Consider the following 72,089-nt stretch of genomic DNA (forward strand, 5'->3'; position numbering starts at 1 on the left):
CAGACGCGAACGGGCGACGGTAACAGGATTACATGGGTTGCTTGTACCCAATGTCGTGCGTTGCGTGTTCGCCTTAACTTAAGCGGTCTAGTCCACCAACTGGCCAACTATGTTTGTTAATCATGTTTGCTCATGCCTGTTTGGAACCTGGAATACCTCTCGTCCACTGACGCCCACTGACAACAGCTGAAAACTGATCCACAGTCTCGTGAGCTGGGCATAGTGGAATGGGACACTGTGTCCGAGTTATCGACCTACGCTGGGGTGATGAGCCTCCCCTTAGTGACCCCGAGCGATCCTGCTTTCCAATACTCCCCACGTGCTTGCAATTGGGGGTGGGGACCTTGATGGGATCGAAGATCGCGGGGTCTTGACCTCGAGCGTTAAAGGGTCTGGCCCTCGCAAATGGATGAGGGCATTAATATCGTCGGGCTGTACTAATATCCCCAACCTGTTCAATAAATGGAATTAACTAAATACTCGGCTAACATTATTCATGCATCACATTAGCTAGGATTTGATGACTTGGTAGTTGAAGTCGCAATGAGAGAGTGTTGGTTATGCGCGACCATGAGATGAAGTCGCTCGAGGGAGTGTTGTGGGTGAGGTCATGCATCATACAATAATTCAAGCATACGCATTTAACAAGATTAGTTAGAGATGTGTGAATTTATGCTTTTCATTAAATTCATCATGGAATTGTTATTTGATGTAACCTATGGCTAATGGCATCCAGTGATTTAGCTACTCACTCCCACTATGGGATGGTATTTTAAAACACCAACTAGACCCTTTACTAGATGCAGGTGAGGCGAAGCTCGACGAGCCGAGCGGTGTGAGCACGGATGAGGAAGAAGAGCTTCCTACTTCCAACTTATGGGCAGATCATCGTAGACTATATGGGTTGATTATGGGTTGTTGAGCTGTGAATCTAGCACGCTATTTCTTTTGAACATTCATTTTATAAATTTTTTTGGGCAACGTCTTGTGCGACTTGTTTGATGTTCCTATAGACTTGTGTTTCTTAACCATATTTCTTTCAGTAGATTAGTTGTAGTTGTAGTTTATGTTCTAGCCGATTCCTATATTACTCATTTAAACTAATTTATGTGCAAATTACCATAATTAGGATATAAACAATACCCGAAAATTTGGAGGCCGAGTTCTTACATAGCCCCTGAAAACTTGAGGTGTTACAATCACAGACTGCAACAGACTACAGTTATAATCCGTAACCATAGGGAAAAACACCTACTCTTTGATATGTATCGAAAATTGCGGGATTTTTGAGGCAAACTTGATGAACAGTTATGGACCTTTTTTGATCATATGGAAAGACCTTTGATACATATTGAAGTACATATCGAAAGACCTTCGATACATATCAAAGGACATATCGAAAAAGTAGGGGCCACGTTTATAATCCGTAGCCATAGGAAACCCCGTAGCCATAGGTTCGTGACTTCTTCTTTTCTTTTTCTTTTTTTTTTTTTCTGTTGTAATCCTCACCGCTTTTTGTGGGTCATATTATGAGGTATATGTTATATCCAAACCGTCCATCTATTTGGCGAACTCGTATTACGGCTTGAGATGAAAAATAAGATAGATCTAGCTATCAAGTGGACCACACTGTAAAAGGCAGTGGAGGATTGAACGTCTACCATTGAAACCCTTTTAGGGGTCACAGAAGTTTTGGATCATTATGAAATTTGTTTTTCCTCTTCATCCAGGTCTTTGTGACTTTATGAATAGATTGGATGGAAAATAAATGTTACGGTGGGCCCTACAAAATTTTTAACGAAATTTTCACGGCTCTTTGTGGTGTGGTCCAGTTGATCTTTGGATATGATTTTTTTAAAAAAATATATATAATGCTATGAAATGATGTCGAAATATGGATGAACGTTGTGGATATAATGAATACATAACTGTGGGGCCTACGTAACTTTGATCTCTTTTGAACCGTTCGTGCAACTCGGAGTTCGAGGAGCGTAAGCGCTCGTCTTCGAGCACCAGCCGATCCTCTTGCCGAAGGAAAAAGCAGGGGCGTTTTTGACCTTTGGGAAGCCGGCCATATGTACGGGGCTTATTCTGGAGGGATAAAAAGAAGTGGGTCTAAAAACGTAAATGGGCCATAAATGGGTTGTACAATGGTAAATTTCTCGTGAAAATGGGGATTTAACCAAAAAAAAAAAAAAAAGAAGCAAATTCTCATGTGAAACGCATGTTAGGGATTGAATACCCACTGTTAAAAAATTTCCAGGGGCAGAAAGTTCTGGATCAAGAGCTGCTATTTCATATAGGTTTGTGTGACCATATCAACAGGTTGGATGGCAAATAAACATTACAGCAAGGCGTGAAAGTTTTTAATGATGGTCGTTCAATTACAACTGGTTTCCTACTGTGCGGTCCACCTAAGAATTGGATCTACCTCATTTTAGGGATCCTGATCTAAGATGATCTGGAAAAACTGATGGACGGAGTGGATATACGACACAACGGTCAGGGTCTCACCCATTAACCCTGCCTCACTTGATCCGCGCTCTGAAATGTACCACCATGTAACCTTATCTTTGGGCCATAAAACCAAGTGCTTCCTCTCTTCCCTTCCAAGTGCGTGGTGTGGAGTGTAGATAAGGTGGGGCCCACCCTTCAATTGAATTTGGTAAGCCATGGCTGATGGAATGCATGTGGTGATGCTTCCATGGCTGGCTTTTGGTCACATGATCCCATTCCTTCAACTCTCCATAGCCTTAGCCAAAGCTGGCATCCGAATCTCCTTCCTCACCACTCAAAAAAACATCCAAAGGCTACCCAAGATCCCACAACATCTAACTGCTCTGATCAATCTGGTGGAGCTTCCCTTGCCGAAGGTGGACGGCCTACCTGAAGGCGCTGAGGCCACTGTCGATATTCTCCACGGGAGTGACGAGTACTTGAAGAAGGCCTACGATCTCTCCTACCCCGCCTTCAAGAAGTTCATTACCGAAGAATCGCCGGACTGGATAGTCCATGATCTCTTCCCCAGTTGGGTGGGCAATGTTGCAAGTGAATTCAACATCCCTCGTGTCTTCTTCTCTATTTGTTCAGCTACCGTAATTGCATTCTTTGGGCCGGTCTCAGACAGCCTAAAGAAAATCTGGCCATCACCAAAAAGCCTGGCATCCCCACCTGAGTGGTTTGAATTCGAGTCGTCCGTTGCCGTTCCGCCCCATGAGACCGATGGCTCCTACCATGGGCTTTTCAACCCAGATGCATCAGGCTTCTCGATTTTAGATCGTTTAGTGCTAGCACTCCAAGAGTGTTCGGCAATGGCAATTCGGAGTTGCAATGAGTTCCAAGGGGAGTACTTGGGCTTACTCAAGAAATTGCGCAAGAGACCGGTCATTCCAGTCGGATTACTTCCACCAACGCCATTAGAGAAGAGAGAAACGACCGACCCCAAGTGGGTAAACACACTTAAATGGCTCGATGAACAGCCCAACAGATCAGTAGTGTTTGTTTGCTTTGGAAGTGAATGTAAACTGAGCAGAGATCAAGTGTATGAGATTGCCCTTGGGCTTCAACTCTCCAATTTGCCATTTCTATGGGCCATCAGGACTCCCATATGGGCAACCAACGACATGGATACCCTTCCGCCGGGATTCAAGAGCCAGATTGGCAGTCGTGGGGTCGTCTATATGGGTTGGGCCCCTCAGTTGGAGATATTGTCCCACCCTTCTGTCGGTGGATCTTTGTTTCACTCTGGGTGGGCGTCCATCATCGAGACCGTCCATTATGGGCATGCTCTCATCGTATTGCCGCTTGCGAACGTCCAATCATTGGATGCGAGGATGTTGGTGGACAAGGGTCTGGCTATAAAAGTTGACGTGAACGACGATGGGTCCTTCCACAGGGATGCAGTCGCTCGGTCGCTGAGGCTGGCCATGGTCGAAGAGGAAGGAGAAAGGTTTAGGCTTAAATCGATAGAAATGAAGGCCATTTTCAGTGATCAGACACTCCATGAAAACTGCATGAATGAATTTATCAACTTCCTCAAAAGCTCCTAGACATAAAGGGCAACTGATCTGAAATAAAATGTACAGATGTGGTTGTTAGCATTCCAAACTTGTATATGATATGATTTGTATTTTCAGGGAACTTTCCCATTGAATGTGAACTTAGTTCTGTATGATTATGGTTGCTTTAATCCAGCCGTTGATCTTACAGCCCCATCATTGGTGAATAATGGGGGCTGATGTTGGCCTTTTTTTTTTCCATCACGGTGGGTGGACATCATCCCCAAAATGAAGCAGATGCAGATCCAAGTTGTAGGTGATCATTCTGGTGGCCGACAGTGTTGGCGGATCTCTTGTGCCCCACATGTGGATAATACAGGGGAGGGAAATTTGCTACTCCCAGTATCCAAACACTTCACCTTCCACTTTCGATTCCCACTTTCTTTAAAAGCTCATAGCTTTCTCTAAAAGCTTGAGATGTTCGAGGATACATAGAATATACATAAAAGGAACTTTAATACTCAAATTTCATACGTCATATGTACCTTGTACATTTTCAAGCATTCACATGTGTCACATGTGCTTATCTAGCACATGCATATATGTAACATCCAGTTCAACTAGAACAGTATCTTGAAGCGTCCACGTAGGATTTGCCGCATGACCGTTTGCTTAAACCACTCATGTGTGGGGTACCACCAACAAATTAACCCTGGTTAGCCCATTGAGGTGAACCAGTCTAGTTATGATAGGACTATGTGCAGGCCGTCAAGCCAGATAACCTATTTGTGCTTGGCAACAGCTTGTGCGGGTCGTGCAGCGGCCAAGGAAGGTCAGAAAAATCTAAAAATTGGGAAAACCGCAGATCTCACTGGGCTTGTGATCCATCGCGGACCACGGACTTAGTAAACACCTACGAATTAATTATCCATGCCGTTCCCAACGGCACTTGCCAAACGCAACTCACCCCTGCCCTGACCCAAGGCTAGAATTGAAATCTGACACTTTTAAATGAAACTGAGATATTGGACTTTGCAGCCGTCGGATCTCTTCTACATTTATGGTTAAGGCATAAAGTATTTTTCTATGCCTGTTCACAAAATCTGGAACCCGATCGTGAAACGGTGACCGTTGATTGCAAATCGGACCCGTACGGTAAAACCCTGTGTCCTTTTGCCTTCAAATTTTGTACGGCCTTTCATCGGGCCATGGAGCACCTAGCCTATAAATTTCATAACCAGGGAGTTATCAGAATCACCATAACAGCTAGAATGGACCCCACATGCCATTTAAAGATCGGAACCGTACGATAAAACCCCGCATTCGTTTGTCTTCAAAATTTTTAAAATCTCTCATTAGGCCATTAGACACCTACACACCAAGTTTGGTAGTTAGAGGGGTGACAGAGCTACCCCAAAGCTAAAAGGGGGTCCTAGATGGTCATTGTAGGAATAATGTTAGAACTTAAAGCCATTTAGCCTAAACATAAAAAGTAAAACCCTCTTTGACTCTCTCTCTCTCTCACTCACTTCTACAAAAGCAACAAAGGAGAGGAGAGAGTGAAGAAAGAAGAGAGTAAAGGTGGGCCGTAGTTAAAGGTGGGGCCCAAGAAAGGTTGAGTCTTACAACTCCTTCCCTTATCCTCAAGAAATCCCACATCCACCACTCCAAGCTTGATTTCCAACTGATTGGAGAGGTAAACATCCATCTTTTGATAATCCTTTGTATTGAGAGAGGATTTATATGAAATCCTAACATGCAAATGCATTGCTTTAAGTTTCCAGTCAATCGATCTCGAGTTCGTCACTTATAGGTCATTTCCCAAGATCTCAACGATCCATAGGTGCGGACTATTATTCTTAGGTGGCCCAACACCAATTTTAGTGTGAAATTAATGATTATGTATGCTCGGGTGATGTATTTGAATAATCTAGGAGAAAACCTAGCCATGACCTTATATGAAAGATCCTCCCAAATGACATAAAATGATTATGAATCGTTGTTATTTCCCACATGATTGGGCATGAACTTGGTGATTGCATGATTCATCTCATACTTGATTCTTGAATAATGTTTCCTTGTAGCAAGTATGATCCATTAATCCTTATGGTATTTTTGTGCTATGAGATATATATATATACACACACATACAATCCTTAGTCTTTTCGTTAACCCCACACACCACACATACATATTTATTTCATGCTATTGTTAGTAGTTGCAATTGTAGAAAAATATGAATTTATAGGTTTGATGAATGAATGCATGACATCACTTGTGTTAGATGATGAATTCTGATTGGTTGAAGTGTTATTGAATACCCTCAAATCCCTAGGTTGGTCAGGAAACTGAGGTGAGAGAAGGTGGTCCCGTTGGTAAGACTTTCCTGAGGCTAGGCCGACGGATTTGGGCGGATGCGAATGGGGGAAGGTAGTTGGACTACATGGGTCGCTTGTACCCGATGTCGTCCGTCACATACTCTCCTAGACTTGCACGGTCTAGTTTGCATACTAACCAACCATGTTTGTTAACCATGTCTACTCACACCTGTATGGAACTTGGAATATCCTTCAACCAATGGAGCCCATTGATAACCATTTGAACCCGATATACTGACTCGAGAGCCAGGCATGGTGGAATGGGACACTATGTCCGAGTTATTAGCCTATACACTGGGGTGACGAGCCTCCCCGTAGTGATCGCGAGTGATCCCACTTCTCATCACTCCCCATGTGCTTAAAATCGGGGATAAGGAACCCGATGGGATCAAGGATCACGGGGTCCTGGCCTCACACGTTGAGGGGCCTTGGCCTCGTATCCAGTTAAGGGCATTGATACGTGGTGTGTACTAGTTTTCCAAATCTGCTGGATGAATGGAATTAATTAAGAACCTAGCTAATACTATCACGATCACATCGCACTAGTTAGGTTGGTGACTCAACAGTTGAGGTCGCAATGAGGGAGTGTTAGTCATACGTGATCGTTAGACGGAGTCGCTCGAGGGAGTGTTGTTGCGAGGTCATGTATCATATCATAATACATGCATATGCATTAACAAGACTAGCTAGAGATCTGTGAATGTATGCCTTTCATTAAACTCATAATATAATTGATATTTGTTGTAACTTAAGACTAATAACACCCACTGAGTTGATCACTCACTCCCACTCTGGGACAGTATTTTAAAACACCAACAAGACTCTTCAGTAGTTCCAGGTGACGCTGAGTACGAGGAGCCTTGCGATGCAGGCCTGGATGAGGAGGACGAGCTGTCCTATTTCCAATCGATGGATGGTTCGCCGTAGATTTTGTGGGCAGACTTGAGTCGTTGAGTAGGGGACTTAACGCATCATTCTTTTGAACATATCATTTTTTATATTTTGTTGGGCAACGCCTTGTGCGACCCATTGTTATATCTTTTGGACTTGTAAACAATTTTTCATTTCCATTTCAACAGATTAGTTGTGATTGTAATTCATGTTTCAAGTAATTCCATACTGCTCATTAAACCTGATTAAATACAAAACAGTAAAATTGGATATAAGTGATACTCGAGAACTTGGGAGTCGAGTGTATACACGACCCTCAATTTTTAGGGTATTACAAGTTGATATCAGAACAATGGTTTGGAATTAATAGGGCCGTGGACCATGAACTCACTAACGCGTCCGCTGATTTGAGAGGAAACACAATGGAGACTTAGAAATGCTAGGAACCATTCCATGACCTGAACCGGTAATCTTAGATGGAAGGTAAGACTTCTAAGGAGTTAGAATTAAGATGCGAGAGAGACTAGTGACGCTAGGGAAATGGTCCGAGAGTCTTACATTACCTCAGCTCATCGATAGGAATGAGCCGGAAACTAAACGATTAGACGGTCGAAACCATCATCCTAGACCGAATGAGTTAATACCGGGGCTAACTTGATAGTTCCAACCTATTCGGGGATAAAGATTTAGGGGTGAACGGAAATTGTAGATAAAATAGATTTTTGACCACTAACTAGGAGGAATCTCACAAAATAATTAGGCTCATTACGTAGATCAGCTTCTCCCACCCCAAAATCATATATGGCACATCCCGGGGGGCCTTATCCGTGCCCGGGAAACTGAGGTTCAAGTGGCCCCACCCAGAAAATAGTGGGTCGGCAGGACCCTGCCAGCACGACCCCGCCCGTCCACACGATCCCGCCCAGCCTTCCAGCCACACGCGGGACCCTGCCCAGCTGGTGTGGCCCCCGCCCGAAGGTCCAGAGCATCCGTGGGACCCCGCCCAGTGGGTGTGGCCCCCGCCCAATTGTCCAGCAGGTCGGTGGGACCCCGCCCAGCTGGCGTGGCCCCCGTCCGGACCGCAAATGGGTGGTCCTCCCTTCTATTTGATGTAATCTCGTGTGGGGCCCACTCTTATTGCATTTTAAGACCCTGACACCACATTTCTCACCCTACACCACACTCTATTACTTCCAAACCCCTATGGAAAGCCCTCTCCCTCTCCAAGTTCTCAAATCCATTTTCAAGAAACCCATCCAAAGGCATCCAAATTCCACCCATTTCTCTTCATCTTCTCCAAAACCCATTTCTAATATATATTTCCTAAAACCCATCTTTTCTTCTTCATATCCAACCCACCATTCCCCAAGTTCATTCCCCAAACCCATCCTTCAAATCCCTTCCCTCCAACAAGCTCTCGTCTCTTCTTCCTCATAACCAACCCAAACCCATTCACCAACATCCACTTCCAACCCATTCTTAACCACTCTTTCTCAAATACATTCTCCAACCATTTTCAAAAATATATTCCTCAAACCCATTCCTAGACCCATTCTCAAGCCATTCTCAAAACCATTCCTAAGATTTTTCCTTCAACGATCCTCCTAGATTTCCCACACACCATCTATCCTAGCCGAGGGATATGGCATTCTTGGCAACCGTTGCTTCCTTCTTCTCCATTCCGGTGGTTCTTTCCCTCATGGGGAAGAAGAGATCGACTCCCGAGGAGGCGAGGCCGAGCTGAGAAAGGCATAGTAAGAAGAAGGCCGATCCAAGGGGGAAGTCGAGCTCGAAAGTCTGATCCAAGAGAAGAAATGATTCTCAAAGGGGGCTCGCAACTCAAGCTTCCCAACTGCCCGTTGAAGATGTAGGAAATTTCTTAAAGCACAAAGTCGCCTTCGAAGCCTCCGTGGAGGAGCATCTGTTCGAAAATTTCGCTCTACTTAATTGACTCATGAAAAAGGAATAGGGTCCCATATTCTACGGTGGTTCCCAGGCCGATGAGGGACAAGCTAGGGCTTTCTACACGCGAATCAGAAACCCTCAATTTATGCCCTTAGGCTTTGATGTTATAGTGGGTAGCCAGAGATTCCACTTCGGGGTGGAGGATATTTCTGACGTGCTTGGGGTGCCACTAGGGGAGGTACAGATTGATGAGGAGAATTTGGATACGAGTTGAGCCCGTGACAAACGGACTCACTTTTTATGTGGACAAGTTGCCCAATGGAGGCTAGATGTCGGCCTAAACGCGTCAACCTTGACCCCAGAATACCAATTAGTCCACCGCATCGGTACCTATAATGTGTAACCAAGGCTGAAGAATCGCACCGAGTGCTTCCACTATATGGTGGAGTTTTTATATCAAGTAGGACATGGAGTTGATGTGTGCCCTAGTGTAGTACTCTATCAAATCGTGAGGGCAGTAAGGGCAACTCGGAAGAATGCATGCCTCCCATTTGGTCGCCTAGTCTGTCAGTTGACTTGGCAATACTGTGTGGGCGGATCAGATGGAAATCATATACCGACGCAACTATTGGGTAATGACATGTTAAATAATATGGGGATAAGCCCCAAGCAGTGACGAGTCCATGTTGAGGAATTTAGTGATGCCAACGAAGAGGGAGAGGAAGGCGATGAAAGTGACGATGATGAGGACGAGGATGAGAATGAGGATGAAGCTGAAGGGGCAAAAGAAATTGATGAAGCTGAAGAAGTCAGCAGTGAAACGTTTGTTGCTCCAAACATACATGAGCACTAGATGCGCTCGACACTAGAATGACTAAGATGGAGGAAAACCAAGCAATGCACCACACAGAGCAAGAGAAATGGAACAAGAAGATATATCGGGCCATAAAGATCCTGATTTGCTACAGCAAAGGGGAGGAAGCACCCTTGTCTTCATCTGACCTAGGAGAATAGTAGCTTAACCTTACTGATAATTAGAAGTTTATTTTGAGTCAGTCAGGACTACTTCCATGTATTGAAGGTTAGATAGAACTTTTGCTTTGATTAAGCTGTATTTCTTTTATGTTTGAAGTATCTAGTAACACATGTAACCCATGCTGTAGGATGTACTAGCCATGCCAATGGCATTTTGAATCTAATATGAATGAATGGATTGTCTTGAGATCTTCTTCTTGTATGCGAATGCCTTGTATGTATAGTTGCTTAAACTTATGAATTGAACCTATAGGTTTTATATAATTGGGTACGAGCTTGAATGGACGATGTCCTATTGTTTAACCCTCTGAGGAACGTCTTTTCAGGAAATGCGCTCTTGGGGTGATAGTCATTTTGTTCCCCTACCTAACGACGGCCTAGTCGAGATGGACCAAATTCCCGATGATTAATAAGGCCACCAAGGGGCGACTGGTTCCCACAACACAGGTAGTACTACCCAAGAAGCGGCACCATAAGTGCCGCCAACTCAGGCCACAACATTTGCACCTCCTACAACACTAGCTATGGACCAAATGGGCCAGATGTTGCTTCTTATGCAACAACAAAAACAAATGCTAGCCACTATGATGGGAACCATGGCCCACAACATGGGTGTGTAACACCCGGAGCAACCCGCATGGCCACGCCTGCAACCACCATGAGCAACTTATTTGAGAGGTTTCGGAGGTTTAGGCCACCTACTTTCGCTGGCACCTACCGTCCAGAAGAAGCTGAGTACTGGCTCAACCGAGTCACTAAGTTGCTTCAGCCTCTCCATTGTTCCAAAGCGGAGAGTGTCGAATTCCTCTCTTACCTCTTCAAGAAGGAGGCGGATTTGTGGTGGGAAGGTGTTCTTAGGACCCTCTCGAGGAACCATGTATGGACATGGGAAGCATTTGAGGCCCACTTCAATCAGAAATACCTCTCTTAGCATACCGCCATGAGAGGGAGAATGAATTCCTACGCCTCCAACAGGTAGGGATGTCCGTGGCGCAATATGAAAACCGTTTCACCGAATTGTTGTGTTACGCTTCCCAAATAGTTGTCGACAAGGCGACTAAAATGCGGTGATTTATTAAGGGTTTGAGGAGCAACATTCGGTCGAAGATGTGTTGTGCAAATATCAGAACTTATGCCGAATTGATAGAGATGTCAATACGGGCGGAATAAGATGAGGAGCGAGTCTCACGGACCCGTTCACAGCTGGGCACGTGAAGCAAGACTGAAGGTCAGTCTCATCCTTTGCCGGGAAAAGGCCACGCCCAAATTCTCCTCCTAGGCCTGCAATTACTTCGACCCCTTCCACACGACCTAACCGTGTATGCGAGTACTGCAAGACGGTAGGCCACTCAGAGCCCTTCTGTTTTTCAAGGATGAAGGACTATGGCTTTATGCCCCCTCAATGTATCAACCGTCCCCCATAGCAAGCCATGCAGATTCCTCCGCTAAGGGTGATAGGACCGGGCCAGCAATTCCATCGCCCTCCTGTACCTCAAGTTAGGCCGCTGCAATGGCCTATACAATGACCGAACTTTCCGCAGTAAGCTCGAGTTCATGCTTTAGCGGCAGAGGGCCAGGATGTAGTTATCTCCACTCCTACGGCCTTCAAGGTACTCCCATGTTTCTTTTGGTGGACACTGGATCCACTACTTCTCTCATATCGCATGCAACCGTCAAGCATCTAGGGCTACGCCTCACCCCTATCGTAGGAGTGAAAATCATTGCCATCGCCGGGACTTTCTCTGAAGCGACCAAGATGTGTTGTGACTGCCCCATAGACTTGGGGGCAAGGTGGTACTCGTGGACCTGATAGTGACTAAGATTTTCCATTACGACGTCATCCTGGGCATGGACTGGTTGGCTATGATGAAGGCAGAAATCGATTGTGACACTATATCTATGAAAATATATGAGGACGACAACACTTCCTTCACATTCCCAGTCCAGGTCAGCTACGAACGTAGAATTTATGTTATGCTTCATTAGAAGAGGGTTATGATGGACCCTCATGCACCCTGTGGCCCAAGATTTTTGGGATTAGTTTAAAGCTATACCTGAACTTCCTCCTCGACGTGAGATAGACTTCACGATCGATCCAACTCTGGGTGCCACACCCATTTCCTTGCCGACTCACCGCATACCCCCATGTGAGATGGAAGAGCTTAGGATGCAAATCGACAATTTGTTAGAGTCAGGCTTTATCCGACCCAGCATCTCGCCGTGGGGAGCCCCAGTCCTATTTGTGAAAAAGAAGGACGTCACATTGCGATTGTGCGTAGACTACAAAAGATTGAACCAAGTCATGGTCTGAAATAAATACCCTTTGCCCAGAATTGATGACTTGTTCGATCAACTAAGAGGTGCTAAATATTTTTCAAAGATCGATCTACAATTAAGGTACCATCAGCTGCGAGTTAGGGACAAGGATATATAGAAAACGGCCTTTAGAACCTGCTTTGGCCATTATGAGTTCCTAGTTATGTTGTTCAGACTCACAAATGCTCCAGCGGTATTCATGGATCTTATGAACAAAGTCTTCAGGCCATTCTTATACAGATTCGTCATTGTATTCATCGACGACATATTGGTGTATTCCATGAGTCGTGAAGAGCATGAAGAACACTTGCATGCAGTCCTTGAAACCCTTAAGAAAAATTGGTTGTTTGCACAATTTAGGAAATGGGACTTCTGGAAGGAGGATGTCAAATTTTTGGGTCATGTGGTATCCAAAGAAGGTATTTCCGTGGACCTCGCCAAGGTGGTAGCCGTATAAGATTGGAAGCAACCAAAGTCAATCATGGAAGTGAGAAGTTTCCTCAGTCTCGTAGGCTATTATCAAAGGTTCGTTAAGGATTTTTCTAAAATAGCCCGACTGTTATCCAAGCTTACACGGGAGGACCTCAAGTTTGCCTGGAATGAGAAGGCGGAAGCGGCCTTCCAAGAATTAAAAGGTAAACTAACGTCAGCACCTGTACTCGTGTTACTTGATCAAGGAGTCAAATACATCGTCTATATTGATGCCTCTCGTGTAGGTTTTGGTTGCGTACTTATGCAGAAGGATAGGTCAATTGCTTACGCCTCTCGGCAACTAAGGAAACATGAGGAGAACTATCCCACACATGACCTCAAACTAGCGGCAATGGTATTTTCCTTGAAGATATGGAGACTATATCTACGGTGAAGAGTTGGAGCTGTTCTGTGCCCATAAGAGCCTCAAATACATCTTCACTCGAAAGGATCTGAACATGAGGCAGGGTCGCTGGATGGAGACGTTGAAGGACTTCAAGTTTGAAGTCTCATATCACTCGGGCAAGGCCAATCTTGTGGCGGATGCCTTAAGCCGCAAGAGAACACTCGAATTTGCGGCCCCGTTGTGTTGAGGGTCAAATATTGCATATCAGACTCAGTTGTTGCATAGATTTACACGCATGATACTGTTTATCGAACTAATTTAATCGTGTTTGTAATGCAGGGTGTGTTTAAGAGCCTGGACTGAAAAAAGGGTGGTAAATGCATAGATTTGACACTCCAGAAGCACCAAAGCATGTGACGGACTCCAGGGGATAAAGATCAAAGAAATTACACTCCAAGGGTCTGAGAAAATTGAGAAACTGAAGCTCAAGTGGCCTGAAAAGTGTCCAGAATGCAAGATCATAGGGTGCCCACCACCCGATCAGTTCGAAACTCCATACGTGGCCTGAGGACCATAAATGAACCGTACATGTGAAATTTCATCCATTGGATCCCTCTGGAAGTGGTCCAATGCATAGATCAGCCCCTTTAATCGTTAAGTGAGACTCGCCTGATATCTGGATATGCTTCAAAGTTGGTCTAGACGGTCTAAATGAGATGGCAAAACGGATGGATGGATTAGATTTTGCTGATACATCAAGGTGGGGCCCGTATGTGATGTGTGTGTGCACAGCACACGTAGACCCGCGTCTCCTTCCCAAACACGGCAGATGCCGTTTCGCGCTGCGTGACGGACGGACGACGTCCGTTTTGCGGATGGTAGTGGGCCCCACAGCATAATTTTTCGGATGATCCAAGCCAGCCATCTTGTAGAGGGCCATGATTTCTTCAAACCCATGCTAAACTTTTGGACCCATGCAAGCACACGTGCACGATACAGAGGCTATAAGTGGACTGCCCTACAACGTTCAAATTGATGTTTGGATGATTTCTTCTCTGATTCCGCGTCAATGGACGTTCAAAACTACCCATTCTTGACCGAAATTAGTCCTGAATCCAATAGACGGGGTGGATTTCTTCAAAAACACCTTTGTGGGGCCCACCGAACACGTCAGCGCCTCTGTGTACGCCTTACGCGCGTCCGGGAAATCTGGAGATTCGGGGGAGTTGTGGGCCACGATCATCAATCTTCTCGATGATCTGAACCGTCTAAATGATAGAGAGGGAAGATGCATCCACTTCCACGCTGGCAGAATTGATCAGAAAATGAACAGCGGGCCGCACGAAGACTCTTATTACTGACTGCGTAAGCTGACCCGCGCTTCTTTTGCCGATTCCTTGCTGTGAAAGGATTCTCCTGCATGCACCGACTTCAGCCGGGACTCCCTTCCACCGGCCTTGCTGCTATTAAAGGAAGAAAAGGAAAAAAAAAAAGAAAAAAGGGGGGAGGAAAAAAACGTGTGGAGCACGTGGGCAGAGGCAGCCGTGAATGCTCAGTTTTGGGGCTCTCTGCTGGACGTGGCTGAAGACAGGGAGTTTTTTGGATGGTTTTGGGGGCAGGGGACCAAGCTAGAGATTGAAGAAAGAGTGAAGTTTTTTTTTTTTGGTTTTTTTTTCTTTCGTTTCCTTTTATCTTATTTCTTTCCTTCTTGTTTTCTTCTTTCTCTTTTTATTTTCTATTTGCTTTGGGTATAGGCCAATCATGTGTGGCTAAACCTCTTAGCTAGGGCTAAGAGGTGAAGCCTGTAGTGAGATGAGAGATACTATGTCATGCTTTTAGTTGCTGAACTGAATTTGATTTTAGTTGATTATTAAAGGAAGATTTTCTTAGTCTTTAATGGTCTGTTGTGACTGAAATTACAATGGGTCTGCAATGACTTTGAATATCCCTTTTTCTTTCCCTTTTTTATGTTTATGAAGCCAGGAAGCCCTGTTGTTCATCATTGTTCCATGGGCATGGTAGGATGACGGTACCCTTCCTGATCTTCATACATTGTTGATTAGTTGGTAATTAGTTTAATTCCGTTGTTTGCTTTGTCTCCTGGGCATGGTTAGATGATGGAATCCATTCTAATTCATATACTTTTCATCTCTTAAAAAATCAGATCAAGTAAGTTCAGTTTGAATTCTATAATCCTTGCCGCAGGCATAAGATCTCCCTGATCTCTACAAGTGGATCCTCTGAATCCCTAGTTTCCTTCCTCTGAATTTCCTAAAGTTTTAGATAATTATTCCACCATTATTCCTTAAATTTCTATTTGGTTAGATCATATCTTAGTCTAGTTCTATTTCTACCTAGTTTCAGGAAACGTATAAGTTTCAGTCCCTGTGGATTCGACCTCGGTCTTACCGAGTTTATTACTACATCACAACCCTATACTTGGGGAGTGAACAAGTTTTTGGCGCCGTTGCCGGGGTTTTTTTGAAATTAATTGGTTTTAGGATTAGTTTAAGATTAGGATTTTACTAACCTTAGTTTTTATTTATTTATTTATTTATTTCTATTTGGGTTCAAAACTAACTTGTTTCCTATTTTATAGGATCTGGACATAAGTTTCTCAATTGGTAATTCCTTCCTAATCTCTCTACTTTTTCATATTTTTAGAATTAGGGTTTAAATTTTAGAAATTTTCTAATTCTAGCACTTTTAGAATCTAATTTATTTTCCTAATTTATTTTTAGAATATTTTTTAGGAACTAACCTTCTTATTTTGTAGGCCTTTAAGATAGAAATTTCTAATTTGGTAAGCTCTTTCCCTACTTCCTATCTTTCAGTTCTCTTTTAATAATCTACTTTCTAGTTTAGATCTTTCCTAATTTATTTTAGAAATCTCCACTTTCTTTTAAAAATTCCTTCTTTTAGAAATTAATTTACTGCTATTTTTCTTTTTAGAATCTAACTTATTTTTGTTTTATTTTGCAGGTTTTTAACTTAGGACTTCGATTTGGTAACTTCTTTCCAACTCTCTCTTTCTTTCTAGATTTTCTTTTCCTTTCTTAGGATTAGGTTTTTAATTGAGGGCTACGAGTGTTTTCATGCCCAAGTGGGCCCGTGACGACACTCGACGTCTCTTGACTGAAGGAGGATTGGTTGAGGGGTTGACTATCCATCGCAGGACTAGACACCGCTCGAAATCCCCTGAGTTAACTGAAGTTATGGCTGAAGACCAACCTCCTCTACTTCCACCCAGGGTGGAGGATACCCAGGATGAAAATGAGGTGCAACAGGCACCCCCACCTCGTACTTTACGAGATTTTCTACAACCGGCGGGAGTGAGTACGCCCTCATGCATGATTTTTCCTGAAAATACAGGACAAATGGACATCAAGCCAGGAGTTATCCAACTCCTTCCCAAATTCCATGGACTTGAATCAGAGAGTCCATATTTACATTTGAAAGAGTTCGATGAGATTATAGCTACATTATATTTTCCTAATGTATCTGAGGATACAATTAGGCTGAAACTCTTTCCTTTTTCCTTAAAAGAGAAAGCTAAGACGTGGTTACATTCACTGCGTCCTAGATCCATTGGCACATGGAACGACATGCAGAGGGAATTCATAAAAAAATTCTTCCCACATCATAAAACGATTACCCTCAGAAAAGCAATCATGAACTTTGCCCAAAAGGAAGATGAAACATTCTTCCAATGTTGGGAAAGGTTCAAAGATTTGGTCAATTCATGCCCACAACACGGATTTGAAACGTGGCGCATTACAAATTTTTTCTATGATGGACTGACATCTTCCATGCGCCAAATGGTCGAGACAATGTGTAATGGAGAGTTCATTAATAAAGATATCGACGAGGTATGGGACTACCTCGATAGTTTGGCTGAAAAAACACAATCTTGGGACTATTACCCAAAGTCGAACACCACGTCTAGGCCGACTCAATTAAAGAGAAAGGTGGATTATATCTCTTGAAAGAAGAGGATGATCTCAAGTGTAAAGTGACTACGCTCATAAGGAAAGTTGAGGCCATGGAAGGAAAGAAGGAAAAGGTCAATGAAATTGTTTGCGGCATCTGTGATTGCAACATTCACACAACTGAAAACTGTCCTACAATACCGCCTTTCGAGGAGTGTTGAATGAACAAGCCAATGCCGTAAATAACTATCAAAGACCTTTTACTGGACCTAACTCCAACACATACAATCCTGGCTGGAAAAATCATCCAAACTTTAGTTGGAGGAATGGACAAACGGCGACTCCTCCAGGTTTCTTCAATCAAAATCCAAATCAAGTGAAACCTCAAGAGGAACCGGTTCAAAATCCCATACAAGAGCCGGCTCAGGCAATGCGTGGATACGGATTTTATGCAAAAGATAGATTCTCGTATGACGGTTATAGAAAAGGGGATGCTTCCTGCACAACCTCTCCCCAATCCTAAACCGCAATACGAGAATAATGATTCCAGCTCTTCAAATCAGATGGGACATGCTAAATCCATCACCACTCTTAGGAGTGGGAAGATCATTGATAAAACTCTTCCGGTTAGGCCCGAAAAGCCTCAAGAACCAAAAGAGGACAACAATGATGGATCCAGTGATGCCCCACAAAAAGTGGAACCGGAACTTCTAGAGAAGCCAGTTGCTCCATTCCCCCAACGGTTGGTTTCACCAAAACCTCTCTCTAACTCTCAGGATATCCTAGAGGTGTTGAAACAGGTGAAAGTCAACATTCCTCTACTTGATGTCGTTAAACAGATACCTTCATATGCCAAATTCCTAAAAGACTTATGCACGACCAAGCGACGGAAAATTATTCAAAAAAAAATCTTCTTGACTGAGAAAGTGAGTGCCATCCTGAAGCAAGACGTGCCGCAGAAATTCAAGGATCCCGGTAGCCCAACCATATCATGTGTAATCGGGAACCATCGAATTGATCACGCACTTCTTGACTTAGGAGCAAGCGTCAATCTGATTCCCTACTCGGTATACAAACAGTTAGGTTTGGGTGAATTAAAACCCACCCTAACCACACTACAACTTGCTGATCGCTCTGTTCGTGTACCAAGAGGGATAATTGAGGATGTGTTGGTCCAAGTTGATAGATTTTACTACTCTGTAGACTTTATCATCCTGGACACCTAACCCATCAATAACATGAGCACTCAGATTCCCGTCATTCTTGGTCGCCCATTCCTTGCCACGTCAAATGCAATTATCAATTGCAGGAATGGTATCATGACTATGTCTTTTGGAAATTTGACATTGGAGTCAAACATTTTTTCAATAACGGCAGCAATTCAGAGGATGATGACGAGTTCCACGACATTAGCATGATTGACTCTTTCGTGGAAGATACGACACCTCTGACCTTATCCTCCGACCATCTAGAGACGTGCCTGGCCCACTCCCATGATTTTGATGATGACATGATTAGGGAGACGTGCGCTTTACTTACCGGTACTTGAAGTTAACCGATGGAGGCCACAATTTGAAGAATTACCACAAACTGATGTAGTGCCTCTGCCGTCTAACCTCAAGCCGCCGAAGCTTGACCTAAAACCTTTGCCCTCTGATTTGAAATATGCATATTTAGGTCAAGATGAGACATACCCGGTGGTGATCTCTGCCCACCTGGAGAAAGAACAGGAGAGTATGCTTATATCTACTCTCATTGAGCATAAAGGAGCCCTGGGATGGACGATAGCGGACCTCAAAGGAATCGATCCCTCAATTTGTACTCACCACATATATCTTGAGGATAATACAAAGACCGCTCGGCAACCACAACATAGACTAAATCCAAACATGAAGGAAGTGGTTAAGGCCGAGGTTCTTAAACTATTGGATGTGGGTATTATATACCCTATATCTGATAGTCAATGGGTGAGTCCAACTCAAGTGGTCCCTAAGAAGTCCGGAATCACCATCGTAGCCAATGCTAATAATGAACTCGTGCCAACTAGAGTCACTACTGGTTGGAGAATGTGCATTGACTACAGGAAGTTGAATACCGTCACGAGGAAAGACCACTTTCCTTTACCATTCATTGATCAGATCCTGGAAAGGTTAGCTGGTCATTCCTATTACAGTTTTCTTGACGGGTATTCGGGCTACAACCAAATAGAGATAGCCCCTGAAGACCAGGAAAAGACCACATTTACATGTCCCTACGGCACCTTTGCCTATCGAAGGATGTCATTCGGACTATGTAATGCCCCTGCCACTTTTCAGCGATGTATGCTTAGTATTTTTTCTGACATGGTGGGGCAATATCTAGAGGTCTTCATGGATGATTTCTCTGTTTACGGTCCATCTTTCAGCGAGTGCTTGGAAAGTCTTAAATGTGTGCTGAAAAGATGTGAAGAAAAGAACCTGGTACTTAATTGGGAGAAGTGCCATTTCATGGTTCAGAAGGGAATTGTCCTTGGACATATCATCTCGTCCAAAGGAATCGAGGTAGATAAGGCAAAAATCGATCTTATCTCTAACCTACCTCCACCCAAGAACATCAGAGACGTGCGATCCTTCTTAGGACACGCAGGATTTTACAGGCGATTCATAAAGGACTTTAGTCTCCTCTCTCGTCCCATTATGTAATCTTCTTCAAAAGGATGTTCCGACGAGTGGATCGAGCAATGCCAGGAAGCTTTCACCAAGCTTAAAGGCACATTAACCACGCACCTATCATGTAGCCACCCATGGAACCTTCCTTTTGAGCTTATGTGCGACGCTTCGATTATGCTCTTGGGGCGGTCTTAGGCCAGAGAAAAGACAAGAAGCCCTACGTCATTCACTACGCAAGTAGGACTCTAAATCTTGCCCAAGTGAACTACTCGACTACGGAAAAGGAACTCTTAGCCGTAGTGTTCGCCTTGGACAAATTTAGGTCCTACTTGATCGGATCCAAGATTATTATCTACACAGATCATGCAGCACTTAAGTATCTTCTTTCTAAGAATGATTCTAAGCCCCGCTTGATACGATGGATCCTTCTACTCCAAGAATTTGATTTGGAAATTAAAGATAAAAAGGAGTAGAGAACGTAGTGGGATCACCTTTCTCGCCTTAATACCTCCGAGTCCCTTGAGACGACTCATATCAATGACATGTTCCCTGATGAACAATGTTGAGTCTCCCATTCACCTTGGTTTCGATATTGCTAATTATCTTTCCATGGGTTTCATACCGACACATTGGACTGTGCAAGATAAGAAGAAATTTTTCACCAAGGTGCACAACTTCTTCTAGGATGATCCATATTTGTTTAAATATTGCCCAGACCAAATCTTAAGGAGATGTGTACAGACGATGAGCATCTGAATGTTATCTCTTTCTGTTACTCATAGGCCTGTGGTGGTCACTTTTCTGCTAAAAAGTCCATGACCAAGATTCTATAGTGTGGCTTTTACAGGCCCACTATGTTCAAGGATACTCATAAGTTTTGCAAAGCTTGTGAGCGTTGTAAAAAATTGGGAGCATTGTCCCTTCGAAATATGTTGCCTTTGAACCTCATTCTGATCATTGAAGCATTTGATTGCTGGGGCATCGATTTCATGGGACCATTCCCCCAATCGTTTGGAAATCTGTATATTTTGCTCGCCGTAGATTATGTCACTAAATGGGTTGAAGCGATTCCGTGTCGAAAGAATGACCATCGCACGGTAATTAAATTCCTGAAAGAGAACATCCTTTCTCGATTTGGAACGCCTCGAGCCATCATTAGTGATGGGGCTCACACTTTTGTAATAGACCATTCGAGAGCTTAATGAAGGGAAATACGGTATCTCTCATAAGGTGAGCACCCCATACCATCCACAGACAAGTGGACAAGCTGAGATTTCTAATAGGGAGATTAAACACATTTTGGAGAAAACGGTTAACCCTGATCGTAAGGATTGGTCAATCCGATTGATCGATGCCTTATGGGCATACCGTACTACCTTTAAAACTCCTATTGGAATGTCTCCCTTTAGACTTGTCTATGGGAAAGCTTGTCACTTGCTGTGGAGCTGGAACATAAAGCATCTTGGGCGATCAAAAATCTTAATTTCAATCTGACAAGCTGGCTCGCTACGCAAACTTCAATTGAATGAACTTGAAGAAATCCGGAATGAGGCGCATACGAGAATTTGAGAATTTACAAGGACAAGGATGAAAGCGTTTCATGACAACATATTCTACGAAAATCATTCACGCCACGAAAGTCCTTTTGTATAATTCTCGATTACATCTCTTTGGGTAAGCTTCGATCTCGTTGGACCGGCCCTTACATTGTTGTTCTTGCTTATCCTCATGGGGCCGTGAGATAAGAGATCCCGACAATGGCAAGGAGTTTAAAGTAAATGGACATCGTTTAAAGCCATTTGTCGAGAAATTTGATTCAGAGGACATGTCCATGCCTCGACTGCTCCTGTTTACCAGGATTGATCTCCTAGTCTGATGGAGGTATAGGTAGGTTTATCGCATTGATTAATTCATGGTCCATTCTTGTCTAGTTGAAGACGTTAAACTTAGCGCTCCTAGGACGCAACCCAAATTTTCATTCCATTTCACTTTTCTCATTCATTAGTTCAATGTTTGTGGGTAGCATTGCCGCAAACCCTCACGAGACTACAACTCGTCCACTAGGGGTAACCTAGGGGTTTAAAGGCTTGTTGCATACGCTAAATGCAATCGAAAGCACCTACGAAAGTGGTATAGGTAGGATTTTATTTTGTGTTATTTTTGTTGCCTTTTCTCTCGTGCTGACCGACACCCATGCTGTGATCTCTTAAAAAGTGTCTCTCTATGCATCATCCAGGTACTATCTTCCCATTACTTCTCATTTACTCATTTTGTCCCATGTGCATTGCATGCTTATTTCTTTTACATTGAGGACAATGTAGATTTTAGGTTGGGGGTGGGAGATTAGGCTTCCTAATCAGTATGTTCCTAGTCTTGAGCAGAGATTGTGAAAATTTTTAAAAATTTTTCTAGAATTTCATATGAATTCGAAGCGATTTTGACGGCCATCTTGGATTTAGAACTACAAGATGCGTGATGTTGGTACTTTATGACTCTTGGATTCAGTCATCTATCAAATTTCAGAGCTAAGTTTGAATTGTTAATCCATTACTAGAATTTGTAGACATTGATTGAGTCATAAATTCGCAGGACACATCTCGCTTGCATATTAAGGTTTCAGTTCGATATTAAAGGATTAACTTAGTAATCACTAAACATGAAAGGAACCAACTTGGAAAATTGAAAGGATTGGGCGAATGGTTTACACCATAGGATTATTCCTTATAGGTGTAGATTTAATTCCCCATGAATGATAAGTGAAACAGTTGGATTTACAGTCTTTACCTTAGGTTTGCTCCCTATAGGTAAGGATTTGATTCCCCTTCTTGACATTACTTTCAATGGAAAAGTCAAAAATTAAAAGAATAAAAAGATAATGTGTGAGGCAAGTTCTGGTTATCGTGAATTCTCTTATTGGTTACCAATGATATCCTTAAATAGAGAAATGAATTTTAATGTTTCAAGATTAGACTATGCATCCATGGAATTTAATGTTTAGAATTGTTCTAATTAATGGACTAATATTTTGAACTTAGTTACGGAGTTACCGTGTGATTAAGTCTAGGAGAGAAAGTAATGCCAACATTGATGAATCTTAGAATTCGAGTATCTGAATTGTTCTTCATAAATCTCTTGAGTTCATAAAAAGTGTCCTGTGTTTCTCAACTTATTTTTCGCATACCTTGCTCGGGACTAGCAAGATGCTGGTTGGGGGTTGTGTTGAGGGTAAAATATTGCATATTAGACCCAGTTGTTGCATAGATTTACACGCATGATACTGTTTATCGAACTAATTTAATCGTGTTTGTAATGCAGGGTGTGTTTAAGCATGGAGTGAAAAAGGGTGGTAAATGCATGGATTTGACACTCAAGCACCAAAGCATGTGACGGACTCCAGAGGATAAAGATCAAAGAAATTACACTTGGGGTCCGAGAAAATTGAGAAATTGAAGCTCAAGTGCCTGAAAAGTGTCCCGAATGCAAGATCATAGGGTGCCCACCACCCGATCAGTTCAAAACTCCATACGTGGCCTGAGGACCATAAATGACCCGTACACGTGAAATTTCATCCATTGGATCCCTCTGGAAGTGGTCCAATGCATAGATCAGCCCCTTTAATCGTTAAGTGGGACCCGCTGATATCTGGATATGCTTCAAAGTTGGTCTAGCACGGTCTAAATGAGATGGCAAAACGGATGGATGGATTAGATTTCTTGATACATCAAGGTGGGGCCCGTATGTGATGTGTGTGTGCACAGCACGCTGAACCGCGTCTCCTTCCCAAACACCAGATGCGTTCGTAACGGACGGACGACGTCCGTTTTGCGGATGGTAGTGGGCCCAGCGTAATTTTTCGGATGATCCAAGCCATCCATCTTGTAGAGGGCCATGATTTCTTCAAACCCATGCTAAACTTTTGGACCCATGCAAGCACACGTGCACGATACAGAGGCCATAAGTGGACTGCCCTGCAACGTTCAAATTGATGTTTGGGTGATTTCTTCTCTGATTCCGCGTCAATGGACGTTCAAAACTATCCATTCTTGACCGAAATTTCGTCCTGAATCTAATGGACGGGGTAGATTTCTTCGAAAACACCTCTGTGGGGCCCACCGAACACGTCAGCGCCTCTGCGTACGCCTTACGCGCGTCCGGAAAATCCCGAGATTCGGGGGAGTTGTGGGCCACGATCATCAATCTTCTCGATGATCTGAACCGTCTAAATGATAGAGAGGGAAGATGCATCCACTTCCACGCTGGCAGAATTGATCAGAAAATGAACAGCGGGCCGCACGAAGACTCTGATTACTGGCTGCGAAAGCTGACCCGCGCTTCTTTTGCCGATTCCTTGCTGTGAAAGGATTCTCCTGCACGCACCGACTTCAGCCGGGACTCCCTTCCACCGGCCTTGCTGCTATTAAAGGAAGAAAAGGAAAAAAAAAAGGGAGGAGGAAAAAAAAACGTGTGGAGCACGTGGGCAGAGGCAGCCGTGAATGCTCAGTTTTGGGGCGATCTGCTGGACGTGGCTGAAGACAGGGAGCTTTTTGGATGGTTTTGGGGGCAGGGGACCAAGCTAGAGATTGAAGAAAGAGTGAAGTTTTTTTTTTTTCTTTCGTTTCCTTTTATCTTATTTCTTTCCTTCTTGTTTTCTTCTTTCTCTTTTTATTTTCTATTTGCTTTGGGTATAGGCCAATCATGTGTGGCTAAACCTCTTAGCTAGGGCTAAGAGGTGAAGCCTGTAGCGAGATGAGAGATACTATGTCATGCTTTTAGTTGCTGAACTGAATCTGATTTTAGTTGATTATTAAAGGAAGATTTTCTTAGTCTTTAATGGTCTGTTGTGACTGAAATTACAATGGGTCTGCAATGACTTTGAATATCCCTTTTTCTTTCCCTTTTTATGTTTATGAAGCCAGGAAGCCCTGTTGTTCATCATTGTTCCATGGGCATGGTAGGATGACGGTACCCTTCCTGATCTTCATACATTGTTGATTAGTTGGTAATTAGTTTAATTCCGTTGTTTGCTTTGTCTCCTGGGCATGGTTAGATGATGGAATCCATTCTAATTCATATACTTTTCATCTCTTAAAAAATCAGATCAAGTAAGTTCAGTTTGAATTCTATAATCCTTGCCGCAGGCATAAGATCTCCCTGATCTCTACAAGTGGATCCTCTGAATCCCTAGTTTCCTTCCTCTGAATTCCTTAAAGTTTTAGATAATTATTCCACCATTATTCCTTAAATTTCTATTTGGTTAGATCATATCTTAGTCTAGTTCTATTCTACCTAGTTTCAGGAAACGTACAAGTTTCAGTCCCTGTGGATTCGACCTCGGTCTTACCGAGTTTATTACTACATCACAACCCTATACTTGGGGAGTGAACACGTTGATGGTGAGAGAATGAAATATGGTAGAATTTATATGGGACTTCAACATAAAGTTAACCATGGAGGAACCATACAAGGTCATGGCCCACATTCATGTCTAACCACTAATTATTAGTAAAATCATCGATGCACAGGAAGGCAATAAAGTGTTGAAAAAGATGAGGGAAAGAGCGGGGAATGATACGGAATCCGATTGGAGAGTCGGTGTTGATGGGGGATTGCGGTACCGAGGCCGCCTTTGTGTCTCAAATCCCCAGGGACTACGAGAATAAGTTATAAATGTCGCTCATAACTCCAAATTGGCAATGCATCCTGGTAATACCAAGATGTACCGGGATCTGAGGCGAAACTATTGGTGGGACAACATGAAAAAGGAAATAGCGGAGTATGTGTCCCGATGCCTTACTTGTCAATAGGTTAAGGCCGAGCACCGCCGAACACTGGGTCTGTTGCAACCAATGCCCTTAGGAGATTAAAAGTGGGACTTCATATCTATGGATTTTATTTTCTGCTTGCTCAAGACTAGAAGGGGGCATGACTCAATATGGGTGATTGTGGACTGGTTAACCAAATTAGCCCATTTCGTGCTGATAAAGACTTCTAGCTCCACCGATGATTTAACAAAGTTGTATATCAAGGAGATAGTGCGACTTCATGGCGTCCTGTTGGAAATTGTATCAGACCGAGACACTCGATTCACGTCAATTTTCTGGACGCACATCTAAGAAGCTGTGGGAGTAAAGCTGAAATTTAGTACTGCCTTCTACCCACAGACCGATGGGCAAACTAAACGGGTGAATCAAATGTTAGAAGACATATTACGGGCTCGTGTGTTAGACTTTCAGGAGAGTTGAGACAACTGCCTCCCCTACACCGAGTTCGCCTATAATAATAGCTTCTAAGCCAGCATCGGCATGACATCTTATGAAGCTTTGTATGGGCATCTATGCCGAGCCCCACATTGCTGGGAAGAAATTGGCGAGAAAAGCTTGTTAGGGCTGGATTTGGTACAAATTACGACCAAGAAGATTGGAATTATCCGGCGCCGCCTCTTGACGGCCCAAAGCAGACAGAAAAGCTACGCCGATATGAGGCGGAGAGACTTAGAATTTAATGCTGGGGACCATGTATTTCTCAAGATTTCTCCCATGAAGGGAGTTGTATGCTTCGACAAGAAGGGAAAGCTTATACCACGGTTCATTAGACCCTTCCAGATTCTAGACTGCATAGGTACAGGTGCTTACCACTTGGCCCTACTCACGCCACTCGCCGGAGTGCACAATGTCTTTCATGTCTCATGTTAAAGAACTACGTACCCGACCCTTCGCACATCATCAAGTGGGAACATGTGGAGCTCAAGAAAAATGCCACATACATTCTTTGACCCACTTGAATACTAGATAGGAAGGAGCAAGTCTTATGCAACAAATTCATCCCATTGGTCAAAGTATTATGAACCCACCACGATGAAGAAGAAACCACTTGGGAAATGGAAGTAGAAGTTCGCAAGCATTACCAAAGCCTGCTTCAGTAATATGAACAGGTACAAATTTCGAGGATGAAATTTATTTATAAGGGGGGTAGATTGTAACGTCCTGTTCAACTAGAATAGTGTCTTGAGGCGTCTACGTACGATTTGCCACAGGACCGTTTGCTTAAACGTCTCGTGTTTGGGGTACCACTAACAAATTAACCTTAGTTAGCCCATTAGGGTGGACCAGTTTGGTTATGATTGGACTGTGTGTGGGCCTTCAAGGCAGATAACCTGTTTGTGCTTGGCAACAGCTTGTGAGGGCCGTGCAATGGCCAAGGAAGGTTAGAAAAATCTAAAAATTGAAGAAACCATTTACTGGGCTTGTGGTCCGTCGCAGACTACGAACTTAGTAGACGCTTAGGAATTAATTATCCACACCGTTTCCAATGACACTTGCCAAACACAACTCACAACAACCTTAACCCAAGACCAGAATTGAAATCTGGCATTTTTAAATGAAATTGAGATATTAGGCTTTGCAGCTGTCAGATCTCTTCTATTTACGGTGAAGGCCTAAAGTATTTTTTATGCTCGTCTACAAAATCTGGAACCCGATCGTGAAACGGTGACCGTTGATCACAAATTGGACCCATACGGTAAAACCCCAAGTCCGTTTGCCTTAAAATTTTACACGGCCCTTCATCAGGCCACGGAGCACTTATTCTATAAAATTTCATAGCCAGGCGGCCATCAGAACCTCCCCAACGGCCAGAATAGACCCCACAGGCCATTTAAAGATCAGAACCGTACGATTAAACCCCGGGTCCGTTTGTCTTCAAAATTTTCACAGCCCCTCATCGAGCCATTAGACACCTACACACTAAGTTTGGTGGCCAGAGGGGTGATAGAACTGCTCCAAAGCCAAAAGGAGGTCCTAGAGGGTTATTGTAGGAATAATGTTAGAACTTAAGGCCATTTGGCCCAAACCTAGGAAATAAAATCCTCTTTAACTCTCTCTCTCACTCACTTTCACAAAAGCAACAAAAGAGAGGAGAGAGTGAAGAAAGAAGAGAAAGAGAAGGGAGAGGAAAGAAGAGAGTGAAGGTGGGCCGTACTTAAAGGTGGAGCCCAAGGAAGGTTGAGTCTTGCAACTCCTTCCCTCATCCTCAAGAAATCCCACATCCACCACTCCAAGCTTGCTTTCCAATCGGTTGGATAGGTAAACACCCATCTTTTTGTAATCCTTTGTGTTGAGAGAGGATTTGCATGAAATCCTAACATGCAAATGCATTGCCTCAGGTTTCCGGCCAATCGATCCTGAGTTCGTCATTTCTAGGTCGTTTCCCAAGATCTCAACGATCCATAGGTGCAGACTATTTCTTAGATGGCCTAGTACCAATTTTAGTGTGAAATTTATAATTATGTATGTTTGGGTGATGTATATGAATAAATCTAAGAAAAAACCTAGCCAAGACCTTATATGAAAGACCCTCCCAAATGACATGAAATGATTCTGAATTGTTCTTATTCCTCAGATGAATGGGTATGAACTTAGTGATTACATGATTCATCTTATACTTGATTCTTGAATAATGTTTCCTTGTAGCATGTATGATACATTAATCCTTGTGGTATTTTTAAGCTATGAGATATATATATATATATATATATATATATATATATATATATATAAAATCCTTAGTCTCTTCGTTAACCCCACACATCATGTATACACATTTATTTCATGTTATTGTTAGTAGTTGCAATTGTAGAAAAATCTGAATTTATAAGTTTGATGTATGAATGCATGACATCACTTGTGTTAGATGATGAATTCTGATTGATTGAAGTGTTATTGAATACCCTCAAATCCCTAGGTTGGTCAGGAAACTGAGGTAGAAGGTGGTCCCATTGGTAAGACTTTCCTGAGGCTAGGCTGGCGGATTTCGGCGGATGCGAATGAGCGACAGTAGTTGGACTATATGGGTCGCTTGTACCCGATGTCGTCCGTCACGTACTCACGTGGACTCGCATGGTTTAGTCCTCGTACTGACCAACCATATTTTTTAACCCTGTTTGCTCACACTTGTGTGAAACCTGGAATACCCTTCAACCATTGGAGCCCATTGATAACCATTTGAACCCGATCCACTGACTCGAGAGCCGGCGGGCATGGTGGAATGGGACACTTTGTCTGAGCTGTCGGCCTATGCTGTGGTGACAAGCCTTCCTGTAGTGACCGCGAGTGATCTCACTTCTCAGCACTCCCCATGTGCTTGAAATCGGGGATGGGGAACCCGATAGGATCAAGGATCACAGGGTCATGGCCTCACACGTTGAGGGGCCTTGGCTTCGCAGCCAGTTGAGGGCATTGATACATGGGGTGTAATAGTTTTTTCAATCTGTTAGATGAATAAAACTAATTAAGAGCTCGACTAACCCTATCACGATCGCATCGCATTAGTTAGGTTGGCGACTCGGCAATTGAGGTCGCAATGAGGGAGTTTGGTCATATGCGATCGTTAGACGGAATCGCTCGAGGGAGTGTTGTTGCGTGATCATGCATCATAACATAATACATGCATATGCATTAACAAGACTAGTTATAGATCTGTGAATGCATGTCTTTTATTAAATTCATAATATAATTGATGTATGTTATAATTTAATACTAATAGCACATACTGAGTTGATCACTCACTCTCACTCTAGGACGGTGTTTTAAAACACCAACCAGACTCTTTAGTAGTTGCAGGTGACGCTGAGTATAAGAAGCCTTGTGACGTGGGCCTGGATGAGGAGGACGAGCTGTCCTATTTCCAGTTGATGGGCGGTTCGCCGTAGATTTTGAAACAGCCGAGCTATATGTCCTAGAGGGAGGGGGGTGAATAGGACTATGCCAAATTAAAACTTAATAGTAGAATTTAAATAAATTAAATACAGATAGCAATAGACAATCCCACAATGCTGAATTTAAATACAACCTCAAATGTACGAGTATTGAGAGGTTGATACAGATGTTGTTCTAAGGACAACCTTACACCATAAAAACCAAGGGTTTATGGCAGTACAACCTTACTAGAACAATTTGTGTATCAAAAACTCAAACTTGATATAGAGGAATAAATAAATAAATAAACAGCAAGAAAGGAAATCTAATTTATTACAACATTCCCACACATCCACATAAAGATTACAACATTCTCCACAAATGTAATAAGGGAAATTGCAATCATCCATAAAAGGAAATAAACATTCAAATCACAACACCAGAAATTATAGTGGTTCGTTTGTGTGTACACCAACTGTTTAGACAAACAGCCACACAACTACTCCACTCGTAATATCCTCACACAGTGGATATTAGCGTTCATTATGAAAATAAGTTTTTTTAGATTCACCTAAAACCCTCACACTTGTGTCTTTCAAGTAAGCTTACACAATTCAAAAACCCCACACTCTGAGTTTTTTGGATCACCTCAGACAAACCACAATAGAGATTTTTCAAGCTCAATCTCAATGAAAACTAAAACAAAGGAATTTACAAAAACTGTAAAATACCTGGATATTCTCCTTTAGATGTAGCCCGGAAGAACCAAGTCGGAGTAGAAGTTCAACATTGAAGTTTAATGTTCAAACTCATTTATGAAATGGTTCTAAGTTCTAAATTGATTTTAGATTTAAAGTACCTTGGGCTAGCTTGATTTGATTTTGATTCCAAGAAATGGGAATACTACAATCCCTCTTTCAAATAAAATTGGAATGCGAAAATTCAAAATCAAATGTAAAGAAAGCTATTAAAAGAGAATATTAAATGAGCACAATATAGCTTAAAATAATGACTAACTTATCTCTCAAAGTGACGTATTGATTAAGCTTGAATTCAATGAAAAACTCTGAAATTCGTGGTCTATTTATAAGTGAAGAAATCGCGTTCATGATTGGTCCTGTGGACACTACGACTGGTCGTAAACCAACTGATTTTTAAAATTTTGAGCGTGATCGGATAAAGCCGTTCCACGACTGGTCATAGGACCTTTACGACCGGTCGAGGGACCTCCACGACTGGCCGTGTGGAACCTGGAATAGTTGCTGAACTTTGAATCGTTGCTGCAGGACTGGTCATGAATGAGTCGAGCACTATTCACATGACCAGTTGAAAAGTCTCCATAACTGGTCGTGGCTTAACAAAAAATTTTAAAAATTTTAAACAAACTTAGGACTGGTCGAGGAATTTTTTGGACTAGTTAAGCCAGTGCTAGGACTAGTTAAACAGAGTTCAGGACTAGTCGAGAAACAGTTTATTCACTTATAAAATGATCTAATTGAATTATGTATTCAAAATGACCTACCCTAAGGCCAATCTAAGGTCATTCATACCTTAAAAGTAATGTATGAACATTGAGCTTCTTTTTCTTTAAGTTGATAGTTGTTCTTTGAAGTTGGCGAAGCTTGAGATCTTGTCATAAGATAAAGCTTGAAATTGACTAATATTGAAGCTTGAACTTGAGTATTAAAGTCTAGGAGCGTTGTTTTGACTTGTACGAAACTTTGAACTTTTTTGAACTCTTGAATCTTGAAAGCTTAAATTCACTATTGACGTTGTACATAAACATAAACTAGTACACTTGCCTTTGAAGTTCTTGAACAGAAGACCCTTGTTCTTAAGAGATGCACAGACTTCATTATGAAGATGAGCTACACAAGACAGATTCCAAGAGAGGTTTTGGCACTAGAAAATTTAACAATTTAGGAGCTAGAATCCTTAGCACTTATAGATTTCGCGGGCGGACTTGGGTCACTGAGTAGGGGACTTAGTGCATCATTCTTTGGACATATCATTTTTTGTATTTTGTTGGGCAACTCCTTATGCGACCCATTGTTATATCTTTTGGACTTGTATACATTTTGTCATTTCCATTTCAGCAGACTGGTTGTGATTGTGATTCTTGTTTCAAGTAATTCCATACTGCTCATTAAACCTGATTAAACGCAAAACAGTAAAATTGGATATAAGTGATACCCGGGAACTTGGGAGTCGAGTGAATGCACGACCCCCAATTTTCAGGGTGTTACAATATAACTACTGAAAATCATTTGCCAAAAAAATCTTACTATGACATGTGTTGTCGCCCATCTTTAAGCATTCGTATGTGCCATATTGCTAATTTAGCATGTTCTTGCTCAAATTTGATCGATCTTGCTTTACCTCCTACGAGCTTCTGGATATATACCTATAAATAAATGGAGAACAAGGAGACATTGGGGGCACTAGTTATGGCCAGAAATGCTCTGATGCCTAAGTTAGGGGTATGGACTCACAGTAGGTATAGTAGAATCGGGAAAGTTATGTGTATCTTTCTCTTGAGCAGGGTGATGTATTTATAGGTTAGCGAGGTAGTTTATGTATCCGAGTAGATATATGAGATATGCTGGAGAGGCCTATATTGGAATTGGAATTTGTTCATGAATATTTTTCTGATTATGCCTACATTGGCGTGATCTTCGGCTGAGACTTCACTAGGGAATCCTGTCCATTTACAGTGCAGGACTCTCTCTAGATGTTTCCGTTTCAAGCCCAAGGTCGACATCCGAGGTCAAGATTAGCATTCGTTCTTGAGGTTGGATTGGAGGTTGAGGTCGAGGTTGTCATCCGAAGTCAAGGTCAAGGTCAAGGTCGACATTTAGGGTTGGGATCGGTGCTTGTAGTCAAGATCTGCAAGTTTTGTTGGTGAGTCTTATTTTTGATCTGGTTTAATTATTTCAACTCGGTCACTAAGTCTTTCTGCTCAGCTCATTTTCTCTAACCCTTATATATTTTAAAGAGCCTTTTTAGATGCTATTGTTGCCACATGTCTTATACATTAGGTCAGCTCAATTTTAACCATAACATAACACATGCCAGTGTCTAAAGAAAATAAAATTCCAAGGAAAATCATACTTTTGCCAAACAATAAATTATATAATATATATATATATATATATATAAAATAAATTTTTAAAAATTCTTGTTAAAAGATATACAACATTTTATGCTTTCCATGAATCCCAACGGGTCGCATGAAAGAGAACTTTTAGCCTCCTCCCATAAAAGATAGGTGTGCTACCAGGTGTGTTATACAATAGTATTATGAGCTATTTTATATACTCTAGTTTTGCTAAGCCCACACCTGATTAAAATAAAAACTCATGTAGATGCCACCCATCATCATGGCATGCTATGTCTAAGATCCAAACCATCCAATGGAAATGCACCACTGCATTGATGCCCTGGCCCCAATAATCAGGCTAATTGATAAGGTGGGCCACAATTTGTAAAACAAATGTATGGGTCATATATTCTCTAGTTTTGCTAGGCCCACACTGTGTGTGTATTCTTTAAAAAATAATGATTTTAACTCATTATCCTCTTTTCATGACTGAGGCTTATGAGTTAATTGTATTTTTGACACGGATTTCCTGAGGAATCCTTTTGCAAGAAGTTCCAGCAGTGAAAGCTTAGGTGGGGCCACCATTATGTTTTTGAGAAATAGGTGTTGCACAGCACGCCAACAACGTAGTGAACCAAGATCCAATCTCCGATCTCACCCACAAACGATAAACAGGAAGAAATATAAACTAGAAAAGAATCAAAGCAATCCAAACAAACCACAAGACAAGATATACGTGGAAAAACCCCAAACTATGGTAAAAAAAACCACGGATGCAAACTTCTGCTATAAAGAAAAATGAAGATTACAAGGCAATATAATAACTTCTCCCTTGGAAGTATAGAGAAAACCTTTTGCCCACACATTAGAATAACTCTCATTATACCTAAAAAAGCCCTAGAAACCCTTATTTATAGTTTAAGCAACTCTCCTTTCACACCCTTGCGAAAACTGACTCAAAAATCTGCAGTTCGCATCAAATTCGGAAACGAATCTACGTAACCTCGACTGGTCGAGCGGACCCTCGACTAGTGGAGTAAGGACCTCGACTGGTCGAGCACCTTGGAACCAGAAAACCTATGCTCGATGGAATTTGAGTCGAGCAGTCCTCAATCAATTGAGCAGGGCACTCGACTGGTCGAGCGGCTCCCAGATGTGGCGCCACATCTCAACAATCTCCCACTTGGAGACACATCGCCATAAACCTTCGTCTTCTACATCTGGAGTGAACCACCTCCCCGTCTTCAAGCCTGAAGACCAATCAAAGCTAAACAGAGCTTTAGCTTCTCCCGTGTGACCGCCTTGGTTAGTATATCCGCAGGATTCTCACTTGTATGAATCTTCTCCAGAGCAATTGATTCATCTTTCAGTAACGAACATATGAAGTGATATCTGATGGCAATATGCTTGGTCCTTAGATGAAAAGCTGAATTCTCAGCCAAGTGTATTACACTTTGACTGTCACTATACAGCTTGCAATCTGCTAGCTTCTTACCTAACTCTTTCATGAAACCTTACATCCACACCATCTCCTTACACGCTTCTGTAACTGCAACATATTCTTCTTTCGTCGTACTAATAGATACTATCTTCTGTAACTGAGAGACCTAACTGACTGCAATACTACCCAGAGTAAAGATATCTTCGGCTGTCGATATCTCCTGCCAAATCTGAATCTACATAGCCTTGTAGCTTAATTTCCGATCCACTATAGCACAACCCTACATCTTTAGTATCTACCAGGTATTTAAGGATTCACTTCACAGCTTCCTAATGTTCCTTCCTGGGGTTGTTCATGAACCTGCTAACAACTCCCACTGCTTAAATAATGTTTGGCCTCGTGCTCACCATAGCATACATGAGACTCCCAATAGCTAACGTGTATGGGACTTTAGTCATGTAGTCATATTCCTCATGTGTCTTTGTACCTTACTCCTTAGATAGCTTGAAGTGGTTGGCTAATGGAGTGCTAACCAGTTTAACACCTCCCATATTGAATCGATTAAATACCTTGGCTATGTACTCTGCATGTGACAAAACTAATTTCTTATTTTTTCGGTCACGCTTTATTCTCATGCCTAGGATTTGTTTTGCAGCTCCTAAATCTTTTATAGAAAATTCTCTAAACATTGTCTTTTGAGATCTACGATGTCCTTCATGCTTGAACTTGCCACAAGCATATCATCAATGTACAGAAGAAGGATGATGTACGACATATCAAACTTCTTCAAATAACAATAGTGGTCTGGATGACATCTCCTGAAACTGTTTCCTGACCTGAAACTGTCGAACTTCTTGTACCACTACCTCGGGGCCTTCTTCATGCCATATAGACTCTTTTTCAGTCTGCACACCTTGTTCTCCTTTCCTGGTGCCTATCAGCTGATGTATGTATATCTCTTCTCCAAGGTCCCCATGAAGAAAGGCTGTCTTAACATTTAACTGCTCTAGATGTAAGTCCTCCGTAGCCACTATACTCAAGACCATGCGAATCGTAGACATTTTCGCCACAGGTGAAAATATTTCAGTGAAATTGATACCTGCCTTTTGTTGAAACCTTTTCATAACCAATCTGACCTTGTGCCGTTTCGAACCATCATACTCTTCCTTCAGTCTGTAAACCCACTTGTTATGAAGATCTTTCTTACCCTTAGGTAGAGTGACTAACTCCCATGTACGATTAGACTTAAGAGACTCCATCTCATCATCCATGGCCTGCTCCTACTTAACTCATGTATCTGACTGTAACGCCTCTTTAAAATACTCTGGCTCACCATTATCTGTCAGTAGTAGATAATGTAAGGAGGGTGAGTATCAGACCATGGGTCTCCTCTCCCGAGTAGACCTCCTCACAACCTGTGTTTGTGGCTCTGTCTCATAATGCTCCTGTGCATGATCATCCTATGGTGCTGTAACACCCGTGTCCACTAACTTTTCCAACTCTACGAATTCTTTCTCCTCGGCCTTATTTTCCTACACACTGTCCTTATGTATTACATTTTCATTGAAGACTACATCTTTGCTTCTGATGATTTTTCTGTTTTCTGCATCCCAAAACCTGTAGCCAAAATCATGTTACCCATAGCCTATAAACGTGTACCTCTTGGACTTCACATCCATCTTGTTTCTGTATTCTGCATCAATGTGAATGTATGAAGTGCAACCGAACACTCTTAGATGTGCGAGGTTCACTTCTTTCCCAGTTCACATTTCTTCTAGTAGTCCACTATCTAATGGTGCTGAGGGACTTCTATTAATGAGATATGCAGCAGTATTCACAGCATCTGCCTAAAAGATCTTAGGCAACCATGCATGTAACCTCATGCTCCTGGCGCGTTAAAGGATGGTCCTATTAATGCGCTTAGCCACACCATTTTGTTACAGTGTCCCTGGAATCATTTTTTGATATTTGATTCCATTTACTGCATAATACTCCTCAAATTTCTTATCACAATACTCTCCCTCATTATCAGATCTGAGACATTTTACTATTTTACCTGTCTCGTTTTCTACCATAACTTTCCATTTCTAAAATACATCAAATACATCAGATCTATGCTTTAAGAAATAAACTCACAGTTTTTTACTAGCATCATTAATAAAAGAAACAAAATAACATGAGCTACCAAGAGATGATACCTGTACCGGTCCCCACACATCGGTGTTTACAAGCTCCAACAGATGCGTCTTTGGAGCGCGTACTGTCTTCTTAAAACCTACCCTCTTCTGCTTACCATATACGCAGTCCTCGCAGAATTTCAAGTCAATAGACTTCAGCCCTAGTACCTTCCCTTTTGACAATAACACTTTCATCCCTTTCTCACTTATGTCCCAACCTTTGATGCCATAACTACCCATTCACTCCAGTTGATGCGTCTGCGAGTGAACTATAGGATCTTGAAGTCACGTATAAAGTACCTTCCTTCTTGCCTCGAGATATCACCAAGGCACCTTTTATGATCTTCCAGGAATTACTGGTGAATGTTGTCACATAACTGGTATTGGCCAACTGCCCCACTGAGATCAAGTTCTGTCTCAAACTCGGTACATGTCTGATATCCTTCAATTTCAAAGTTGTTCCATCTTTCTGACTTATATAAACGTCTCCCTTTCCAACGATACTGCATGGTTCATCATCACTTAGGTAGACTCTCCCGAAGTCTCCTGACACATAATCACGCAGAACTTCCTTACACCAAGTGGCATGAAACGAAGCACTCGAGTTTATGACCCAAGACTCATTCCTCACATCAAGAGATAAGATTAACGCCTCTGTGTCACTCTCCTCAGATAGATTCATTGAATCATTCCTACCTTGAGAGCTTCATTCTTGTTTCTTGAGCGCCATACAATCACGTTTGATGTGCCCCTTCTTCCCGTAATGCCAACACTGGTTTTTGTCTTTCAGTCCCTTGGACTTCTTCCTCGACGTAGAACGTCCGTGTTTATCGCCTTCTTTATTCAGCGATCTTCCTCTTCCTAGCTTCAACGTTTAGAGCATTCCTTGAATCCTCTGAAACTTCTGATGTATTTTTTCTAGATTCTTCGCTGAGAATTAGACTGGCCACATCATCAAATTTCAGCTTTGTTGACCCTGAAGAATTGATCACAGCAATCACTAAACCATTCCAACTGTCTGACAAACTGGACAAGATCAATAACGTCCTGACCTCATCCTCAAAAATAATGCCAACGGATTTTAACTGGCTCGTGACTATACTGAACTCGTTTAGATGTTCAGCCACGCTCCCACCATCTGACATCTTCATATTGAATAGTTGTTTCATAAGATGAACCTTTTCGGACGCTGAGGGTTTTTCATACATCGTCGCTAGGACTTCCATTAATTCTTTTGTAGTTTTCAACTTAGATATATTGAAGGCGACGCTCTTAGACAGAGAGTTAGATCGTTCTTAAAGTCTTCTGATCTAATGAAAATTATTCATCATCTGCCATCTTTTCTGGTTTCTTTTTTTTTTGCTCCTAGAGGAATATAGAGGTCCTTCTGATACATAAAATCCTCCATCTGCATCTTCCACAAGGTAAAGTTTGAACCATCAAACTTCTCAATTCTAGTCTTCACTTCTTCCGTCATCGCTCCCAATAGAACTAAACCAATAACTTTGATACCAGTTGTTGTGCAGCATGCCAACAACGCAGTGAACCGAGATCCAATCTCCGGTCTCACCCACAAATGATAAACAAGAAGAAATATAAACTAAAAAAGAATCAAAGCAATCCAAATAAACCACAAGACAAGATATACGTTGAAAAACTACAAACTAGGGTATAAAAAAAATCATGGATGTAAACTTCCACTATGAAAAAAAATGAAGATTACAAGGCAATATACTAACCTCTCCCTTGGAAGTACAGAGAAAATCCTTTGCCCACACATTGGAATAACTCTTATTATACCTAGAAAAGCCCTAGGAACCCCTATTTATAGTTTAGGCAACTCCCCTTTCGCACCCTTGCGAAAACCGACTCAAAAATCTACAGTTTGCATCAAATCTGGAAACAAATCTGCGTGACCTCGACTGGTCGAGCAGGGGCCTCGACTAGTCGAGCACCTTGAAACCAGAAAACCTATGCTTGCTGGACTTTGAGTCGAGCAGTCCTCGACTGGTCGAGTGGGCCACTCGACTGGTCGAGCAGGGCACTCGATTGGTCGAGTACCCCTAGATGTGGCTCCACATCTCAACAATACGCTCAGTTCATATGTTTTGTGAGCTCATTTTAGGACTTTAGGTAAAAAGTGAGGAGGTTCCAATACTCAAGTGAGCCACACCAAAGGAAAAGGTTGGTAAGGAAATTCCTACAGTTGAAACCTACGAGGGGAGGGGTCGACAATGATGTTTACATGCCATCCATAACGTTTATAACGCCATTCCTACTGTGATGAACTGAAAACACAAATATTAGCTTAATTCAGAACTTCTGTATCCCCACGAATATTTCAATTGTGGACGTCCAATCCTTAATATTTTAGGCCACTTGAGTATTTGATGTGGCACATTTTTTGTCACGTCCTAAGATAAGCTAAAAAATGGATAGACGGGATGGATTTCTCACAAACATCACGGTGGCCCCGCTTCCGTTCTCAGCGAAGTAACTTCAGGAAATCCATCTCCAGTTATTTTGTCAAAAATGTAAAAGGCGAGATATCACCTATGCCACGTGTGGCCCGCATGTACATGAGCTTTATAGCACACGTGTGCGCGCTACTAGTTACTTTACTAGACAATTCTTTAATTTTTAATCGTCCACTGGTCGCATGATGAAACAAACTAAAATTCGTTTCCATAGAACCTTTAATATTGCACAAATAATTTTTTAAGTTTAATTTGACTTAATTATAAGCCAGGTATACAATTTTATAAGTGCATGTGTATCATCCACAGCACTGGCCCGAGTATTAAAGCTTCTGGTAAGAAAGTTCGAATTGGACATGGAATGGATATATACGTTGGCTAATTCCACACGGGAATGGATCGTACGCACCTACATAATTCATGCGTGCAGATATGAAAAGCTATAAAGATCTGAGTTGTTCATAAAGCTGGGAATAATACAGGGACAGATACTCCCAAATTTTATTTCCAGCCGTTTGTTGGTTCGACATGCTTTTGTCAAGCCGAATTGTCAAATGGATTGACTTTTTTGTCTTAAGATATACTAATGGAAAGCTCATATCACATACTCATGTATCACATAATGGCCACTTGAGAGCTTGTGTGCAGATGTGTACACTTTCGCACGCGTATGGAATTAGCAAACTACATTATTTTTGTGGGGAAATGTGATTTACCATTATGCTAGAAGTACTTGTTTTCCAGACCTGAAGAACTAACTTTTTCCTTGGTAAATAGCCTGATATCCTTCAATTTTATTTATTTATTTATTTTTATTTTTTTCTGGAAGAAGAAATTTCATTGCATGGGCCTAAACAAATTACAAAGAGCCAATTCCGGCGGGGAACAGAGGCCGGAACTTGGACCATCTATCATATACTATACATGGGGAAGGATAGAGTGTTCTCTAATGGCCCTTAAACCAGTTTTATCCAGGAGAACCTGGCCTTCAATAATCCGGGGCAAGGAGGAGATATCTAGGAATATCCTATTGGTTTGCGATTTGCTCCCGATTTTGACCAAACTGTCTGTCGGGCAGTTAGCTTCTCTCAGGACATGAGTGATACGAAACGAGCCCCGGCCGATGAGCATTTTAATTCTGGTCAGCTAGTAAGACCATTTCCAGGAGGGAGCACAATTCATCTTTAAATAGTTCACCACCCAGCTGGAGACAGATTCCAAGATCACATTAGGAAGCCCAAAATCCAAACAGATTTTAATACCATAGTAAATAGCCCTCAATTCTGCCATATTGTTAGAGGCTTCCCCATAGCCACTGACGAAGGTGAAAACCAGATTTCCAAGGTGGTCACGGCAAATTCCACCTCCACCAGCGGGGTCGGGACTTGAGATAGCAGAACCGTCTGATATCCTTCAATTGTTTTGAGTATTCATGCTCGTCTTCACATATCTTGTTCTAAATCCAGCTATTTTAATATTTGGATTGATAAGGTGTTTAGTTAAATTCAAGTTGAATGACTCTAGTACACCTAGTATATATACCCACACATGCATGCATAAAATCCCACCATTTGTTGCTCGTGTGGATGCATGTTCGAATTAAATAGAAATACATTAGCCTGTTTGATTTTCCATGATGCACGTAAATTATGGTAAATAAGTAATTATTACTTTTTCGTTTGGTTTGAAAATGTAAGAGTAATTTCACCTCAAATATCTATATGAAAATGTTTCCTTAAATCTGTGGGCCCCACCGTAATGTATATGATATATCTGTACCATCCATCTATTTTATTAAAACATTTTGGGCATGAACTGAAAAATGAGGCAGATTCAATACTCAAATGGCTCACACGAAAGCAAACAATAGTCTTAATTCGTCCATCATTGAAAGTTGTTTCCTTCATTGGGCTCCACATTGTGGTTTTTTTATCATCTAACATGTTAGTAGGGTCACACATACATGGATAAAGGGAAAACACAAATATCAGCTTGATCCAAAACTTTTAAAGGCCCAAGAAGTTTTTAAATGTAGGCGTTTGATTCCCGCTGTTTCCTGTGGTGTGGTCGACTGGCATAACAAATGAACAGTGTGGATAAGTCCCATAAGCACGATGGGCCCCACATTAATTTTGTAAATTTCTTAATTTTAGTGTTAAAAAAGTAAATTGCCACATCTGCATTGGCAAAGATGCGGTAATTACCTCGGTAAATAATCAAACAGGCCGTAACTCGAATGGCGTGGTGCACTTAATAATCTAACTCAAACTCAATCTGGTGGAGCTTCCATTGCCGAAGGTGGACGGCCTACCTAAAGGCGCTGTGGCCACTGTCGATATCCTCCATGGAAGTGACGAGTACTTAAAGAAGGCCTTCGATCTCTCCTACGTACCCCACCTTCAAGCAGTTCATTACCGAAGAATCGCCGGACTGGATAGTCCATGACGTCTTCCCAAGTTGGGTGGGCAATGTTGCAAGTGAATTCAAAGTACCTTGTGTCTTCTTCTCTATTTATTCAGCTACCGTGATTGCATTCTTTGGGCCGATCAAAGACGGCCTAAGGAAAATGTGGCCATCACCAGAAAGCCTGGCGTCCCCGCCTGAGTGGTTTGAACTCGATTCGTCCGTTGCTGTTCCGTCCCATGAGACCGCTGGCTTCTACCGTGGGATTTTCAGCCCAGATGCATCCGGCTTCTCGATTTTGGATCGTTTGGTGCTAGCACTCCAACGGTGTTCTGCAATGGCAATTCGGAGTTGCAATGAGTTCCAAGTGGAGTCCTTGGGCTTACTCAAGAAATTGCACAAGAGACCGGTCATTCCAATTGGATTACTTCCACCAACGCCACTAGAGAAGAGAGAAACGACCGACCCCAAGTGGGTAAACACACTCCAATGGCTCGATGAACAACCCACCAGATCGGTGCTGTTCGTTTGCTTCGGGAGTGAGTGTAAATTGAAAAGAGATCAAGTGTTTGAGATTGCCCATGGCGTTCAACTATCCAATTTGCCATTTATATGGGCCCTCAGTACTCCCATATGGGCAACCAACGACATCGTTACCCTTCCGCCGGGATTCGAGAGCCAGATTGGCAGTCGTGGGTCGTCTATATGGGTTGGGCCCCTCAGTTGGAGATACTGGCCCACCCTTCCATCGGCGGATCTTTGTTTCACTCTGGGTGGGCGTCCACCATCGAGACCATCCATTATGGGCATGCTCTAATCATCTTGCCACTTGCGAATGTCCATTCATTGGATGCGAAGATGTTGGTGGACAAGGGTCTGGCTATAAAAGTTGAGATAAACGAAGATGGGTCCTTCCACAGGGATGCAGTCGTGCGGTCGCTGAGGCGGGCCACGGTCAAAGAGGATGGAGAAAGATTTAGGCTTAAATCGATAGAAACGAAGGCCATTTTCAGTGATCAGACACTCCATCAAAACTATATGAATGAATTTATCAACTTCCTCAAAAGCTCCAACTGATCTGAAATAAAATGTAAAGATGTGGCTGTTAGCATTCCGAATCTTTATATGATATGATTTGTATTCTTAGGGAACTTTCCCATTGAGTGTGAAATTCGTTCTGTAGGATCATGGTTGCTCTAATACAGCCGTTGATCTTATGGCCCCATCATTGGTGAATAATGGGGGCTGGATATTGGCCTTTTTCCATCATGGTGGGTGGATCCCTGGCTATGAGGCCCACCTTGATGTACGTGCCTTACATCCACACTTTCCATCCGTTGATCATTCTGGTGGCCGACAGTCTTGGTGGATCTCTTGTGCCCCACATGTGGAGAATACAGCGGGGAGGGATATTTGCTACTTTCGGTATTCAAACACTTCACCTTTCACTTCGATGCCATGTTAGACCCCACGGTCTTTAAAAGCTCACCACTTTTTCTAAAAGCTTGCTGTTCGAGGATGTGTATTAATACATATAAAGGATCTTTAACACTAGAACACCACATGACATATGTGCCATTGTACATTTTCAAGTATCCACATGTGTCACATGTGCTTATCTAGAGCATGCATATGACTACTGAAAATCATTTCCAAACAAAATCTTGCCATGGCATGTGCTGTTGCCCATCTACGGCATCCAACGTGCTATATTGCTAATTTAGCATGTTGTTGCTCAAATCTTATCGATCCCACATTACCTCTTATGAGCTTACCTGCAAATGAATGAAGAATAAGAAGACACGTACTAGGGGCGCCAATTGTGGCTAGGGACCCTCTTGATGCCTAAGTCATGGGTATGAACTCACAATATATATAATAGAATCGAGATAGTTGTGTGTACATTTCTCTTGAACATGGTGATGTATTTATAGGTTAGTCAGGTAATTTGCATATCCGAGTAGATTTGTTAGATATGTTGGAGAGGCTTATACAAGAGTTACAATCTGTTCTCGAATATTTCTCCAATTATGCCTCGATTGGCATGATCTTTAGTTGAGACTTCACTAAGGAATCCCGTCCATATATGGTGCATGATTCTCTCTAGACATTTTCTTTCTCAGCTTGAGGTCAAGGTCAGTATCCAACCTTGAGATTGAGGTCGAGGTCATCGTTTGAAGTCAAGGTCAAGGTCGGTATCCAGGGTCGAGATCGGTGCTTGTAGTCGAGATCTGTAGGTTTGCTGATGAGTCTTATTTCCAAATCGGTTTAATTGTTTCAGCTTGGTCACTGAGTCTCTCTGCTCAACTCATTTTTTTATGGGGTTTTCCTCCTCAGTTCAGGGGAGAGACAGTGCAGCGGGTTGAAATTTTAAAGTGTTTTACCGCCCTGCTTCGACCTGTCGAGTGGTCTGCTCGACCGGTCGTGGGTGGTGCTCAACCAGTCGAGTGGGGCTCGACTCAAAGTCCAGCGACCATTTGATGTTTTTCTCCAAGGTGCTCGACTAGTCATGGGTGGTGCTCGACCAGTCGAGCTTATGCAGATTTGAGTCTAGATCTTATGCAGACTGTGGAAATCTGAGGCCTTTCACAACAGGATGCGGAAGGAAGTTTCCTAAATTATAAATAGGAGTCCCTAGGGCTTTTCTAGGGTATGAAAAAAAGAATATAAGAGAGTTTCCTAAAGCTTTGCAAGGGTTTGCTAAAGGGTTTAAGGCTATCAAAGGTGTGAGAGAAAGAGAGAAAGAAAGAGAGAAAGCTTGTGGAATGGAGGTTATGCTTGTAGAGGTGATTTACTATGCAATCGACATCTTAACGCTTCTATGTCCTCATGATCAGTGAGATCTTTCTGTTTTTTATTTTATTTTCTTACTGTTTATCCGCTCCTGCGTGAGTGATGAAGGTTTGATCATAGCACAGTATGCTTGTGATTGGTTGTAATGTTCTGCTTGATAGTGGATTATTGATTTGAATGAGGTCTCGTTATTTTTACCTCTTTGAGGGTTTTTCACTTAAAAATCTCTTGTGTGGTGTGGTTTATGCTTTGATTTATTTCATTACTTTATTATCTCATAATTCTGGTTTATCTTGGGAGGCTAGATCCTAAGGTTTTATGCAAGGCCCCTAACAAAGTAGTATTAGAGCTACGTTCATTGAACGGGTAGAATCGATTTGGAATTATGGAAGGTGAATCATCAAGGATAATCAGCCTCAATGGTTCTAACTGGACCATATGGAAGGCTAAGATGGAGGACTTGCTTTATTACAAGGACTTATATTCTCCAATTTTAGGCATATCAGCAAAATCCAAGGATATGTCTGATGATGATTGAAAAAAGTTGGACCGGAAAGTGGCGGGGTTTATTAGACAATGGTTGGATGATTTTGTGTTCCACCATGTGTCTACGGAGACCTCAGCCACTAGCCTATAGCTAAAATTAGAAGGGCTGTATGAGAGGAAAATAGCCGATAATAAGATTTTTCTGATAAGGTGACTTGTGAATATCAAGTTTAAGGATAGTAGTTTTGTGGCCGAGTACATGAATAAGGTCAGCAATATAGTGAACCAACTCTCTGCTTTGAAGATGGTCCTAAATGATGAATTGCAGGCTTTGTTATTGCTTAGTTTATTGCTTAATAGTTGAGAGACATTGCTGGTGTCTCTAAGTTACTCCGCGCCAGACGGAAAGATATCCATGGAATAGGTAACTAGTTGTCTCTTCAAAGAAGGGACAATGAGGAAGTCTCAGAGGTCTACTCAGTAAGAGACCCTTATGACACAAGAATGGGGGAGAGGAAAGAACAGGAAGGGCGGGAAGGCTTGAGATAAATCAAGAGGCAATTTGAGTACTAAGAAAGATGTTGAATACTGAAATTATAGCAAGAAGGGCCACTATAGGCATGAATGTCGTAAGAATAAGAATGACAAGAAAGAAAAAAGAATTGAGAAGACAGATGAATCAGATTTTACTGCAGTTACTTCAGATGGCGATGTTGTAGTTATTCTTTCAACAGATCACGATGTACGTCTCACGTCTACGAGTCAGGACACCGACTAGGTGATAGACTCATGAGTCTCGTTTCATGTGACTCCACATAGGAATTTCTTCACAAGTTACAAGTCAAGTGACTATGAGACCGTGAAGCTGGAAAATTCTGCATATCAAAGATCGTAGGGGTCAGTGATATTTGTGTGAAGACTGATGTGGGTTGTACATTGGTTCTCGGGGATGTGATGCACATCCCAGACCTTCGCCTCAACTTGATGTCAACAGTAAGGCTGAATGATGATGGCTATGAAAGCCGGTTTGCTAGTGGGCGCTGGAAGCTCATCAAAGGTTCGTTGATCGCAGCCAGAGGAAAGAAGTGTTATACCCTATATAAGACAAGTGTCAGTGTGTGTAAGGGTGGGTTGAATGTAGCGGAAGATTCAGCTATTGACATGTGGCACAGGCGTCTAGGCCACATGAGTGAAAAAGGGCTTCAACTACTAGCGAGGAAGCGGATCCTTCCAGACGTGATAGGTATACCTCTCAAAACCTGTATTGATTGTTTATCAGGGAAACAACATAGAGTTTCATTCGTTAAAACTGCTTCTCATGTTAATAAAGTGCATGCATTAGATTTGGTTTATTCTGATGTTTGTGGTTCTATGAGGACAAAAACCTTAGGTGGGGCATTTTATTTTGTCACTTTTATAGATGATGCATCTAGGAGGAGTTAGGTTTATGCTTTGAAATCTAAGGATGAGGTCTTTGGTGTGTTTAAATTGTTTTATGCTATGGTCGAGAGAGAGAGACAGGTAGATCATTGAAGTGCATCCGCACTGACAATGGTGGTGAATACATTAGCGACTTTCATGAGTATTGTAAGTCCCTGGGTATACAGCATGAATAGACGGTTCCCAAGACCCCCCAGCATAATGGTGTCGCTGAGCGAATGAATCGCACCATTGTAGAGAGAATCAGATGCATGTTATCTCATGCGAAATTGCCCAAGACGTTCTGGGGAGAAGCAATGCTCACGGTAGTGTATTTGATAAACAGGTGTCCATCAGCCCCGTTGAATGGAGAAGTACCTGAGGAGGTGTGGACTGGACAAGATCCATCATACAATCATCTCAAGGTGTTTGGATGCACGGAATTTGTTCATGTACCAAAGGACGAGAGGTCCAAGCTTGATATGAAGATCAGGCAGTGTGTGTTCTTAGGGTACGGTGATGAAAAGTTCAGTTATAGGAAGATCAGTGCATAGAAGACATTAGCAAACCAGAGAATAACCAACTTAGTTCAAGTGAGCTAGAGGACATAGATCCGATTATTCCTCCCGTGGTGCTTGATGACGAGGGAGTATAGCAAGGTGCAGAGGACGAGGGAGTTCTTTCAACGAATGGACCAGGGGAGCAGCCCCCACTTGATCCACCTGTTGAGCTACAGGTGAGGAGGTCATCTAGGGACAGACAGTCATCCAAGAGGTACTCGCCACATGAGTATATTATGCTCATAAGTGTTATGGTTTCTAGCTCCTATTATTATCAAATTTTATAACGCCAAAACCTCTTGGAATTTGTGGCTACATATACAAGACGGTGCATCTCATGTATAAGGACAAAGGTCTTTACTTCAAGAATTTCAAATGTAAGATTACATGTTCAAGTTCAAGTACAACACCAACTCAAACTTCAATGTTAGTCATATTCAAGCCTCAAAAGTCTCAAGCTCAAGATTCATCATATGACAAGATACTAAGCTTCGTGAATTTCAAAGAACAACTATCTGCAGAAGCAAATGAAGATTTAATGTTCATATATCACTTACAAGGTATGAATGACCCTAGATTGACCATAGAGTAGGTCATTTTGAATATATAATTTAAATTGAGTCACTTTATAAGTGCATTGGCTGTTTCTCGACTAGTCTTGGACTAAGTTCGACTAGTCCTAGCACTGGCTCGACCAGTCCAAGAATTCCTTGATCTGTCCTAAGCTTGTTACTGATTTTCGAGAATTCTCGTTATTTCCTCGACTAGTCTTGGAGACTACTCGACCGGTCGTGTGAATAGTGCTCGACCTGTACTTGACCAGTCTTGCAGGCTCGACTCAAAGTCCAGCAACTAAATTGGGTCCCACATGACCAGTTGTGGACAGGACTCGACCAGTCAGGCAGACCCTATGACCAGTCGTGGAACGACCTTATCTTATCGTACCCAAATTTTCAAAAGTTTGTTGGTCCTACGACCAGTCGTACCGACCTCAGGACCAGTCGAGAGTGTGATTTATGCACCTATAAATAGAGCACGAATTTTAAAGTTTTATATTCAATTCAAGCTAAATCAATACGCTATTCTGATAGATAAGTTAGTGATATTCATAAGCTATTTAGTGCTCATTTTATATTCTTTTTAATTAACTTTTTTTGTATTTGATTTTATATTCTGCATTCCAATTTTATTTAAAAGAGGGATTGAAGTATTCCTATTTCTTAGAATTAAAATCAAATCAAGCTAGCCTAAGGTGATTAAATTTAAAATCAATTTAAAACCTAGAACCATTTCATAATTGAGTGTGGATATTGAACTTCTACATTAAACTTCTACTCCAAATTGGTTCTACCAGGCTGCATCAAAAGGAGAATATCCAAATAAGTATTTTACAGTTTTGTAAATTCATTATTTTAGTTTCATTGAGATTGTTTCAGAAAAATATCTTTGTTATGGTTTGTCTGAGGTGATTCAGAAAACTCAGAGTGTGGGTTTTTTTGAATTGTGTAAACCCACTTGAAAGACACAATTGTGGGGGTTTTAGGTGAGCCTTGAAAAACCTATTTTCATAGTGAACGCTAATATCCACTGTGTGAGGATATTGGGAGTGAAGTAGTTGTGTAGCTATTTTTCTAAACAGTTGGTGTACACACAAGTGAACCACTATAATTTCTAGTCTTGTGGTTGATTGATTATTTCTTTTTGTAGATGTTTGTAATTTCTCTTTTTGCATTTATGGAGAATGTTGTAATTTTTTTAATGCAAGTGTGGGAAGGTTATAATAACTTAGTTATTTCCTTTGCTATTTATTTGTTTATTCCTCTATATCAGTTTGAGTTTTTGATACACAGACCGTTCTAGGAATCAGGTTGTCCTACCATAAACCTTTGGTTTTTGGTGTAAGGTTGTCCTTAGAACAATATCTATATCAACCTCTCAATACTTCTACTCTTGAGGTTGTTTTTCATTTCTGCATTATGGGATTGGTTATTGCTATCAGTATTTATATTTGTTTAAATTCCGTTATTAATTTTTTAATTTGGCATAGTCCTATTCACCCCCCCCCCCCCCCTCTAGGACTTAATTGCTCGGCCTTTTCAAATGGTATCAGAGCCTAATAGCTCGTTTTAATTGTTATTTCTTTTGGATTAATTGCTTGAGCTAATCGATCTGAGCTTTGTAGATGTCAAATTTTTGATAGCTTTTCAGTCACTTAGCCTCCACCATTTGATGGCTCCAACTATGCTTATTAGAAAGCCAGAATGAGGATTTTCTTAAAATCCATGGATAAGAGCGTGGGGCAAGCCACAGTGACTAATTGGACCCCTCCTACCACTGAAGTAACTGGTACCGACGGATCCAAAACTATGAAAGTCTTACCTTATTTTTCTTAGACCACTCTTCAGAAAAGTGAGAATAGTGCCAATGCAAAAGTATTAAATGCAATCACTTGCGTACTATCACTGGATGAATTCAAAAGAATTATATCATGTGATACTGCAAAGCAAGCCTGAGATATTTTAGAAATGACTCATGAGGGAATAACAATTGTCAAGAAATCTAAAGTCCAAATCCTCACAACTAAATTTGAGGAAATACGTATGGAAGAAAGTGAAACTTTCATGGACTTCTATATAAGATTAAATGAGATTGTTAACTCTATGTAGGGTCTCGGTGATAGAATCCCAAAAAGCAAAGTCTATGTAAAGATACTATGCTCACTACCTGAACGGTTCCATTCAAATGTGACGGGGATCCAGGAACTTCGTGATGCGGATAATATGAGGGTAGAAGAATTAGTTGGTTCTTTACAGACCTATGAGTTAAACTTTAAAGCTCCTAAAAGTAAATCCATTGCCCTTAAATCTTCTAAATATTTTTCTCAAGAAAATAGTAGTAATTTTGATTTAGAAAATTCTGAAGATGATATGGCCATTTTAATTAAAAAGTTTTATAAGATTTTCAAAAGTAAAAAGAGGATTGATTTTCAAAAACCTAATGAAAAAAAAAATCTAAATCTAAAACTTAGAAATATTTAAAAGATAGTCAATGTTACAACTGTCATGAATATATGAATCTAGCAAATAAGTATCCCAAAAAGGATAAACCTAAAAAAAAGGTATGTTGGCTACTTGAGATGAATTTTCTCTAAATCAGAAGATTCTGAAACCAAGTCGGGTAATCAAGTCAAAGTGTAACACCTGGTCCATTCGGTACTATTTTTCATGCTTATAATGATTGAAGCCCTTAGCTAGACATGGATTGATCATTCATAGTACACACCCAACTGACCGGAACCCCAAGACCTTAAAACCTATCTCATATCGATCGCCCCATCGCCGCGATCGTGGAGGTACCACCCGTGTGTCGGTATGATACTCCGTTAGTGAGATACGCCGTGAAGAATAATAAGTGTATCATGTGAGCATGGCACCATGTATTTTATTCCACACATGTGCACAACACATGTCAAGCACACATGTACATGCCACACATGGGTGAGAGAATCTCTACCCATGTGTGTGATGTCACATACCCATACCTCTTCTCTCTCATGTGCATAAAAGTCAACCTTTCTCCATGCCATATACTATGCATGACATCACCACACCATGCCATCCCATGCTCCTTTAATCCACCATTAATTGCAAAGCATGAATTAAGTACCATAATCCTATCCTAAGCTAATATTAATCACAATAGCTTGACTTAACCAAAATTTTATCCATTTTTTTATAAATACCCCTTCATCCCTTAGCATTTCACCATTTTTCCATAAGAAAGAGAGAGAGAGAGAGAGAGAGAGAGAGAGGAGTGATCTTGGTGGGCCATCAACTCCATCAATCCCATACCTTTCATCCATCTCAACCATCCATCTAATTCATCAAGGTGAGTACACCCACCCTACTTATTCTTATTTTATTTTTGTTGTGTTTATGTATGGTGGAGATGATGTTAATGATGATGTGATTAATGGTGTGGATGGTGAAGATAGTATGATTGATGGTGAAGATAATTGCAATAATGATGATGATGCTATTAATGGTGTGGATGCATAGGAGAAAACATATAAAAATCAATTTATTATAGAGTTCATGTGGGACCCACTGATAGTAGGACCCACCAAAATGTTTGTATGGCATCCAAGTCATCCAACCATTGGCCCATTGAGCTGGCCAAACTCACACACACCTACACGTGTATATAAAAAAAAAGAAGAAGAGAGAGAGACGCTGCTTGCTGGTAGCAGCGTCCCATTCATTTGATTTAAAGGGGCAGGGGCTGTGGGTCCCCAACGGGCCCCACCCATGATGTATGTATTAAATCCACGCCGTCCATTCAATTTTTCAGATCATTTTAGGCGTTGAGCCAAAAAATGAAGCCAATATATTTCTCTGGTAGGCCACACCATCAAAACTCATGTGAAAACATGCTAAAACATATAGAAGTACTTTCTGGGGGGCCCACCTGAAATTTTGATGTATTTGAAACTTGGAATGACGCCTTAACTTAGTGGGACACAAGTAATAGACGGACTAGATCGTCCTGTTATGGGCCCTAAATATGAAAAAAAAAAAAAAAAAAAAAAGTTGCAAACAGCAATGACGCTGTTGCTGCAGTAATGACGTTGACGCTGGAAAGAAGTGAGCCCCACCACAGGCCCTACCTTGATGTATGTCGAACATCAGCACCGTGAATTTGATGGGTCCCCTCTTAAAAAGGGGTCATGCCAAAAATCAACCGTACAAAGAACTTAGGTGGCCCACACCGTCTAAAATAATGTGCAGACATGGCTAAAACATGTAAAAGCACTTGGGGCCCCACCGAAATTTGGACATCTGAAACTTGGACTGATCCCTCCATCAAGTGGGACACACAAAATGGATGGATCGTTCTGTTGTGGGCCCCATATTTTAAAAAAAAAAATCCAACGGCTGGAATTCAACCGTCTCCACTGACGCGGGAAGGAGGTGGGCCCCACCAAAGGCCCCACCTTGATGTATGACGAACATCGACCGCATTTGATGGGTCCCATTTAAAAATGGGTCACCTCCAAATTTCAGCCATACACAGAACTCAGGCGGCCCACACCATAAAACAATATTAATAATAAATAATAATTATAAAAAAAAAAAGATTTGGATCAATCTGATCATGAGGTATGTGTTATATCCAAACCGTCCATCCATTTGGCAAGTTTGTCTTAAGGCTTGAGAAGAAAAAATAAAAAAATAAAATAAGATAGATCTAACTATCAAGTGGGCCACACTACAAAAGTGGCAGGGATTGAACGTAAACCATTGGAACCCTTTTTGGGTCAGAAATTTTGGAGCAGTATGAAATTTGTTTTTCCCCTTAATTCAGGTCTTTGTGACCTTATGAACAGATTGGGTGGGAAATAAGTGTTATGGTGGGCCCGATGAATGGTTTAACGGTGAAATCATTATCCTAATTGCTAATTGAGGAGAGGTCCAGATAATTTTTGGTTATGATTCATTTTTGGATAATTTTCTAAAATGATCTCTAAAAATAGATGAACGGTGTAGGTATAATAAATACATCACTGTAGCACACATGTAACTTTGATCTCCTTGAACCATTCGTACAACTCAAAGCTCGAGCATGTAAAATCATGTGTTAGGTTCACCTGAAATTTGGATGTATCTGAAACTTGGTCTGACCCCTCAACCAAGTGGGACACACATAATGGATGGGCTGGATTTATGAACCATACCTCTGCGGGCCCAACAAATAATTATGAATATTTAAGAGAGGGTAACCCTCTCAACTTGTGTGTGGTATGGCCCACTTTGATATAGGTGTTATGCCACTTAATCCACCATGGTTATGACATGATTTATATTCAAGATCCTCATCGTTTATTTATTTTATCAACTCCTTTGACGGTATGTTATCAAGACTCAGGCCCATCCAATGATTAGATAGCCGTTCATTATGAAATAATGTAAATTGAACTCTCATCACAAAAAATTTATTATGGGTCATCCTGATGATGCATTAAATATTCAACCCATCTAGCCCATGTACCGGATCCCCTCTAGGGCATTGTCCCAAAGATCAGTCAATCAACCTGAATTGGACCACACAATACAAGGCTGTGAGAATAAGGGCTTAACTATTGAATCCAACCTAAGGCCATCATGGTGTATCTATTTAATCCATGCAGACCATCCACTTCCTCATATCATTTTAGGACTTGGACTAAAATCAAAGCAGACCTAAGTCGTAGGTGGGTCACACACAACTCAACCTCATGGGAAATCCCCATGGACTCTACTGCATAGGACCCATTATGAACTCCATTGATATGTGAACCCAAGAATGTTAAGGCCCATTTTGAGTGAACGCCATGTGGGCCCATCAGTGATAGCCTTGTTTGGGCTAACCATTGGGCCTCTTCGATAAGAGTTTGTTATTTCCATGTGTGGAATGTATGATGAACTGGTATTATAATTTTCGAAGTAATGATGATTAATCCTTTAAATGGGCTGATTCTGGACATCCCTTGATCACTTGACACTTTAGTTAGAGTGCGGCCCCAAGTAATAGGATCATGATACTTGTGTTTAAACCCTTAAAAACATGTTTAATTATAACAAATATATAAACTCTAGTGGTGTGAGGGTGTGATATTACCTGTTTGGCCCATTGATCATGTGGGTATTTTATGTATGTATAGCCACCTAATCATAGGCAATGGTGGAGAACATGTAGTATATGTAGTCATCTAACTGTGTGAATATGAAGTACGTACAAGGCCACCTAAGCTTACGAAATCAAGTGGCATTGATGACCATTCAACAACGTAGGTTTGTACTTATCGACATAGATACCACCACTTGAATCACACATAACCAAGTTGTACACTAAACCGAATATGATTTAGGGTTATATTACCCAAGCTAATGCTATCAAGATCCTAAATTTTTATACAATGTGATCTTTAAACTATAAATGGTATGATGAAATGTGGCTCTCGGCCCTTAACCAGGTGACACCGAATATGAGTCATTATCTATGTGACGTGTGAAGTGGTTGTAGTATAAGACTTATCATAATTGGTGTAGCCATGTATTCGTGGCCTATGGGCAAGGCCCATTGAGATATATTTTCGGTCCATATGATGAAGCTCATTGTGATGTATTTTCGGCCCATAGTGATGTGTATTAAGCCCAGGTATGTGGTCTACCTGTGAAATAGATTTGAGGCCACTTGCAATGTATTCGAGGCCCATGGGCGAAGCCCAATGTGATGTATTTGAGACTCATGGGCGTGGCTCATTGAGATATATTTTAGGCCCATGGGTTGTGGCTCATTATGATGCATTTAAGGCCCGTGTGTAGGGCTCACCTCTTGAGTATTTGAAGCCCATGGGCCGTGCAGCCTGATGTGGTGTATTCATGGCCCATGAGCCAAGGCCCATTGCGATGTGTAGTGCACATATGATACGTCCCAATGTGATGTATATGCGGCCCATGAGTGAGGCCCAATGCGATGAATGTGCGGCCCTTGTGTGAGACCCGAAGCGATGTATCTGAGTACCGATGTGGTGTGATTTCACCATGATGTATGTATTGATATTTATGTGGGCCATTCCTTAGGGACAATGTTGGTTAAATGTCTACATTGTCGAAGCCGATTGTTGAGGCCGGTTATTGATACTGATTATGAGTATGTGACAAAATAAAGCATTATCATACATGCCCATACGCATCATCGCGTTTGTTATGAGATGTGGTTGACCATTGCATATGTCGTTAGGCAGATTGTTAGACTCCCTGATAGGCGAGGTTATCTCACATGAGTGCATATGCGCATCTTGATGACGGTATTGTATGACTCATGCATCTTGCATTGTGTGCCCTAGCGACATCGGGGTAGCCTCCACGGGCATATCGTGGATGGTCGGATGGGACACCGAAAATATTTGGTTCTAGCATACGGGCGCCATAGATGTCCCCGGTGAAAATTCTCTTTAATTAACTTTCTTTGTATTTGATTTTATATTATGCATTCCAATTTTATTTAAAAGAGGGATTGAAGTATTCCCATTTCTTAGAATCAAAATCAAATCAAGCTAGCCCAAGGTGATTAAATTTAAAATCAATTTAGAACCTAGAACCATTTCATAATTGAGTGTGGATATTGAACTTCTACGTTAAACTTCTACTCCAAATTGGTTCTACCAGGCTGCATCAAAAGGAGAATATCCAAATAAGTATTTTACAGTTTTGTAAATTCATTATTTTGGTTTCATTGAGATTATTCCAGAAAAATATCTTTGTTTTGGTTTGTCTGAGGTGATTCAGAAAACTCAGAGTGTGGGTTTTTTTTAATTGTATAAACCCATTTGAAAGACACAATTTTGAGGGTTTTAGGTGAACCTTGAAAAACCTATTTTCATAGTGAACGCTAATATCCACTGTGTGAGGATATTGGGAGTGGAGTAGTTGTGTAGCTATTTTTCCAAACCATTGGTGTACACACAAGTGAACCACTATAATTTCTAGTCTTGTGGTTGATTGATTATTTCTTTTTGTGGATGTTTGTAATTTCTCTTTCTGCATTTGTGGAGAATGTTGTAATTTTTTTAATGCAAGTGTGGGAATGTTGTAATAGCTTAGTTATTTCCTTTGCTATTTATTTCTTTATTCCTCTATATTAGTTTGAGTTTTTAATACATAGACCGTTCTAGAAATCAGGTTGTCCTACCATAAACCTTTGGTTTTTGGTGTAAGGTTGTCCTTAGAACAACATCTGTATCAACCTCTCAATACTTGTACTCTTGAGGTTATTTTTCATTTCTGCATTATGGGATTGGTTATTGCTATTAGTATTTATATTTGTTTAAATTCTGCTATTAATTTTTTAATTTGGCATAGTCCTATTCACTTCACCCCCTCCCCCCCTCTAAGACTTAATTGCTCGGCTTTTTCAAGTGGTATCAGAGCCTAATAGCTCGTTTTAATTGTTATTTCTTTTGGATTAATTTCTTGAGCTGATCGATCTGAGCTTTGTAAGATGCCAAATTTTGATAGCCTTTCAGTCACTTAGCCTCCACCATTTGATGGCTCCAACTATGCTTATTGGAAAGCCAGAATGAGGATTTTCTTAAAATCCATGGATAAGAGCGTGTGGCAAGCCACAGTGACTAATTAGACCCCTCCTACCACTGAAGTAACTGGTACCGACGGATCTAAAACTATGAAAGTCTCACCTTATTTTTCTTGGATAACTCTTCAGAAAAGTGAGAATAGTGCTAATGCAAAAGCATTAAATGCAATCACTTGCGCACTATCACTGGATGAATTCAAAAGAATTATATCATGTGATACTGCAAAGCAAGCCTGAGATATTTTAGAAATGACTCACGAGGGAATAACAATTGTCAAGAATTCTAAAGTCCAAATCCTTACAACCAAATTTGAAGAAATACGTATGAAAGAAAGTGAAACTTTCATGGACTTCTATATAAGATTAAATGACATTATTAACTCTATGTAGGGTCTCAATGATAAAATCCCAGAAAGCAAAGTCTGTAAAGATACTACGCTCACTACCTGAACGGTTCAATTCAAAGGTGACGAAGATCCAGGAACTTCGTGATACGGATAATATGAGGGTAGAAGAATTAGTTGGTTCTTTACAGACCTATGAGTTAAACTTTAAAGCTCTTAAAGGTAAATCCATTGCCCTTAAATCTTCTAAATATTTTTCTCAAGAAAATAGTAGTAATTTTGATTTAGAAAATTCTGAATATGATATGGCTCTTTTAACTAAAAAGTTTTATAAGATTTTCAAAAGTAAAAAGAGGATTGATTTTCAAAAACCTAATGAAAAGAAAAAATCTAAATCTAAAACTTATAAATCTTTAAAAGATAGTCAATGTTACAACTGCCATGAATATGAGCATCTAGCAAACAAGTATCCTAAAAAGGACAAACCTAAAAAAAATGTATGTTGGCTACTTGAGATGAATTTTCTGGCTTTGAAGCCTCTTCTAAATCAGAAGATTCTGAAATCAAGTCGGGTAATGAAGTCAAAGCCCTTATGACTCTAGCCAAGTTCACTTTTTCAGATCATGATGATTCAACTAGTGAAAAAAACCTGAATAGTGATCATGAAAATTTAGAAGATCTTCAAGATGCTTATAATGCCCTTTACAAGGAGATTTGTAAAATTATTGCTAAACTTAAACTTCAGAAAGAGAAGTTTTCAAAACTTAAAGAAAATTTTGATTCTCTTATTTTAGAAAAATCTCACATTTCAGACTGTTTTGAAAAAACTAAGGGCGACTTAGATTTCCAAACCTCCCAAGTTGAAAACTTAAAATCTGAAAACGAAAAGCTAAAACTTGAACTCTCTTCACTTTTGAGTTTAAAGGACACATGGAAGTATGCCCAAGGTGATCCTAAGTGAGAAAAACTATTATCCGGATCCAGAAAATGTGACGACTGATTTGAATTGGGCTACGACAAAAGTATTCCTCCCAAACATAAGAATACTCCTCCTAAGTTTATGAAAGGAGAGTCTTCAAACTGAAAAGGAAAAAGTTTAAATCAAAATTATCCTAAAAATGCTATAACTTTTCAATCCTTAAAACCTAAAAGCAACCATATCAACTATAAAAATCAGAATCGTAATCCTTTAGCTAAGAAAATTGTTGATTTACTTAAAGGAGCTGTTAAAATCTAACTCAGTGGGTCGGTCTTATAACAAGTACAAACATAAGAAGACCACCTATACTTCTAAACCTAAGATTGTAATGAAATAGGTTCCTAAGGTTACATGCATGGTTACCCACACCGCTTTCAATGCTTTAAGCCATTCAAAGTAGTACCTAGACAGTGGTTGCTCTAGACATATGACAAACGATAAGGGTCTGTTCACCAATCTTAAAGACATGACTGATGGTTCAATCACATTCGGTGATGGTAGCAATTGTAGGATTGTTGGCCAAGGTACGGTCTAACTTTTTAACCTCCTTTTATTTGAGAATGTTTTATATATAGAAGGATTAAAATATAACTTATTAAGCATTTCTCAAATATGCGATAATAATCATAGCGTAAAATTTACTAACCTAGGGTGTGAAACTTTAAATAAAAATGGTTCTGTAATATTAACTGGTCGTAGAACTTCTGAAAACTGCTACATTGTAAGTGATTCAAGCTCATCTAATTTAATGTGCTACATGGTCCATACCGATGAGACCAAGTTATGGCATAAACGTCTCAGATATGTACACTACCGTAACTTGTATAGATTGAGCAAAAGAGAGTTGATAAGAGGTCTACCTAAACTACAGAAAGTAGATAAAATATGTGGTGAATGTCAGATTGGCAAACAAACTATGAGTACTCACAAAAAGGTGGACTCCAATGCCACATTTAAACCGCTCGAACTCCCCCATATAGATCTTATTGGACCAACTAGAACAGAGAGTCGAGATGACAAGAAGTATATACTGGTAATTGTTGATGACTTTACTAGATATACTTGGGTAGTCTTCTTAAGAGACAAATTAGAAACTCTCGAGGAAATAAAAAGGGTACTTAGACATATCCAAACTGAAAAAAAGTCTCATGTCTATAAGATCCATAACAATCATGGATCAGAATTTGAGAATAGCGGTTTTGAGAAGTTTTGCAGTGATTAGAGAATATCATGTGAATTCTCTGCGCCCAAAACACCACAACAAAATGATATAGTAGAAAGAAAAAAATAGAGTACTTCAAGAAATAGCAAATGTAATGTTAAATAGTATGAAGCTCCCTAAAAATCTTTGGGCCGAAGCCATAAATACTGCGTGTTATATAATTAACCGCGTTTATACTAAAAAATCAAATAGTAAAATGGCTTATGAAATGTGCTTTGATAAGAAGCCTACTGTAAAATACTTTCGAGTTTTTGGCAGCAAGTGCTACATTTTACGTGACTGAGAAAATCTGGGTAAGTTTGACACAAAAAGTGATGAAAGAATATTTTTAGGGTATGCTCTGAATAGTCGAGCATATTGGGTTCTTAATAAGAGGACTGGTGTAATTCAAGAGTCCATTAATATGGTTATTGACGATCACTTGAATACACCTGTCTCAAGTTCAGAAAATGATGAAGTACTTCTAATTGATAAACCAGATACTTCATCAAGTCAAAATAACTCTGAACTGAGGACTGTTAAAGATCATCCAACTAATCAGATTCTTGGAAACCCTCTCACTGGTGTACGCACTCGTAGATAACTAGAAGATATGTGTAATTACGTATGCTTTATATCTCAGATAGAACCGGCTAACGTAAAAGAAGCTCTTACTGACGAAAACTAGATAGTTGTGAAGTAAGAAGAGCTCAATCAATTTGTTAGAAATGATGTTTGGTACTTAGTTCCAAGACCTAAAGATAAACACATTATTGGAACAAAATGGATTTTCAAAAATAAGTCTGATGAACTTGGTAATATCATTAGAAACAAGGCTAGGCTAGTTGTTCAAGGGTATACTCAAATTGAAGGCATCGATTATGATGAAACTTTTGCCCCAGTAGCTCGTCTTGAATCAATCAGACTATTTATATCCATTGCGTGCTTTAGAAAGTTCAAAATATATCAAATGAATGTAAAGAATGCATTTTTAAATAGCGATTTGCATGAAGAAGTTTATGTTAAACAATCCAAGGGTTTTGAAGACCCTAAGAATGCCGATCATGTATACCACCTGAAAAAGGCACTCTACGCTTTAAAACAAGCTCTTAGGGCATGGTACGAAAAGTTGACTAAGTTTCTACTAAGTTATAATTTTCTAATGGGAAGTGTTGATAAGACTTTGTTTGTTAAGAAACATAATGATCACATTTTAATAGTGAAAATTTATGTTGATGATATAATTTATGGATTTACCTATGCTTACATGACTGTTGAGTTTACAAATCTTATGAAATCTAAGTTCAAAATGAGCATGGTTGGAGAATTGAATTATTTTCTAGGGTTGCAAGTTAAACAGCAACCTGATGGTTTCTTTATCTCTCAAACTAAATATGCTCTGAACTTAGTTAAAAAGTTAGGATTTGAGAGGGGAAAAATTTTTGATACTCCTATGAGTACTACTTTGAAACTCTCAAAGGACTCTACAGGTAAGAGTGTGGATCCTAAACTATATCACAGTATGATTGGAAGTTTGCTTTATTTAACTGCAAGTAGACCTGATATTACATTTAGCGTAGGAATCTGCGCTAGATATTAATCTAACCCTAAAGAGTCACATTTAACTGCTATTAAGCGGATTATACGATATGTCACAAGTTCAGCAAATCTGGGTCTCTGGTATCCACATGATACTAGTGTTCAATTAGCTGGTTACACGGATGCTGATTGGGCTGGTAATGTTGATGATAGGAAATCAACCAGTGGTGGTTGTTTCTATATTGGGAGCTATTTATTTTCTTGGCAAAGTAAGAAACAAAGTTTCGTATCGCTCTCAACTGCTGAGGCTGAATACATTAATTGCAGCATGTAATGCATGTACTCAACTTGTATGGATGAAAAGAATGCTAAGCGATTACGGAATTGCACAAGACTCTATAGTTCTATATCGTGATAATCCTAGTACTCTTAATATATCTAAAAATCCAATTCAACATTCACGAACCAAGCACATTGACATTAGATATCACTTAGTGGAAGACAAGACAATTTTCTTGGATTATATTCCTACCGAGACTGATCAACTTGCTAACATATTCACAAAACCGCTCGACAAAAGCAGGTTTGCTAAATTGAAATTTGATCTTGGTATGTGCAATTTGAATTGAAAATTTATGTATTTATGTATCATAATGTATATATTGGTTATTTTAAACATTTAAAATTTCAAATTTTATGAAAATTGCATATTTTGGGCTGTGCACGACCAGTCGAATACATACTCGACCAATCGTGGCATGACCGGTCAAGCATGTACTCGACCAGCTATGTAGCGTGGGTTAGTGCTTTATTTGGGGAAAAATATATTTTTTTTCATTTTGAGTTTCTTCTCCAACAGGTCCTATGTCGACTAGTCGAACCCATCTCCTAGTTCTTAAAGGTTAGTGTTTTATTTACGTTTTTCTTATAGATTCAAGTTTTTAGCACTCCTTTTTTTATCATTGGTGTAATTTATTTCTTGTTTCATAGTAGGTTTTGGGATTTTCTTCTCAAAAATCTGATCTAGTGAAAACCCACTTTACTTCTTTTGTAATCTCTTTGTTCTTTGATTTCTTTGTTACAAATGGAAGGTAGAACCAAAAAGAAAAGTACTTGTGGTCCTTCATCTTCTAGATCGACTCCTATCACAATGCGCCGCCTTGGTCACCCGAAGATGATCCCCCTTATGTGTGGGATATTAGGTTACGTAATGTTATAGTTGAACGACCTGTTCATGTTGAATATCTAGCTCCGTTTAATATCATTCCTCTCCTCCAATCTGTAGGATGGGATAATATTCTACATTGGGGTGTGCCGACATACCGGTCCATTGCGCAAGCTATGTACGTATGTATTTCTGATTTTTCTACTGAAAATCTGATGTTTATTATTGCAACTAAAGAAGGTCCTGTTGAAATAAACCGACATCTGATCTCTGGTCTAATGGATATACCTGTCAATGATGAAGGTATTCCCATTAGCACTCTAGTGGCAAAACCATCTGAATTTGGGAAGCGTATGCTTACTAGAGCTTTGTGCAATATAGATACGAAATAGAATACTTCTGGAAATGTGCTTGCCTCAAAGTATTTGTTACCCAGATACAAAGTCCTTCATAGGATATTTATTGCGAATGTCTATCCTCGTTCTGGTAATAAAACCAAATTCACTACTTTCATGATTTGGATTCTTCATTCCGTTGTTTCTGGAACCAATGTATGTCTTCCTTCTCTAATCTGTCATTGTATCATTCAATTCCATCTCCATCCTAGACACAGTGGCTTACCCTTCGCCTATCTTATGACTGTGTTGGGTACCCATATTTTAGTAGTTATGCCTGTTGGAGAAGCTCTCATTCATCACCTAATCTTTAACAGCTCCAATATAAACAAAACGGATCTGAGGTTGGCCGCAGGCCAAGTTAATGTGGGTGTTGGTGAGGAAGGTGATTTACCTCCAGATGACATTAACATGGATGATATTTTTAATGAGATCGAATCCGATTCAGTAAATGATCCTAATTATTAGGCATCTAACTTTGATGCGCGGTTGCGCTCACTTGAGGAGAAGGTGGAGAATATGAATGTGTCCCATAACTTGCAATTCAAATATATGCACAAATATCTTAGGCGCCTTAACAAGGGACTTCATCAACTTAATCGTACCATACCTACTCCTTCAGGTTCTGATTAGTATTTTCTCATATGGTTTATAATAACTTTTATGATACTTGGCTTTCTTTTGTTTTATGGGATTGAAGTTGATTGAACTTGGTTGAACATGGTTGATCATACTTGAACAATACTTGTTTTAATATCTTGATCATTTATTTCTCATTACTCTTCTTATTCTTCCTTGATTATCTACTTCCTATTCCTTTTGTTGGTTCCTTCCTTTGTCATATTGTGACAAAAAGAGAGAGAATTTTTGTCATGCTTGTGATATATGGCATGCAGATTGTGGATAGGTATACATTTTTTTTTAATATCAGGGGGAGTAAGGGGGAGTTTTGTTAGGGAGTAGATGCGAATTGTTATGACCCATTGATAACTGGTGCATGATTCTTTATTGTGCGTATAATGCTTATGTTATGAAGTGTGTTTTGTCACAAATTTGACAAAGGGGGAGATTGTAAGTGCTATGGTTTCTAGCTCCCATTATTGTCAAATTTTGAAGTGCCAAAAGCTCTTGGAATCTGTCTTGTGTAACGCATCTACATATATAAGACAGTGCATCTCATGTACAAGGACAAATGTCTTTACTTCAAGAACTTCAAATGCAAGATTACATGCTCAAGTTCAAGTACAATACCAACTCAAACTTCAATGTTAGTCATATTCAAGCCTCAAAAGTCTTAAGCTCAAGATTCATCATATGACAAGATACCAAGCTTCGTGAATTTCAAAGAACAACTATCTATAGAAGCAAATGAAGATTCAATATTCATATATTACTTACAAGGTATGAATGACCCTAGATTGACCATAGGGTAAGTCATTTTGAATACATAATTTAAATTGAGTCACTTTATAAGTGCATTGATTGTTTCTCGATTAGTCTTGGACTAAGTTCGACTAGTCCGAGCATTAGCTCGACCAGTTCAAGAATTCCTCGACCAGTCCTAAGTTTGTTAATGATTTTTGGGAATTCTTATTATTTCCTCGACCAGTCCTAGAGACTGCTCGACCGATCGTGTGAACAGTGCTCGACTAGTCCTGCAGGATCGATTCAAAGTCCAGCAACTAAATTGGGTCCCACACAATCAGTCATGAACAGGACTCGACCAGTCGTGAAGGCCACTCGACTGATCGAGCAGACCCTATGACCAGTCATGAAACGGCTTTATCTTATCACACCCAAACTTTCAAAAGTTTGTTGGTCCTAAGACCAATCGTGCTGACCTCATGACCAATCGAGAGTGCGATTTCTACACTTATAAATAGAGCACGAATTTCAGAGTTTTATATTCAATTCAAGCTAAATCAATATGCCATTCTGATAAATAAGTTAGTGATATTCTTAAGCTATTTAGTGCTTATTTTATATTCTCTTTAATTAGCTTTCTTTGTATTTGATTTTATATTCTGCATTCCAATTTTATTTGAAAGAGGGATTGAAGTATTCCTATTTCTTGAAATCAAAATCAAATCAAGCTAGCCCAAGGTGATTAAATTTAAAATCAATTTAGAACGTAGAACCATTTCATAAGTGAGTGTTGACATTGAACTTCTATGTTGAACTTCTACTCCAAATTGGTTCTACCAGGCTGCATCAAAAGGAGAATATCTAAGTAAGTATTTTACTGTTTTGTAAATTCATTGTTTTGGTTTCATTAAGATTGTGCTAGAAAAATCTCTTTGTTTTGGTTTGTCTGAGGTGATCTAAAAAACTCAGAGTGTGGAGTTTTTTTGAATCATGTAAGCCCACTTAAAAGACACAATTGTGAGGGTTTTAGGTGAACCTTGAAAGACCTATTTTCATAGTGAATGCTAATATCCACTATGTGAGGATATTAGGAGTGGAGTAGTTGTGTGGCTGTTTTTCTAAACAATTGGTGTACACACAAGCGAACCATTATAATTTCTGGTCTTATGGTTGATTAATTATTTCTTTTTGTGGATGTTTGTAATTTTCCTTTTTGCATTTGTGGAGAATGTTGTAATTTTTTTTATGCAAGTGTGGGAATGTTGTAATAGCTTAGTTATTTCCTTTGCTATTTATTTCTTTATTCCTCTGTATCAGTTTAAGTTTTTAATACACAAACCATTTTAAGAATCAAGTTGTCCTATCATAAACCTTTAGTTTTTGGTGTAAGGTTGTCCTTAAAACAACATCTGTATCAACATCTCAATACTTGTACTATTGAGGTTATTTTTCATTTCTGTATTGTAAGATTGGTTATTGCTATTAGTATTTATATTTGTTTAAATTTTGCTATTAATTTTTTAATTTGACATAGTCCTATTCACCCCCCCCCCCCCACCCCCTCTCTAGGACTTAATTGCTCGGCCTTTTCAATGCTGACTGATGATGGAGAGCTAAAAGATTATTCTAAGGCCCTAGCCGACGAGCATAAGGGGGAGTGGTTGAAAGTTATGGAAGAGGAGATAAAATTCTTGCATAAGAACCACACCTATGATATGATGAAATTGCCTAAGGGTAAGAAAGCTTTAAGCAACAAGTGGGTGTTTAGAAAGAAAGTTGAGTAGAAGAATTCACAGACGAGGTTCAAGGCTAGACTTGTGGTGAAAGGGTTTAGTCAGAGGAAAGGCATAGAATTCGAGGAGATAGAGCAGTTAGATGTTAAAATTACCTTCCTCTATGGTGACCTAGAAGAAGAGATCTACATGCACCTACTAGAGGGGTTCGAAGTCAATGGCAAAGAGCATATAGTATGTAGGCTGAGGAAGATCTTGTATAGGCTAAAACAAGCTCCACGGTAATGGTACAAGAAATTCAACTCGTTTATGTTAAAGCATGGGTATGATAGAACGGAGTCGGACTACTGTGTGTCCATGCACAAGTTCTCAGATGGTGGTTTCTTAGTTCTGAGGTTATATGTTGATGACATGCTCATCATGGGAAAAGACGTCAAGAAAATTGACAGGTTGAAATAGGAATTGGGTAAGTCGTTTGCGATGAAAGACTTGGGCCCGACTAAACAAATCCTAGGAATGGAGATAACATGTGACAGAAACAGTAGGAAGCTTTAGCTGTCACAATAGCAGTATATTGGGAAAGTCCTACAACAGTTCAATATGAATGCATGCAGCGAAGCCGGTCAGTACTCCACTGGATGGTCACTTCAGATTGAGAGACAGGCAGTGTCCCAAGACAAAGGCAAAGGTGGAAGAGATACAGAAGATACCCTACGCGTCAGTTGTAGGAAGTTTGATGTATGGTATGGTGTGTACATGCCTAGACATAGCATATGTGGTTAGTGTTGTCAGCTGGTATCCTGTCAATTTTGGCAAAGAGCATTGGGTAGCGGTGAAATGGATACTGCGGTATCTAAGAGGCTCATCCAGGTTGAGTCTATGTTATGGTGACGAAAAACTTAAGTTAGATGGCTACACAGATGCATATATGGCAGACAACATAAACTCTAAGAAGTTTACATTGGGATTAATGTTCACATTTGCAGGGGGAGCAGTTTCTTGACAGAGCAAGCTACAGAAGGTCGTGACAATGTCGACGAAAGAGGCCGAGTACATTGCAGTCACATAGGCATATAAAGAGATGCTTTGCATGAAGGGTTCCTACAGGAAGTTAGCCTGAAGCAGGAGCAGCACGTAGTCTATTGTGATAGTCAGAGTAATATACATTTGAGCAAGAATCCAAGTCAGCATTTCAAGTCAAAGCACATAGAAATTCAGTATCAATGGATCAGGAATACTTTGGAACATAAGATGTTACAGCTTGAGAAGGTCCACATGGACGATAATGGGTCAGATATGATAACCAAGGCTTTGCTTAAGGGCAAGTTTGAGGTTTGTAGAAACTATGCTGGCTTGAAAAATATGAATCCCTCCTGAGTCGGAAAGGGGGAGATTTGATGGGGTTTTTCTCCTCAATTCGGGGGAGAGACAGTGCAGTAGGTTGAAAATTCAGAGTGTTTCACCGCGCTACTCGACCAGTCGAGTGGTCTACTCGACCGGTCGTGGGGGGCGCTCGACCAGTCGAGTGGAGTTGAGTGGGCTCGACTCAAAGTCCAGCGACCATCGGATGTTTTTCTCTGAGGTGCTCGACCAATCATGGGTGGTGCTCGACCGGTCGAGTGGCGACCGGTCGAGTGGGCCACTCGAAGGGGTCGAGGACTCGGCTCGACCAGTCGAGCTTACACAGATTTGAGTCTGGATCTTGTGCGAACTGCGAAAATCTGAGGCCTTTCACAACAGGATGCGGAAGGGAGTTTTTTAAACTATAAATAGGGGTCCCTAGGGCTTTTCTAGAGTATGAAAAATGAATACAAGAGGGTTTTCTAAAGCTTTACAAGGGTTTGCTAAAGGGTTTAGGGGTATCAAAGGTGTGAGAGAAAGAGAGAAAGAGAGATAGGAAGCTTGTGGAAGGGAGGTTATGCTCGTAGAGGTGATCTACTGTGCAATCGACATCTCAGCGCTTCTATGTTATCGTAATCAGTGAGATCTCTCCATTTTTCCTTTTATTCTCTTACTGTTTATCCACCCCTGCGTGAGTAATGAAGGTTTAATCATAACAAGGTGTGCTTGTGATCAGTTGTAACGTTCTGCTTGATAGTGGATTATTGATCTGGACGAGGTCCCATGGTTTTTACCTCTTTGAGGGTTTTCCATGTAAAAATCTCTTGTGTGGTGTGGTTTATGCTTTGATTTATTTTATTGCTTTATTATCTCATAATTCTGGTTTGTCTTGGGAGGCTTGATCCTACAGTTTTGTGCAAGGCCCCCAACAATTTTCTCTAACCGTTAAGTATTTCAGAGAGTCTCTTCAGATGCTCTTGTTGCCATATGTCTCATACATTAGGTCAGCTCAATTTTAACCATAACGGTTGGCCCATACTTCCAAGTTTCATATTCATGAGCTCGGGAAGTAAGTAGATTTAAACTGATGTCTCAACGGGAAGTTTTTTATTTTCTAACATGAGGTCGACTTGTTCTAAATATTCCTCAATTTTGTCACTTATTAGTTAATGCAGGAATTGGAAAGAAACGTCGTATGCTGCTATGATCAAGGAGGATATTATGACAGTGGTTCCGTACGAGGATACATGTATAGAGTGGTGAGTGCTGCTTCACCTCCGAGCAACTCATAGGCGGACATCTGTCCTTGCTTCATTAATGGGTGCTGAGAGTGAAGCTTGAGCTGCCACATGAAGGAGATCATGTGTTGAGGCATCCCTTCATGTCTCAGCAATTAATGAGGGCATTAAATGCCCTTCTTCTAGGGTTCTTATAAATAAGAGTTTTCCCTCATCCTTTCGCTCATTGGTTTATGCGGAGTTTGAGCTTTGTCAACCTCTTCTCACTTTTTTGTCTTCTTCTTCGCTAAGTGGGTCGTCCGGTAACTTAAGTTTTTTTCCAGTATGTTTCCAGTACATTTCTTGGCGTGCAACCTTCCTTTGTATTCTTTCTTTTGCCTTCACTACGATATCGTCGGAGGGCTCCAGGGGAACTCTATGTCGGAGGCCTTCCACGGGGAGTTCATTCATGATAGGGTGTATTCTCAGTTAAACGCGTCATTGAGCGAACCATCTCCAGTGATGGCAGCTCGGGATGAGGAAGTTTTGTTGCCCTAAGGCAGCTTCCTTGTCTTCTCAGGGACCAGCTTCGTCGTCAGGTCCTTTCAGCTCAAGGCTCTGGCCAGAGGATTTGGTTGCCCTCCGGTCAGAATTTCACATCCCCTGACTGGGTGGAGCTATGGCTGTCCGAGGTCAGAAAACTTCCGGGCTATCCTCCCGAGGGAGAGATAGCCCTTTTCCCTATTTTCTTTTCTTGCGGCTTAGGGCTGCCTCTCCACCCAATCGTGAGGGGGGTATGCATCGCCTAAGGCTTGCCCCAGGATAGCTTAACCCTAACATGCGGTGAACTGCCTTTGGAAAATACATTTTGTGGCACCAGCACGGTCACGCCAAGCTAACTATGGACGAGCTCATGTACTCAAATCAAGTCAAGAGTAGTCCAGGTTCTCTCGTATGGTACTATTTTTCTTCGTGGCTAGGTAAAAAAGGCCAGGCCCTTATCACCCAAAACTCCTCTTCGGATAAGGGCTGGAAGGACAAATGGTTATTTACTTCAAGAGAGTTAGAACAACGAAGCTAGGTAGATTGCAGTCTCAGGTCGCCACCAAGTTCACCTCCCCAAGTCGAAACTTCCAGTTGTACTTAGCTACTGGTTGTTTGTAGGTTGTTCCGCGCATTTGTCAGCTTTTTGGCTAATCGTGGTTATGTCTTCTTACAACCCTGACTCGACGCCAGCCCCAGCTCACTCTGACCCAACTCCGCCAAATCATGCTGACCAATGATTAAAGCAGAATAGAACGAAGGAAAAAATTGAGAGAGACGTCTGCCGTTGATTTTTACAAGGCACGTGATGATTACATGAAATCCACTCCAACTAGTATATATATACCAAAACATATCCTTGAAATCCAAAAATATCAAACCCACGTATAATTCAGGTGGGCAACAACAAGGAAAATGGTTTGGAGGGTGAGTTTTTCCTTTTATTTTATTTCTAATTGTGTAGTAATTGAACCATGGATGGGAGCGATTTTGGGGGCCTGGATCTAACATAGAATGATGTACCTGGTGTTCAGGATGGATTTCACGTAAACACCACAGTCGGGCCCACCCAATCAGGCGACCACCTTCCTAGTCACCCTCCCCAAAGTTAGACCAGACTCGGGATGGACTATTTTGGCCGGTCATCAGCCAAGCCCAAGTTTGGGCCCACCTTAAACAATGCGGGTGACAAAGCCTGGCCCGGCCGGTTGACACCCCTTCATCATGGTTTTCTATGCATTTGATCCAAAGAATACAACAACCACATTGTTAAGATATTCCAACCTTTGGAGGATTTTCATTGTTAATTTAAAAAGGAAACTACTCAGTTACATCTGGGGGTTACTAAGACTTGTTGTCCAAGCAGGTATTTTCCACCAAAATGTTACATTTTAATAAATCCGTACCATGGAAATGTTAGGCCCCACCGTAAGGATTATCTGACACAGAATTCAGGCTGGTTGGCTCATTGGATGGGCCATATGTCTATGTTAAAGATGAATGTAGGTTCTCCATTGAGGCCAAAGATGTGGCTTACCTGATGTGTGGACTGGCCTGATTTTAGTGGCAGGTGATATCTATTGTGGGACCCTTCGTTTCAATGGTACCGATTTCCTACAAAGGTTGTACCTTTGTGAGAAACACCTGGTTACACGGAAGTTACAGTACTTATAGTTGTACCTGATCAGTTCTCGCCCTCCCTAGATGCCACCGTCTATCTGTACATTTCTTTAATGGCTATGGGCCCACTGTGCTGTTCATGTAAATTTCACCCGAACCGTCAGATGCATCACCTCATGTTAAACCAATGGCTAAAAAATAACTCTATCGGTGATTCAGGTGGACCATATGATTAGAAACAGTGTACAAGCAACATTCACCCTCTAAATTATTTTACTGGTATGGCCACCTGAATAATGGATGGGGCTGATATTTTGGCTTTGGCCATAAATTTTGAGGTGGCATCTAATGATTGAAGTAGATTTCATATCCTGTAAAAATCAAGGGTGGACATGTCTCTCCCAGTTGTTTCCCTTGGTGTGGCGCACTAAAATCATAGGTTTACTTGAATTTTTTAATCTTTAATTAATACGAGACTAAATATCTAATAGTTGGTGTAGATCTTTCATTAACATAACGTAAGCCCGGCTGAAAATCAAATTTTTACCTTCATTCGTTGTAAGAGACTCTTTTAGAATAATTAAAAAAGTTCTAAAGGGCTTGCTCTTGCTTGGGATGGGGGCCATTGTGCTGTTTAGGGAAGACTTACTCATTAAAAAAAAAAAAGAAGCTGACTCACACCAAATGAATTAGTTAGGAAAGAAACATCCACCCTTAATTTTTATAGGACCCACTGTCATAATTATATGAAATCCATTTCAACCATTAGATTCCAAACAAAGATTTATGCCGTGATAAAAAAATTCATAATCGTCCACGAATTACTTAGGCCACACTACAATGTTTTCAATCATGTGGTCACTTGAATAACAGGTGGGCCTAGATGTTTAAGACCCTTGGCCTAACATGGGGTAATATTGCATGCGGTAGTTGAGATGAATTTTAGGTAAACATCATGGTGGGGCCACCCAAACCATTTACCCATTTGGTGATAATTAAGGAGACGGAAACGCATTACATCAATGAATGAGGAGGCTTTTTCAAAACCATTTTGAAAAAGGTAGTTGTTTTGTAAAATTCTTTCTTTTAATGAGGTTGCACTGGAATTGTTAGATAAGCATGTTTTATTTGATGTTTTTAATTAAGTTTTATATTTGCTTTTTCGTTTGGAATTCTTTCCCAATTTCCTTTTTCGTTTGGGATGAGATTCTTTCCAATTTCCTTTTTTTGTTTGGGATTCTTCCCAAAGATATATATATGTATATATATATATATATATTTGGGATGAGATTCTTTTCAATTTCCTTTTTTTGTTTGGGATTCTTCCCAAAGATATATATATATATATATATATATAAAATTGTTCAAATCGGATAAGCTCTTTTTCTTTATAATTTTGCTTTCATAGTACTTACTTATAGCTTTGTGCCTTAATTTTTTCTCAAAAAGATTTTTTCACGTTAAAATCGGTATACTTTACCCTTTTGCTTGCTCCCGCTGTGTTGCCATCCTAGGTCTTCCTCTGTATGCTTTCTCGTATGTGTGCTTCCGCAGTCCCCAGCATGACAGCTGTGTGAAACATCCGAACAATGCAAGAGGTCAGCTTACCATGAGGATCACCTGGGTTAAAAAAAATCAAACCGGTCCTTTCTTTGGGTGGGCTATAACTGTAGGTTGAATCAAACTGTGGGCCATGTAACTTTGATCTCCTTTGAACCGTTGGTATACGTCGAAGCTCGAGAAGTGTCAGTGCTCGTCTTCGCACGACACGTACCTACAGCAGCTATATAGCTGGTGTGAGGTACACCACCCAATCCACTTCCAAATGGTGGACATTAAATCCCCCTTTGTGGTCCACGTAAGCCCTGTACCTTGTTCAATGTTTAGTCCATGCCTTAAAATGATATGAGAAAAGCGATTAATGGCTTGGATAAAACACTTACATCACGCAGGGCCCCACAGAGCCCTGCCCGAACGGATTACCGTCCGAGCGAGGGTAGGACACAATCTGCGTCCGAGGTACACCAGCCAATCCGCTTCCGTCCACGTCCGTGGTATACCAACCAATCCGCTTCTGCGTTCTGTGGATCCCATCACGAGGGATGTGTTATATCCAAATCGTACATCCATTTGGCGAGTTTGTCTTAAGGCTTGTGATTAAAAATAAGACATATCTAAAGATAAAGTGGACCACACTGTAAAAAGCAGTGGGGGATCTAACGTCTACCATTGAAACCCTTTTAGGGGACACAGAAGTTTTGGATCAACATGAAATTTGTTTTTCCTCTTCATACAGGTATTTGTGACCTATGAACAGATTGGATGGAAAATAAATGTTATGGTGGGCCCTACAAATCACAACAGGACCCATGATCTTTATAACATCACAACATCGACCATTATTATGTTACAACCACGAACTATACACGCTCACGTAACGACCATGACCCTTATAATATAATAACTACAACCTATATAACATGACAATCATGACCTATATCAATCACGACCTATACGACATGACAACCACGACACATATAACATGATAACTACGACCCATGACAACCACGACCATTGCTACATGACAATCACAATCCATTTGGAGGGTCGTGGTTCAATGGTGCAGTGCATTTAAAAATCCGTGGGCAGTTCATTAACTTCCATGGTGTGGTGCATTTAGAAATCTTAATCCAATGATTTCTCTACCACATGATCCTCCTGATGGGGCCCACTAGTTTCGTGGTACGGATTTCCTACAAAGCTAGTATATTAATGTAAATGAGTGGGTTGGACCACATACTAGTGTACTTTAGGCTGTACCTCATCAGTACTCACGTAAAATAGACGACTCCATCCAAAAACATGATTCCAAATAGGGCCGACTCCATCCAAAAGCATGCCTCCAAACAGAGGAATTGTTTAATTATGATATAAATCCAATCATGCATGTTTTATAATTTTAATCTATGCAATCAATCTGCATGGATTTTTTATTACCAAAATTCACATGAAATCCAAGTGAATCTTAACCATCCCCTCTGTCTCTA

At 40.8% G+C, this 72,089-nt stretch overlaps 2 protein-coding genes and 1 non-coding gene across 3 annotated transcripts; 2 read left to right on the forward strand and 1 right to left on the reverse strand.

The window, feature by feature from the left end:
- Nucleotides 1-2,672: 2,672 nt before the first annotated feature.
- Nucleotides 2,673-4,049, forward strand: LOC131228912 (putative UDP-rhamnose:rhamnosyltransferase 1). The gene has a single exon (XM_058224750.1). It carries the CDS (start codon nt 2,673-2,675, stop codon nt 4,047-4,049), a length of 1,377 nt encoding a protein of 458 aa, XP_058080733.1.
- A 6,795-nt stretch (nt 4,050-10,844) lies between these two features.
- Nucleotides 10,845-42,284, forward strand: LOC131228914 (UDP-glycosyltransferase 91C1-like). Its single transcript, XM_058224751.1, has 3 exons — nt 10,845-11,055; nt 41,324-41,682; nt 41,832-42,284. The coding sequence occupies exons 1-3, from the start codon at nt 10,845-10,847 to the stop codon at nt 42,282-42,284; spliced, it is 1,023 nt and encodes a 340-aa protein (XP_058080734.1).
- Nucleotides 16,994-17,100, reverse strand: LOC131230155 (small nucleolar RNA R71). The gene has a single exon (XR_009163878.1). It is a non-coding gene; the product is annotated as a small nucleolar RNA R71 (small nucleolar RNA).
- Nucleotides 42,285-72,089: the final 29,805 nt, after the last annotated feature.

Source organism: Magnolia sinica, chromosome 16 (assembly GCF_029962835.1).
Source record: "Magnolia sinica isolate HGM2019 chromosome 16, MsV1, whole genome shotgun sequence".
NCBI classification, from domain to species: domain Eukaryota; kingdom Viridiplantae; phylum Streptophyta; class Magnoliopsida; order Magnoliales; family Magnoliaceae; genus Magnolia; species Magnolia sinica.

What these genes read in the sequence shown, in the direction of transcription:
- LOC131228912 (XM_058224750.1), top strand. Translation starts at nt 2,673, where the DNA reads ATGGCTGATGGAATGCATGTGGTGATGCTTCCATGGCTGGCTTTTGGT.
- LOC131228914 (XM_058224751.1), top strand. Translation starts at nt 10,845, where the DNA reads ATGGCCACGCCTGCAACCACCATGAGCAACTTATTTGAGAGGTTTCGG. An exon ending in GGCGGATTTGTGGTGGGAAG is followed by an intron (nt 11,056 to 41,323) that starts GTGTTCTTAGGA and finishes CTATTTATTCAG; the next exon opens with CTACCGTGATTGCATTCTTT. An exon ending in AAACGACCGACCCCAAGTGG is followed by an intron (nt 41,683 to 41,831) that starts GTAAACACACTC and finishes ATGGGCCCTCAG; the next exon opens with TACTCCCATATGGGCAACCA.